Below are 59,667 nucleotides of genomic sequence, written 5' to 3'. Positions count from 1 at the left end.
GAAATGCTAATATCAAGAAATCTGGCAAACGTTTTCGTGGTTTTCCTTAGCTTAGAATATTATCGCAGAATTTAGCATAGTTAGCATCGCAGAATTTAGAACTTATCGCTGAATTTATTTACTACAATAGCTTTTATAAGTATGCTTTTATTCTGATACTTAACTTGCAAGTTACTTTGATTCCTGGATTGCGTAAAAAAATATTAATACACTGGTTATCATAAATTAAGGAAAAATCACAAAAATAGCGATAACTCTTTCAAAAGTAAGCCAAACCGTGCAAAATTTGCATATGTTGTCCACTAAGAGTAGCTGAGTAAAATTGCAATATGCAAATTAGTGGCGCTGCACTCGGCTTACGTCATCTGCCTGGAGCATAAAAGTCCAAGTTTGAGAGAAAGCACACAAATTTTACTGTGATTGCGACATTGAAAATCTGAGATAGCCAATTCGTAATAATGACCTCTAGGCATCATTTGCCTGAAGAACTACGATGGAGAGCCATCGGGAGACTAGAGGCAGGGCAGAGTCAATCAGAAGTGGCCAGATGGCTAAATGTGAGTCCATCTGTGGTTCATAGACTTTGGAGGCAATTTCAAACCACAGATTCGGCATCTAGGAGGTTCAGTCAAGGACGGCCAACTGTTACGACCAGTGCCGATGACCGATATTTGACATTAAGTGCACGCAGGAATAGAACCGCTACTCCGACACATCTTAGATCCTCTCTTGCTGCAGCCACCGGAAGGTTGGTGTCAACGTCAACTGTGCGCAGAAGGCTCCACGAAGGTGGTCTGTATGCGAGACGACCAGCCATTTGCGTGCCGCTCACATCACGCCATAGGAGAGACCGTTTGCAGTGGGCCCGACAACATGTCCACTGGACGTCAGATCAATGGAGGCCTGTTCTCTTTACGGATGAGTCCAGGTTTAGTCTAGAAAGTGACAGTAGACGTTATTTGATATGGAGAGAACCTGGGACCCGTTATCATCCATCAAACATCCGTGAAAGAGATGCATACGGAAGAGGCAGTGTCTGTGTTTGGGGAGGCATATCCTTAGGAGGGCGCACATACCTCCATGTCTTTCCAAGGGGAACCGTGAATGCTCAGGTTTATCGAGACAACATCCTTGATGCTTATGTGCGCCCATATGCCGGGGCAATTGGTGATTGCTTCCTGTTACAGGACGATAATGCAAGACCACACAGAGCTCGCATTGTTGATGATTATCTTCAACAGGAAACAATTACTCGCATGGAGTGGCCAGCTCGATCCCCGGACTTGAATCCTATCGAGCACGTTTGGGATGCTCTAGGGAGGCGTGTATCTGCCATCAATCCGCCCCCTCAGACCCTTGCCACGCTTGCAACTGCTTTACAAGAGCAATGGCTCTCACTTCCTATTGAACTGATAGACCGCATAATTGAAAGCATCACACATCGCTGTTTGTGCTGTATTGCTTCTAGAGGCAATCATATTCCATATTAAAGGTACTTTTTCTATTGCAAACCGATACTTCCAATTTGTTTATTTTATACATGTGCTAATTTCTATACTACTATTAATGTCTGATAATTTCTTTTTATGTTGTTTAATACCTTACTATGTGTTGTATATTGTGGGTAAGTTTCATAAAATTCCATGTGTAATTTCTTGAGTTATCGCGATTTTTGTGAATTTTCCTTAATTTATGATAACCAGTGTATAAGAAGAGTGTTTCAGAATATTCACTAAGATGACAGATTGTTTTTCGAAGATGATAAAAAATTATTGATTATAAAATAAAATTTCACTGCGATAATCAACATTTAAGTTGGAAACCTACTACCATTCAGCAATTCAAAAAAAAATTTCGTGGTTTTCCTTCAAATGTAACGCAAATTTGATTATTTTAATTTAAATCTTCATTAAAATTAACTATTCTTATAACTTTCTTGAATATGATTGTATTCGGATACTTAAATTGTTAATTACTTTGATTTCTGAATTGAATTAAAAATAATAAGGATGTTCGTTACATTCACAAAGATGATAAGCTTTACAAGGATGAAAAAAAATTATTGGTTATTAAAAAATAATTTCTTTAAGATAATCAACATCTTGCTAGAATCTTATTACCAATAAAACCGATTTTTAAAAAAAGCTTTTTCGTGGTTTTCCTAAGCATTTAACGCAAAATTTGATAGTTTTAATTAAAATAAGTTATTTTTATAGCAATTGTACCTCGATACTTAAAATCCAACTTACTTTTATTTATAGGTTGAGTAAATAAAAAGAGATTTATGTTTTGTTCAGAAAGATGGTACCCTACGTATTAAGGATAATAATAATAAAAAAATGGCTGTTTATAAAAAATATTTTCATCGAGGGGATGATGAACCACCACTTATCACCAAGCTACTAAAAAAAAAAAAANGACAAAGCAAGACTCCATCTCAAAAAAAAAAAAAAAAAAGTTTTGTGGTTTTTTCTTTGCGTGTAACGCAAACTGTGATTATTTTGATATAATATTAATTAAAATAAACTAATCTTTTAACTTTTATTCCGATATAATTTTATTCCGATGCTTAAATTGCAAGTTATTTTATTTTTTTTGCCAATAAAGGCAATCTGAAAAACATTTTCGTTTGTTTTTCTTAGCGTGCAGCGTGAAATTTGATCATTTCAATCTTGATTACAATTAGTTATTTTTATAACTTCCTTAAATATGGTTTAATTCCGATACTTAAATAGCGAGTTACTTTGATTTTCGGGTTGAGTTAAAAAGTACAAAAATATGAAGAACATCTCCTTATATTCACAAAGAAGTCTCTCAAAGATGCTAAAAAAATGATTCATTATAAAAAAAATTCATTGCGATTACTGAGCTTTTACATGGAATGAAGCAATCTTAAAGATATTTTTGTGGTTCCCCCTTATGTGTAATGCGAAATATGATTGTTTTCTCAAACTTTTATTCAAGCAAGAAAAGAAAAAAAATAATAATTTATACCACTACTAACCACTTCAAAAACCAGAGTAAATACTTTATTATAGAACTGATACGCCAAGAATTTGGAATTATGAAAAACTTGCCGATATATTTTGATTCAATAAGATGGTTTATTTTCTGCTTCCCTTTTTAAAATTTTTTTTAAGGTGAAAAATGAGAACTTATTACACCTTCTGACTCTTATAAAATATATATGAAATAAACATGAACTTTTTATACAGTGATAAAATTCAAAAACTTAAGTACTCGGATTCCTGTGATTTTATTATTTTACTAACAACTTATTCTAGTATATTATACTGAAATAGTATCTGATATATTGAAATGTCTGATATCTGATATATCTGGAGGAAAAAAAAATTCTAACCAAATATTCTTTAAGTTAGAAAAAGACAAAAAAAGAAAAAAAAAACTCTGTTGATATTTTTGAAATATACTTGGCTTTCAAAACAACGCCTTAAAAATTTTGTTCTCGATAAAATTAATTTCAGATGATTTTAATCCTTCATCTCTAATTAACCTTTTAAAATGTCAAATATCAACAGACCCCTACCTATTCATAAATTGTCTCAAACAGACAATTATCTAGAATTTCCAGGGGAATTTCTTTTAGGTAGGGGGAGATTCTTGTAGACATTTTCTATTTATTTTTTTTTCGGTGGTTTTGTCAAGAAAATTTCTCTGACATACAATTATTCTAAATCTTCTCTTACGTATAAGCTCTCACAGTGTTATTCCATCATTATTTAAACTAGATATTTCCAGTTCAAAATTTTGTTAAATATAAATAATTCTGTTTACTTTTATATTTTGTTTCATTAATTGTTTTAACTTAAATTATTAGTCGTTATTTTTTTTAAATAAAGCTTTTATAAAGTTTTTGTAATAAAGTTTATCGTTGGATAACAAGAAGACTGAGATCAGGGTTGTTCAATAATTACCAGGGTAAGTGCGAAAAGAAAAGACAATTGGTTTTTTTTTCATTGCTTTTTATAACAAATCAACTCTAGTTATTAAGTTTATAATAGAATAATATTTATATTTCCATCATTTCTATATTCTGCACTTTACATTTTTTAAAAACATTATTAGAAGAGAGAGATAATGTACTAAGGTGTTGAGTTACTCAACCACAATATAAAAAAATACTACTATATACTTTATTAACTCTAATTTACTCAAGTACTATTAACTATATCATTAAAAAATTAAAATGTTCAAATCATTATTTTAATCAACATTACTTTCATGTAGTTAAAATGTATACTAATCCAATCAGCTTTCTTCATAACACTCATTTGGGTCACCTAGAAATATCTATTTCTGTACTGAGGGACCAAAACTGAATTTTCAACAAGACTGACCTGGCAGTCGTAACAATACTCAGGTCAGAACTGTTAAAAATTCAGTCAATGCAGGAGCATTATTTCCACATGTAACTGATAACAACCTAGAACAAAACTAAACGCATTACAACTGAATATACAAAACACGACGCACAATTTGTGTTACAATACAACTTGTGCTTTTCAATATTATTCTAAATTTTAAAAATATCATTTATAGTAGAAATGTTATCATAGCAGCACCAAACAAATAATAAAATATGTAAACAGAGAACTTTAACACATGTAAGCTAATTTGTAAAACCAATCATATAATAAAATGTAAATCAATATTTTTATTTTAATACCATTTAAGCATATTCATACAAGGAAAGTTGATAATTTAAATGGTTACTTTAAAATAACGGTGCAAAATGTTATTAATTTAACCTTTTACTCATAAGAAATAAAAAAGTGTCCTTTCAAATAATATTAATGAAAATTCAATGCACATAAGTAATTAAACAAATTACACATAACTCCCACTTCATACATACGGGCACACTGAGGTTATTGAAGGAGCTTTAAAATAATGTATTTTATGAGTTGATGACAAGAAAGTCAACCTATAACAAAACAACACATCATTACATTACAATTGTTACATATTTATGCTTTCTATCAACTATTCAAATTTTATTCTAGTCCTTTCATATTATTCCAAACTATAATATAAATTTTCAAAATGTCACTTATAGTAATGTTCAATAAACAGAACCTCACAATAAAGAAATGTGAACTATACAATATATTAACTCTAATTTACCCTAGTACTATTAACTACATCATGAAAACAAATTAAAATGCTTAAAACATTACTTTTAAGTAGTTAATATGTATACTAATCTAATCCGCTTTCTTCATAACATTAATATTTTTATTTTAATACCATTTAAGCATATTCATACAAAGAAAGTTGATAATTTTAATGGTTACTTTGAAGTCACGGTGCAAAATGCTATTAATTTAACCTTTTACTCATAAGAAACAAAAAAGTGGTTTCCATTCAACCTTGTTTTATTAAAGTTATGTAAAGTATTTGTCATTCATATTTTCTTTCAAATAATATTCAGTACACAGACACAAATAACAATCTTTATAAGTAACAAAAAATTTTTTTGCTGTAAATAAAAACACAGATCCGACAATAATGCTATGAAAAGTGATTAAAATGATACCTGCAATATTACTGATTTCAGTAGTGAGGTAGCTGCAATGTATGGCTAGCAAGTAAAAATGTTGACACCAAGAGCTAGTTTATATTAATTCAGCAAGCGGTGCAATACTAAAATCTCTTTGCATGGAAAAAAATATTATTCCGGCTGGCATTCAAGACAGTGCGTTAGTGGCTGCCTCTGGGAAATTGTATCATTCTTAGCTATCGTATGTGAGCTGTATGCACAAGGCAACGGATATGCAATCCAATTCAAAGCCAATCATCATCATGAAATTTCAATCAAGATGGCGAGCTAGTTAAGACTAGATATATCGATAAGACTAGATAATCTAAGAGATCATTGAATTCATTATATTCATTTATCACAATGGATAAAGGAAATACAAATTTTCCTTCGGAATACAAAAATAAATCTAGTGGAACTGAATTTCGATCATCCAATCCTTCGTGTTCCAATAATCACTGGCAAGGAAGGCCAGGAGATATGAAGAGGACGCAAGGTAAGAAAAGGGAACGGAGCCCTGAGAAAGAATGTAAGAAAGATAATCCTCACTCTAGAAATCTGACAAATATTAAAAAAGAAGAAAACTCCAATGAAGAAGAGCAGGTAAATTCAAATTCTAGTATTCAGCAGCAGTTTCAGCCATCTCATCTTACGATCTCCTCTCAACCATCGCTTCAATCTAACACGCAGCAACCAACAATTCCTACTATGGCTCAATCTTTTTCTGCTTACAGTTATGGTGTTCCAGAACAATATAACGTTGACCCGAATCAACGATCTTATTCTATGATGACTCCTTTTAACATGTATGCTGCAATGAATCCTCAGTGGCCTGGTAACCAAATGGATGGCATGGGAATGCCTCCGAATACAATGCAAGCTTCTACTACACTTCCTGTTAGCTCAGGCATGGATATGATGCCTAGTACAAGTGCTGGTATTAATCCTTATGCAGCCTATATGCCCATGACAGGTGATATGTATGGTATGATGGGAAACTATTTACCATATCCTATGTATCCCCCAGACAACTCTATGATGATTCCTCCAGTAAAGGAAACTATCACTTTATCCTCTTGTGTTCTTTATCCTCCTCATCCAGGGCAACATATTAAGACAAGAGAAAGACACCCAGGTTGTAAAACTGTGTTTGTTGGAGGCTTACCGGAAAAAATTTCCGAAGAAATAGTCCGTGAGATCTTTAGTAGATGTGGTGAAATAAGTACTGTTCGAATGAGTAAAAAGAATTTTTGCCATGTGCGGTTTATTGCAGAAGCTTATGTAGATGAGGCAATGATGTTATCTGGCTATAGATTAAAAATTGAAAATAAAGACGAAAGCGCTTATTCTGGAAGGCTTCATGTTGATTTTGCTAAAGCAAGAGATGATGAGTATGAATGGGAATGTTTGCAACGAGCATTACAAAGAGAAGCTCGTCATAGAGAAAGAATGGAGCAAGAAGCTTCGAGACCTCCAACGCCACCACCGGTTGTTCATTATTCTGAGCATGAAGCAAATCTGTTAACTGATAAACTTAAGAGCAAAGAACATTTCAAATCTGCTACTCATGTTTTGATTACTTGGTTAGAAAGAGGAGAATGTAACAGGAAAACTTGTGGAAGTTTTTATTCCATGATTCAGTGTACAAATAGTCATGTGAAGACATTGTTAAATGAGAAAGTTAAGTTAGAAGAAAAAATGTCCGATGCCAAGGGGCAGATGCAGCAGAAAATGACATCTATTTCTTTATGTTTCAATGAGATATACAAGGTTTTTGAGACAATTCAAAGCTTACCATCTTTAATGGATAGTTTCACAAAAGCGCAAAGAAAAGAAATTGAGATTATGAGGGAAAAAACATTGGATATCATCAAAACCCATTCCAGAGAATTAGTTGAAGAACGTGTTGAAGATGAAATGGAACTAAGTGAAGGAGAGGAAGAAGAGCAAAAATCAGCAGATATCTCTGAAAATACCAAAGGCGTATCGAAAGATGAAGTTCGGAAACTTCGTGAAGAAGTAGAGGAGTTAAGGAATCGCTATCAAAATGCTGTTGAAAAAAATGCTACATTGAAAATAAAGATGGAATCAACTTGTAATACATATGCTCAAATTCTGCAAGAAAAGAAAGAAGAAGCTATAGCAAAACAAGCAGAGTTATCTGAATTAGAAAAATTTAAAGAAGAATTTGTAGCTACTCAAGGTCTTAACACCGCTTCTAGCCAATCACATGATGTTAGATCCAGTTCTGTAGATGAAAGCGGTAATAATATGAGCACTATTACTCAACATGAGATGTGTTTAATTGCTTTGATTGCGACGTTCTTGAATGTCCATCCCTTTGGAGCTAGTATTGATTACATATGCTCATATTTAATCAAGATTGATTCAAATGTAAATGCAGGAGATATAGAAAGCTTATTGGAAAGGTTTCCAAATTTATTCAAAAAACACACTTCTGGAATTGGAGCTACTTTGGTGAAAAATTGGAAATTTTTAGGCTTCTCTTCAATGTCTAATTAAGTTTTTTTTTTTTCATTTAATGTTCATCTTTTTTTTCACCTACCTTTTATTTCCTTTAGTTTTCATTTCTTACCCTATCATTTAGCTATTACACTTGTGTAATATATCACTTATAACTTAATATATTTATATATAATAAGCATCTTCAGAGCCCGATAATTATATTCCCTATTATCCAAACTAACTTCTAAATGATTCTGCTGAATTCTACTTTTTTTTTTACATCCAAACAAAGAGCCATATATTAAATATATTTCAGGATTAAAATCTGACAATAATTTAACTTTGATGAAATCTTAATATTTCTAATAAAAATTTATTGTATATTATGATCTTAATAGCTACTTTTTTTTATTTATTTATCTTTGCATTTAGTTCTTAAAATTCTTATTTCTTGATAATTTGTTAATGTATCCTTGACATTATTACTTATGGATAATTCATAATGTTTGCTTAAAATCATATTTCACTTTCCTTTAATGGCAGATATTTAGAAATTTTTTTTCTACTATAATAGTAAATAGAATAGTTAAGGTTTTAATTTCAGTGATCGTACTTTGTAAATCATATGTAATAATCGTGTGATATTAACTTATCAATTATTATGCGTTTATTTGATAAAATTGTTAACATATAAAGACTTCATGTAAGTTGGCTATAAAATCTAAAGACGAAAAAATTAGCAAATTTTTTTTGCATGTTTTTTCATTTTGTAATGTCTTCTAAAATAAAGCTACTTTTACTTACAATCATTTATCGATATTAGCCTATGACAGTTATGCATAATAGGGAGTAATATTTAATTTAATCAAATTTTCTATATCGTGTAATGTAGGGGTGCACAACCTGCGGCCCGCGGGCCAAATGCGGCCCGCCAACCCTCAATGTGCGGCCCGCTACCGCAATCTAAACAAAATGAAGAAAAAAAATTAAATTTTTTTTTAAATAAAAAAAAAATTCGGAAATTTGAAATTTACGCATTTAAGTTTTTGACGCACCCAATTTCACTGAATGTACTTTTCGATCGCTTTTTTTCGATGGTTACCTCTACAGATTTAGGCATAGTTTTGAAAATACCATTATTTTGAACACATCATTATTACGATATACGAGTTTCTAATTTTAGTTATTACTTTTGACTCTCTTTGAGTGCTCCGATTTTATCGTAAATTCAATGACTTTCCGGTAGTTATTGCTGCCCATTTTCACGTATTTTCTGAAATCGCGATTTTTAAAGAGTTATGAAACGCTTTATTTGTGCAAACTTCATGAAAAATCTAATCTTTTTCGGCAGTTGTTGCTACGCATTTCCGCATGGTTTTTAAAATTTTGATATTTTGGCACGATATTATTACGAATCGCGATTAAATAATCGCTCATTTAGATAACCATTTTTTGACGTGGTTTATTTGTGCCAATTTTATTGCAAATCAAATTATTTTTCAATCGTTATTTTGGCAATTATTGTTACACATCTCTACAAGGTTTTGAAAGTCCGATATTTTTTATATGCTATTTTGATACTTTAATTTCGCATTTAAATACATAAAATTTTGACGCGTTTTATTGACACCAATTTCACCGCAAATATAAAGGTATTTTGATAATTTCCTTTGTAGTTATTACTACGCTTTTTACCCGTGATTTAAAAAAAATTTATATTTTTCATATAATTTGACAGCACGCGAGTTTTGAATCGCGCATTAAAATAATTACTTTTTATGTGCTGTATTTGTGTCGATTTTTACATAAATATAAAAGGTTTTTCGAACGTCTTTTTACTTGTAATTTAGAATATCCTGATATTTTAGCACAATATTACAACTCTTAAAATTCGATACTGTTTTAATTTTTTTTTGGAACTTAAAAAGTAATTACGTATTTTAGCAAAATCGATACCTTCCTAAAAAGAATAAAAATGAAAAATAAAAACAAGTTGTGTACATTTATATTAAACGCGTTCCCCTTTGCTAAAAAATAATTCAAAACACGTGTATATTTCTTTAGTCCCATGAACAAGTGCAAGTTAACATCACACACTCAACCTATTCTTTTTGTTGTTACATGATTTAAAAATCACATGTCGAGATTCGTATTTATACGTTTTAAAAATCATACGTTTTAATTCTTCGCGTAATTTAAAATTCACACATCGTAATTCGTATTTACGCGATCTTAAAATTGCGCAGCGCATTTCGTATTAAAAATAACGAGATTTAAAAATCATCCATCGCGATTCATATTCACGCGATTTAAAAACCATATATCGCGATTCATATTCACACATTTTAAAAATCATGCGCTGTGAGTAGTCTTTTCGCAATTTAAAATTGTACATCTCAATTCGTATTCACGCAATTTGAAAATCACACATTGCGTTTTATATTTGCGCAATTTAAAAAGCACACATAACAATTAGTATTTGGGCAATTATAAAATAACACATCACTATTTGTATTCACGTGATTTAAAAATATGGAAATGAAGAACACCATCTAGGAAGAATTCCAAAAGTGATTAAGTTTTTTGCCCTAATTTAATACTACCCACAACAACAGCTTCTGTCATAAGACTGTTTTCCAGAATAAATTTGGCCTATTCAAAATTACAGAGCAGTCTTTTAACAAATTCATTTAATGGCTCGAAAAAGCATGATCAAGTGAATCACATGATCAAGTGAATAAAATTATCCCAATATTTAAAATTTTTTCAAATTACACGATAACCATTAAGAAAATTTTTTAACCATTTTCTTATGCTATACTTCCACCATTTCATATCATTCATGATTGTACGTTGGGAAATGATTTGTATGTCATTAAATTTTAACAGTAAAAAATATAATCAAAATAAGTTTCGTTAAGTAATGTAAATGTTACTAATTGTTTATGCATATGTGTATTAATTGTAAATAGAAAGTGTCATGTTAAAAAAATACTCGCCATAAAAATTTTAAACAAGTATCTTAATAGTTTTTTATTATTAAGGAAAATAGTTTATTCAAGATTAATGCTTTCTTTCTGTCTTCCCTCTCTCTGCCCCTGCTTCCTATCATTAATTTAAAATAAATGTTTTAAAGTTTAAGTATATTCCCCTTCTAAATGCTAAATCTTATTTTCCGCAGATGGGGTTTTGTTTCAATTTTTATCATTTTTAACCCTATAAACTTTCTTTAAATCAAAGTATTTAACTTGTATTTATTTTAATAACTAGAAAATTTTTTTAAAATTTATTTCTATGAACAAATTTTTTTAAGTTAAAATTTATGTTAAAATGGACTTATGTATTATGTAATATGACTTTTAAAAAACATGTATTTTCCCATAGTTTTTTAATTATTTCAATTTATCTAAATTTTCTTCTGATTAACTGATTCTGTTTTTTCTTAGAAGGCTCAGTTTTTTCTTAGTTTAGAAGTTTTTAACGTTAAACATTTAAAAGTATTTAATTTTATGCTAAGATATTACAAGGTTAACTTAGAAAAGGAATTTAGTGGTTAGAACAATGTTTTTATAACAATTACTACCTAATATTGCTATGAATATGTTTGTCTAAATACTTTGGGTGTTCCCTTTGGCATGCGGCCCTTCGTTAGTCAATCTGCTGCGCATGTGGCCCTTCACTCAAAAAGGTTGTGCACCCCTAGTGTAATGGCAAAAATAGAGAATCGGGAGTATCATTTTCTGTCGTTATTTATCTTTAGTTTTTTAATCGTTTCTTGGAGAAAAAATTTATACTTTCATTTTTGAGTCGTTATGCCCCAATTTTTTTAAATCTCAATGTACTGTTTTGTCATTATTATTTTATCAATTTATTTTTATTTATGTTTATTTTGTGATTTCATCCTTTTTTAGAAAAAAGGTATATTAGTTCATAGAATATTTAGTTTCACAACTTTAATTTTTTATATATTCATGGAGTTCATGAAAATTTAAAGTAAGAATTTGATGAAATCTTAGGAGCTCTCAATTTTCAAACTCAGGAACAAGTAAATATTTTATAAAATCATTTTTTGAATTAATGCATAAATTTTGAATTAAGTTTTAATATGGTTGAAAAAGTAAATATATATTTTCTTTTCTAAAAGAAAAGAATAAATACATTTACAGAATACAGTTAAAATTTCTGAATCTTATTTATTCTTTCTTTTTTTTTCATTATCTGGATCTCTGACCTTTGGACTTTGTTAGGTAATTTTTCTCTTTTTTTTTTATTACCTAACAAATATCTCTAAAAAAAAGTGCACATTCTGATTTGAACATACTACGAATCTAAATAGTGACTCCTGAACAGAATCTATCACAGAGTGAGTGACTTCAGATTCGTGAAAAATGAAAACAATTTCAGCATTTACTGTTATTAGGTAAAATACACACCGGAATTTCAGCATTTACTGTTTCTAGAAAACTCTTACCAAAATTTTAGCATCCACTAGGTAATTCAATTTCTTTTTAAATCTGAATCTTCTTAGTATGATATGAAGAGTACTGGTAACTTTTTGTCCTTCGACAGCTAACATTCCGTAAGTTATTTTTTAAGTTTAAAGCTTTTTTTGATAACAAGGACAGAAAATAGTGAGCATTTTGATTTACTACTGTGCTATTAAGTATGAAGCGAAAAAAGACTTACCTGTCTTAAAAGTAATGTAAGTTACCTGTCTGTAAAGTAATGTAACTTACGTCTCTGTAAGTTATTTTTTAAATTTAAAGCTTTTCTTCACAACAAGGACAGAAAACAGTGAGCATTTTGATTTACTAAGGTGCTTTTAAATGTAAAAGGACAAGACTTACCTGTCATGTAAAGTAATCATTAAGCCTTAGTTAAATTGTTTCTTCTTGTGCCAAACTGAGTCTACATTGATGTCAGTAAACTTCTACATGTTTCCTCCTGTTTGAACTGTTTCCTGCTTGTTATAGGTAAGGATGTTTCTTATACCTCTAATTTGTGTTTTATATATAAAGTACTGTTTTCATGACTTTTTCAGTTTTTAATATAAGGACTGGTAAGTATTAAAGCTATTTAGATTACTTTATACCATTGATCACAAGTGCCAATTCATGGTGTTTAAAATTTATATTGAATAGGCAACATACATTTTTGATATTTATTTCAAATCAGGGTTGGGTTTTTGACATGACAGTGGTAAAAAACGTGTTTTTACCGGTAAAAACCGTCAAAAACCTACTGTTTTCTTTAATTTATGGCATATAGCGGACAATATATTATTTTCACCTAATTGCCTTTATAAATGAATGTTTTAAATGATTGCTATTGATTTTGCAACTATATACAAGTATTCTTATAGAAGGATATACATTCATACAGAAATATTGTGACATACTTATTGAAAATAGTGATACTTAACTTTTATCATTATAACTTGATTTGCAACGGATTCTAAATTTTGCACTTCTTAATTGTTAGAAATAAACAAACAAAAAAACTTGGAACTATTAATAAATTCAAAAATTAAAAAGAATTTAAGATTTGGCATTTCTTAAATATTCTAATAATTCTTAAATATTCTAAGCTAAACAAAACTTTAAAAACTTGTAACTACTAACAAACTCTAAGTCAGGAATGACTTGACATTCTTTAGTAATGTAATATTCCAAACAAAATGATGCTTGGAAATGTTGAAAATTTTGTTTAGTATCCTAATATTTTACTTCAAATTGTATGATTTGATATAATCATGTTGGAAAAATGCAAAAATCTGTTCTTAAATATCTTGTAACAATTTTTTTTCTAATTTTATTGCCCAAAAATGAATTAATTTTAAATCATAAGCAGTTAAACTCAAATTAAAATACAGTTTTATCAAAACTATGGGTTTTTGACAGTTTCTGACGTTTTTGACATTACGGTAAAAACCATGGTAAAAACCGGTAAAGACCATCATGTGTCAAAAACTTGCCAACCCTGTTTCAAATCAAAGTTAACTGTCGGAAAAATTAGCTTTTAATATTAGACTTTGTGACTATGGCTAAATATTTTTAATTGAATATATGATTTGAATTGAAATAAATGAATTAATAGTTTTATTATCATTTTCTCTTGCATTTCCTTTCAATTTTTTCCATAATTTGGTCAAAAATTAGATAATCTACACTGTTAGTGAGCCAATCTTTGTAATGAACTTTTTTTTCAACAGCTGCTACATCTGTTTTTATCAGAACCGAGAAAAAATAGTAAAAACCTAGCAAATACTATTAACTCATGATTATTTATTGGAAGATGGTGATTTATTATTTATGACTGATTCAAATATATTTCTATATCACTAAATATGAGGCATTATGAGATAATTAGTCACTTCACTAGTGCCTTGATAAAATTTTCTTTTTACTTTTACATAATTCAACAAAAGAATAATTTGAAAAATGTTTATATTATTTGGAATAACTTAATTAGCATTTATATTGAAAAGACGTTTATATATTGCCAAACAACTAAACGGGTCTGAATTTCTGAAAGGTAAAACAGAATTTTATTTTAGATTTAATTTTATAATCATTATACAAAAATAAATGTCAAACTGAATTTGTTTTATTAGTTATTTTTTTCTTTTAAAATTATACTTTAGTTTTCTATATTTAAGAGAAAATTATCTTAAATAACTATTTTCATAAAATTGTGTATTCTATACAGAATTAGGACCTAAAAATAATTGAAGTTTTTTTTTTTTTTTTTTTCAAAATTCTTTTTTGTCTTTTACAACATTCCAAATTTTTTTTCTTAAAATTCCAAAGACAAGATTGTGACAAGAATCTCTCGATAGACTCCTGATATGGTAAAAACATTTAATGAAAATAATGTCTTTTTTTTTATATATTTCAATAATTAAGATACAATAATTACTTATATGATCTATTCAGTCAAAACGAGATGGGGGTACGCAAAAGTCTTTCATTATGGCAACAGCCTTGACTGGTTCTACATTAGGGTGTTGTTAGTCATAGAATTAGGAGGTATGTTCAATTTTGTTTTAATTTTAAAACCAATTAAAAAGTTTTTAAGAGCTATATGGAACACAAAATTGCATTCAATATACTTTATAAAGTAAGCATTGTAGATATTGTAAAATGTATTTTGTAAAAATCAAAAGAGAGGAGTTTTGTGGAAGGCCAAAATATTGTCATAAAAACTGAGGTTGGGTATTCATATTCAAGTAATGCTATCACGAATATTATATGAAAATTAAATTTTTTTTTGAGAAATTTTTTTCCAAAGTTTTCAAGTTCTATAAAAAGAAGTTCATAATTTTTATGAACATTATTGACGATCTTTTTACCGAAGGTTTCTGTATTTAAGTTTTTCACGTCCGCTTCAAGATTATGATTTTGTTAAAATAATTTTGATTTTCAAAATTTTAAGTTTTTGTTACAAATTAACTATAAGAAGCCAGCTATTGAGCTTTTTGCGAATTAAGTCAGGAAGGTGCGTCTTTCGTTTTACAAAAGAGCACCACAGGGTTGAAAGTATATCTTAGCTCTGAATCTGTTAGATAGATGGCGTGAGGGGACTTCAATTTAGAAACTAAATTGTTTCATTGACAGCAACTGACCTTAGGACTTTTGATTCCACAGATTTTACTAGCATGTATATTGCATGGACTCTTAACGGAGTCAACGATTAAATCTCAGCCTCTCTGCGATGGAGTTTGGTTCTCTGACCACTGGGCTACTATGCTTGAATTATTTGGACTAAAGATTAAAAAAATTGGTAAATCTGAATGTCTATTAATGATATATTATACTACCTCAAAAAAATCCTCCCAATTTTTTAAAGTTAAAAGTACTTAATATTTATCAAATAGAAATTACGACAATATCGAAAACCAAACTTTAAGTGCCGAAAAACTCTGACTTATTTCTGTTGTAGCTGCAATATGTAGCTGTAAAATAAAAAACAAATAAATAATGAAAAGCATTACTAATGATAAAATGCTCTGTGATAGGGAGTAAAATGGATAATAAATAGGAGCTATCTATGCTTGTTTACAATTCAGAGTAAACTTAACAAAGTATATTCTGATGAAATATGCTAAAAAATAAAAATCTAGTTTCTATGGCTTACAATTTTAAATAGTATCAGATTTAAAATTGAAATTTGATGATTTGATTGTTAAAAATAAGTTATGTTCTAAAAAAATATAAGAAAATTTTTTATGTTTGTTAAAAATGGACGTAATGAGAATCTCTGTTTATAAATGTATTAGTACTTATATTTATATATCAGGGCTCCCACGGGTCAGGGGGAACAAGGAGGACCTAGAAATGTGAGGGAATTTTATTTTGCCTTTGAAAACAAGTCAAGAAAAATTGCATTTAAAAAAAAACACAAAAACTGGAAAACTCCTACATCATGCCGGAAAAATATCCAGTCTCAGAATCGTCAGTAACAGTAATCAGTTATTGAAAAAATAAATCTAACATCTATTACAATTATTTGTTATAAGAATTTCACATTTTAGTGAAACTTCCTTTCTTCTATCCTCATTAAAAGATATTTTTATGCTCGCAAAATCTAATATTTGACATTGCAAATCAAAAATGTCTGACCGAAAATTGGATGGTATTGATAAAATATGGTTTAGATTTTCATTGTGATTTTGCTGATTAGAAAAGTTGAGGAATGTTTTCCTAAAATTGAGTGGAAACCTTATATATATATATATATTGTTAATATTATTAGTTAAAAAATTACTTATTCTGATAATTTGATTAAAATTTTGAGACTAATTTTGAATTTTAAAGAGTATTGAACAATATAAATTATCTACTTTGTTGTAACTAATATTAATTCATACGAATTATTTTAATACATTTCTTTAAAATTTAATGTATTGTTGTTAAAGCATTTTTTTTGTATGTTTCAATTAGTGCTATTGCTTTATTTTATTTTAATTTTAAAAATTTGTCCAAATCTATTAATGTATCTATTTTTCTTTTTTTTTTCTATTTTAATGTATGAATTGTCAATTTGAAATATTAATGACTTGTTTGACCACAGACTTGTGTATCATCTGTTTCAACATTCCAGTGAATTCCAGTTGAAATTAGGCTTTTCAAGAACAGAAGTATGTGATTTTTGTTTATGTTTTAATTTCAAATTGCCGATTTTTTTTCTTCCTATTACTTTTTTATAATTTTTCTTTATATTATCTGAATTTTAGTATGATTAGATTACTCTTTCATAATGAGGCATCAGTCATTATGCACCAATATAGTAGACCTTACCCTAACTACCTTAAATAATTTTCTGTCTAATGATCCTTTAAATAATTTAATGATCCTTTGCTTAGATAAAAATTATAAAAACCAATGAATTAATTTTATATTATGCAAATTTTTATGAGCCCTAATAGGGCAATATTGGAGCAACTTACTAATGATAAATGATATAAAAAATTATATAATGAGCCCTTTATAATTTTCTAAAAACTGTGGGGTGAAGGCAAAACAAAAAGTGGAAATGCAAGTTTGCTACTATTAAGACCATATTTCCCAGATAGCAGGTGCCCCTCTTTTTTTTTTAAATCAAAAACCTAACCTTTTTTTTTTCTTTTTTTAAAAAAATATTTTTATGAACTTTTTTTCTTTTTCTGATTGCATAATGTAAATTATCTTAAATTAATTAGTTTCTGAAACTCAAGATTTGGCCTTCATGTGCGAAATTCTGATCATTAGATCAAAAAAAATTTAAAGTATTTGTTTATTCAGCAAGAAAAAACAAAAACATTTGATGTAATCAAGTTAATACGCTGTCTTTCTTTTTTTTAAATCAATATTTTGAAATCAAAATCAATAATTAAACAAATTTTTGAACGAAATTTAGTTTTAAGTATAAGGCTGTGCATATTCTGCTGGCTTTTTATTAAAAAAATACCTTGAAGCTATTTAGTTTTGGTAAAATATACTAATTATCCTTCTAAAAATTTGCTTTATTTAAAAACATTAAATATTTTCATCTTTTTTAATCTACTTAATGAGAAAATATCAGTAATTTCTATAGGTTGTTAAATTAACTAAACTTATAAATTAAATTATGTATTTTTCTCTGTTATTATATTACCCTCAGATTGCAGATAAACTTCATTTTTCTCATAATGAGAAAAAAAGATTTTTTTATTTTTTTTTATTGTTATATAATCTAAAAAATTTATTGACTTATGCATATGTTTAATTACAATTTATCCTTCAATTTTATAGACTCAGTTTTCTATGTTATTTGTGCATTTTAGGTACATTTTTAAATCAATATTTCTAAATTTAATTTTGTTTTATGATACAAAATTAATGGTGTTAAGATTGATATCACTTTTTCCATTTCTCATAAGAACGCTGACAAATAATTAAATTAATTTAATTTTGTCTGTTTTACAATTTTTCATTTAACAATTGTTTTAATCATGCTACACACCAAAAGAAGGCAGAAAGCAAAAGAGATCTGAAAAGCCAATTGCTACATATTTGTAGTAATGTGTGTGTGCTAATGCAAAAATATGAGAAACATAAGCATAGATGCCAACTCTACTGGATTTACCAGTAAACTACTGGATTTTGCCAGTCTCTTCTGGTTAAATAATTCTCCTAGATTTTGTACATTTTAGGAAACTTCCTAAAATTGAGCAAGTTTTCTTGGAAAAAAAATCTAACTATTTTGACACTTATCGTTTGCTCGAAGATTTAAATAAGTATTACTGTACAAAATGAAGCAAGTGTCATTTTTAGTAATTAGTTTAAGGCTTTTTTTTTTGTTCTAAAATTTTCATTTTATTTTAATTCAGAGCTCCTTTTTTGAATTAATTAGAAATTCTTTTAGCTATCAATAATGAATTACTTGTCTGTTAAAATTTAAAATTATGAGTTAACATAATAAAAAATATTTCAAAATCAGGTTAATTAATGTTGATTATAAATGGAAAGTTATGCAGACCATTCATAGCTATTAGTGTAATAAAGTTTTTGTAATTTGTTGGCAATAATAATCCCTCAAATTCCTCATGTGTAAAATATTTAGTATATTGTGCAACAGGTATGAAATTAATATTATATTGTAAAATCTACTGGACTTTTTTCTATTCAAGATGGTAGCCATGCATATAGCTATAATGCTTCCATATGTTTCTTACTTTTTTAATTGTGGTTTTTATTGTTTTAATCAGGCTGCTACACATTACCAGTGGAAGTGTAAGACAAAAGACAATTTTCTGAATCATTGCATTAACGTATAATGAGAAACATATGGCTATAATGCTTATACGTGTATCTCGCTTTTTTAATCAGGTTTTCAACAATTGTTTTAATTAGGCTGCACACTGTGAGAGAAAGCGGAAAGCAAAAGGCGTGCGAAAGGCAAATTTCTACACATGTGTACTAATGTGAAAATATGAAAAATATTCAGCTATAATGCTTATATATGTCTCTCGCTTCCCAGTTGCTCTTACAATGCTAGGCTCATTTTAGGGTGTATTTCTTTTATGTAAACATTTAATTACATTTTTGAAAAAGTCTTATAGTCTCCAGAAGTGTCTGTATAAGGCTTTAGACAGGATACTATTTGCTGCCGTATTTGGAAGCAAACATTTTTACTGTAATTGTATTTCAGATGAGTTTTTCCTTCTGTATTGTAGCTTTGGTATTGTATTTGTTTTAATGTGGAAAATATGCTAAATAGCTATTATTTTAAATAGTAGCTCTAAAACCGTTTAAGAGAATATGGTAAGTGTTCAAAGAGCATTTTGTCAAAGAACAGTAAGTGTAAAGTTTCAAAGAACATTTCAACAAAATATATGTAAGTTATTTTAAGAGTTTCTTATAAAGTATGTAATAGTATAGGGTTTAAAAAAGGAATTTTAGAATCATTCCATAGTATTCATGTATCTAGTTAAGAAATAAAAATCTTTATGCTCAGCTGAAATAAATCTTAAACTAATTATTTTAAAGTAATGAAGTTAAAAATTTTCAAAAATAGAATCTAAAGTCAGTTAGACGTTAATAAATTAGATTTATGAATACACGTGCATGCTAATTAATTCTGAAGTTATTAATTCCATTGAAGGTAAGCTTTTGATTTTGAAAGAGATTTTGATGATAATTTTTAACATCTGCACATAGCAACTTTGACATTAAAAATTTAATTGCAGCTATAATTGTTTTGACTATTATAGCCTAAGTTTAATTACTAATTAAGTTCATATAATTGTCTTTGGTGATTCTGCTGGACTTTCAAAGGTACTGGTCTTTAGGATCTAGGACTTATATATTTCTGGGCCCCTTTTTACTAAAAACTGGTTTAAAAAACAGATTTAAAATATCATTTCTTGACCTTTTTATCTATCTATTAATATTTACATAAATTTTTCTATCTATTGATAAACAAAATAAAGTATTTCTAAGGAAAAATAGTTGTACTTGAACAATCTAAGGATTTTAATTAGGGTAGATCAAATACTTGCATCAAAGAAAAACAATGATGTAATTAGATAGTACTCAAAATTATTCTAATTGTTTTTCAGCTATTAATTAAGAGGAATTTCTATTTAAAATTTGGCTTCGAGGAAAGTATTTTTTCATGCTGAATAATTGCGCCTCTGTTTGAGTTTTGTCCTATTTGACGCATCATGGTGTAAAAGCAGAATCACTGAGTAAAAAAAATAAGATTTACATTAGGGGTGCACAACCTTTTTGAGTGAAGGGCCACTTGCACAGCAGGTTGGCTGACGAAGGGCCGCACATGTATTTAGACATGTTAATGACAAATGTAATAATGTTTATTTAAACATTATCGTTCCATTTTTTTTATTAATAAACTTAGTAATATCAATAACTTAGTAGTGTTCCATTATTAGAATTCATTCAAAAATAAAAGAACTTATACTTTTTTTTCTTTTTTTTTTACAAAAAAAAATTGCTATTTCTATCATATGAACAATAGATTTATCAAAATAAATAAACATTGAAGAAAAGAAATATTTGTTTTTTATCATATCATGCAATATGAAAACTCATTTTAGAATTAAATTCTAATAAATTAAAAAAAAAACTGCAATGCCCACAGAATGAAAGTAGGAAAAAGTTTAGTCGTAATTAAGTAATATAAATTCAAATGAAATATTTTAATTGAAGAAAATTTATACGTTTTAAACAAAAGCCTAAAATAAAAACAAAACTGTGATAGTTCAAAATAAAATCCAATGCTTATTTTGTAATGTACTTAATAATTTTATTTTATTAATTATTAGATTTTTTATATCGTAAACATTTTCCTTTTTTTTATCGAAAAACATCACTTAAGCAACAAAAAATTGAGATCTAAACTACTAACAGTGAGCAGTTTAAAAATTCACGTTTTCCGCCATTTTATGAATTTCTCAAGTTGCAATAACATTGCATTTAAATTAGGGAGGGATGTAACGAGTATTTGGCCCTTCTGTGAAAAATTCAGTTGGTTGAATGATCAGTCAAATATTTGGCAAAATATTTTTTAGAAATGCATTTTTCTAAGTTTTTTTTATTTTTGAATTTTTATAGATATTACTTTTTTTTTTTAAATTATAATCAGACAAGTCAATTTTGTCATTTTTTCGATACTTTGAGAATTGAGAAGGATCCATTTTTTGCAGTTTTTATTATAACCCAGCATTTTAACAGAACGTCTCATACTATTAATTTATTATCACTCTTTCCCTGTACTGTAATATAAATAACCAGTAACATAGAAAAGTGTGATTTTCAGCATTAAAGTTTTGTTTCAGGAACTAAGAAAAATTTGTTTTTTCTGTTTTTCTTTTTTTAGGCATTTTTATTATGACTCAGCATTTTTTTAAAAATAAAGTTACAAATAAAAAAAAATTTTATAGCAATTTTTTTTCTTCTAAAATTATGGCAATGAGAAAAATTTAAATTGAGATTTTCGGCATAAGATTTTCACTTAAAAAATTAAGAACATTTTTTCTATCTTTTTATTTTCTTTAAAAAAAAAAAAAACTTTTTTTAGACGTTTTCATTATAACGCAGTAATTTTTAATAGCATTTCTGTTGACTTAATTCTTTTTTCTTGGCTTTTTCTGGTAATTGAAAAATTGAGATGTTCAGCTTTAAAAAAAATTTTCAAAAATTAAGATTGATTTTTATGTTCTCTGTTTTGCTTTTCGAAATTTTCAAAAACGTTCTTGATTGGCCTTATTTTTTAGAGTTAATTAGCGTTTTTCCAGGAAATATTATTCTGACCATTGAAATTTTAGTTTCAGTGTTGCTATACTGCTAAAAGATTTTGCTATTTGGCCCCAAGTGAACGGCGTTCAATAGATTTCTCTTCTTCTTTTTGTCGAATATTTGGTTTTTGATCAAATCACAATTCATTACGACATTCGATCAAATCATATTCGTTGCGGAAATAAAAAAGAAGGAAAAATAACTAGGATAAAACTGTACGGTAATACCGTATCAAAAAGTGATTATTTAATTGCGTGATTAACAATCACGTGTCGTAATAACATCATAGTTAAATAACGGGATCGTCAAAATCACGAGGAAAAGTATAGAAATAATTAAGAAAAAATATATTTATGCTGAACTCAGCACAAATAAAGCGCGTCAAATGCATGATTTAAAATTTGCATGTCGTAACAGAATAATTGGAATTTTTTATAATACGTAGGAACGCATAGCAATAACTGCCGAGAAAATTTTTTGAAGAAAAAGAAAGAATTGCAAAAAAAAGATAGAAAATCACTTAGATTTAAGATGAAATCGTCACAAATAAAGTGCCGAAAAAGTGATTATTTATATTTGCGATCTGAAACTCGCGTCGTTATGAAAATTCGGAATTTTCAAAATCACGTAGAAAAGCGGAAATAACTGTTTAAAAAAAAATCATTTATATTTACGATAAATTCGGCTTCAAGAAAGCGCGTTAAACGTACATTTACTAAAGAATCTGTTAAAATTGATTGTGTCAAAACGTGATGACTTTAAAGTGCGATTAAAAATTGCCATTTTTTAAAATTTTTTTTATTGTGTTTAGAAACTCTCGCGGGCCGCACTTCAGTAGTCGAAGGGCCGCATTTGGGCCGCAGGTTGTGCACCCCTAATTTACATGGTATGATTGTATTGATAGCAGTTTTATTTACTACATTATATTACAATAAATTTAGCATTTCCTATTTAAAATATCTCTGCATTCGATAATAGTTTTGGAGACTTGAATATTTAATTTGAAGTGATTAAGTTAATTTTCGAAAAGTTTTTTATGGCTTAGTTATTTAGCCGTTCATACTTCTGTGATGTACATATTCTGTGTACAAAATTGCTGTAGGTTAAATTTTCGAATACCCTTCTTTAGCTCAAGGTTCTCTAGTTAGAGATTTTCATAAGTTTACTTTGTCTTATCGTATCCATGGTAGTTTTCTTGAATGACTTTAGAAGTTGAACTTGTGCTATTTTGTTGGAACATGTTCTAGTTAATCAGAAAGGTAATAAGACATATTCACAAACTCACCTAATCAAGGTAAAATATGTTAAATACTTTTATTCCTCACAAAGGAATAAAGTTATTATTAGTGTTGTACCCATAGTAACTAAATATAACTACCCATAGAATACCCTTGGAGATTTTTAATACTTTGCATAACCAACATACTTGTGCTACCTATCTTGAAAGACTTTAAAACTTTTGCTATCTTGATTGAATATGTTCTAGCTGAACACAAAGGTAATACAGAATGTAGAAAGCTCAAAAGTAATAATACAGTGCAGAATCTCTTATCCGGAAAGCCAGGTAACCGGAATGAAATTCGGAACTGGAAATTAATTTTCTTCCATTAAAAATTTTTTTTCCCCCTGCAAGATTTTGAGCCCATTTTGTTATTTAGAGCATACGGCGTATCATATATATGTTAGTAACATATATATGTTATTAATGTTAATAATAACATTAATAACATATATAAGCCTGTATATAATTTTTATTTCATAATTTCTTTCCTTATTTAAACTTTACTGTATTATTATATATCATTTTTTATTATTTCTAAAACTATTTGAAAAAAAATTTTTAGTTTCGTTTTATAAACATTAAAAAAATGGCATTTTGTAGCGATTCAGAAAACCGGAAAAATCAGTTATCCGGAATCGCGATGGTCCCGATCGTTCCGGATGATCGGTTCTCTACTGTAAATACAGAAACTTGTCTTATTGTGGTGAAATATGTGTTCAGTTTAAGTATGAATGTTGTAAATTGCTGATAAATTTCTATTTAGTAAGTAGAGTTTCTTGTGAGCTCTGTTAAGTCAAGTCCGCATTGATGTTTCAGTATGGTCTGAATATACACAACTAATATAACATTATTTTGTTAATAATCTAGGTCTTTGTGTCAGTGGTGATTAACAAAAAAATGCACAGTTAGTTTAATTTTCTTTCATACAATCAATAACTATTTGATGCTGGAAGTAAATAAATAATGTATGTGATAATTTTTTTTCCTCCAGTTTGTTGCAACTAAAATTTTGTTTATTATTATTATTAAAGCAAAAATGGTTTGCTTTAATGTTTCTGAGTCATTGCTTTGATGCTCTTTATCTCTGTGTCAGTATCAATCATGAATTCTTAAAAAAGGTAGCTATTTGACATTGAAGGAAAAATAATAATGTATGTAATGATTTTAATTATTCTTTTTCCAGTTTGTAGTAACTTAAGCTTTATTTATTATTTATCATTGAAAAAATGGTCTGCTTTAATGTCTCTTTGTTGGTGATGTTTAGAAATAATTAGGTAAAAATTATGCAGTTTAATTTTCTTTCATAAAATCAGCAATCTTTTATAGCCGGCCATCAAATAATAATGTATGTGATAAATTTTTTTAAAAATTCTTTCTCCAAGTTTCTTGATCAATAATGGTATGCTTTGATGCCTTTGCTTTATTTTGGTGATGTTTTGAACAATATGCCGAAAAATTCCGCAGATTTATCTGTTCACTTAAAATTAGTAACTCTTAGGTACTGGAGGTAAAATAAAGTATGTGATGACATTTTTTAAAAAATTTCTTTCTCCAGATTGTAGCACCCTGAGCATTGCTAATTATTTTTTAGACAATAATAGTATTATTAAGTGTATAGTTAGAAATATTTTTCAAATGCCTTATGATTTATTAGCTCATGAGAAAAAAGGTAAATATTTTAGTTTTGTGTTCCAATCTGAAATCAGATTTTTTTTTTTTTTGTGCTGTAAGTTTGGATGTTTTCATTTTAAACTATCAGAATGTCAGTGCTACTGAATCAGACCGCAGATGACTAAATGTGCTTCTTCCAGAGTAAATCGAACAATTCTGAATAGGAAATTTTTTAATTTCCTGATTAATAATAGACTTTCCTCATATAAGTGAGTGATTTTATATTGTATACGCAAATGAAGTTTTCTATGGTTTTGCAACAGTTTCGTTAACAAGTAATGAAATAACCAGGGACTTCGGGACGGGAGGTCACAGAAAATCGGTGTGACCACCCAAAGATTTTTACTATTTTACCAAATTATGATTGGCCATTCGGCATATTTACAAAATTTCATCTCTCTCTTTCTCCTTTTTTTTTTTTTTTTTTTTTTTTTTTTTTTTTCGGAAAACAAATAAAATTGTTAAATATTACACCTTCTTTAAAAAATCTTAAATGAAGATTAAAACAATCTACAAGTATCTCATATCAGGCATCCATTTTAAAATTCTTATATTTTCCTCTGAAAATCACAAGGAGCTCTTATTTTTGAATATAAACGAGTCAGTTTCATTAGCAAGAGAGCTATGACACCAAGTAGTTCATCTTCATAAGTTCCCTTGTCTTTTTTTTATGAATAAGAGAAATTCAAAAAGTGTAACAAAAAAAAAAAAATTCAAAATATGAAAATATAGTTTGGTTATAGTAATACAGACGAATTATGAAAGAAAAACATGTAAATTTTATTACATACTGAGGAAGCTTATTTTAATTCTTAAATACATAAAAATTTCTATGATTCAAAGACTGCAACACAAAGTTTAATGTTTAGCTAGTGGAAGTATTTTTTTATTATCTCTCATATTAAAAGAAAGCTACTGCCGCCATCACTACTACTTCAGAAAATATTTGCTGAATATGCTTTTCAATGTCATAACTTAATAGCTATTACATGACAATATATTTTGCAAGTTTTTTCGAAAAATAAATCTAACACCAAAATTTTGTTGATGGGAATATTTTACATCACAGTTAGGAATTTTTTTTTTTTAGAAACTTACTTTGATGTTTCTAAGTGGTCTCATAAATTTTAAAATATAATTTTTTTTGGATTTTAGAAGAATTAATAGTAGTAAAATTAAAACTTTTATCTTTGTACTCTTATGATATTGAAGATTTAAAAAAAAAAATTAGACCTCTTTTTAAATTTCAAATTAGTTTAATTTAATTAGAGCAATTAATTTTAACTAGAGCAATTAAAATTTTTATTTTTTATTATAGTAATCTGAAAGGTTGACAAGAAATCTGTGCAATTTTTCTTTCTTTTTTTACATCATTTGGATTCATCGGATGTCAAATTTTCTCCTTTCATTATATAGATTCTCAGCAGATTCTAAATTTACATTCTAATATCTGACAGGATTTGCCGATTACCAAATTATTTGTTTGTAGGATTGTGAAAAATTATGTCTTCATCTTGCAAATAGAAAATTTTTTTTTGTTCATTGATTATTTTATTCATTGACTAAAGTAATTCAGTATATAATCATTAAATGAGCAATATGTTGGTGGAAAAAATTACTGTGTTTTGAAAATATAAGCAACAAAGTAATATAATTTTATTATAGAAACAAATTTATTTCCATTGCTGTTAGTAAACTGGATTTTATTATAAATCAGCTTTTTGAAAATATGATTGCTTATTGAAATTATATTTGACAAATCCTACTTATTTCTTAGCTGTCAACACTTGCACTTATTTAAAAGTTTTTTCTAGTGGCAGTGCAATAAAAGTTTTGCTCACTTTTGGGGGCTGGAGCCCAAAGAATTTTAATCTGTGCACACTCGAGCGTGAGAAGCATGAAATTACTTAACCTGAGTCTGAGATATATGTTTTATAAAGGGCCAATTTTGTGTACTCTGAGCCAATAAAAATTCCAAGTAGACTGAAACAAAAATTATAAAAGAAAGTAAAACTATTAAGTTAAAAGTCATTTTACTGTTAGCGCTAGCCTTAGAAAGCAAAAGGACCAATCAAAAGAAGCAGGTAGCTGAAATTTTTATGCGTTATAAAGTTTAAATTTTTTTATATTCAATATGCTTGTTTAAAAATCGCAAAAATTTTATAAAAATTTTGCCAAGGATCCTAGCTTAAAATCTTCTTTCAGTAAACAATCCTGGCTCAGGCTGAGTCTGTCTCATCTCTAGTCTTTAGAAGGACTTCTCCATTATAAATTACTTGCACATTCCTACCTGCCTTCTCAAGTTAGATACCAAATATTAGAAAACATAAAATTAACTAAAAATCTGAGCTTAAAGGCACTTTATTTATTAGTTATAAATTTCTAACTTCAAACTTAGATTTTTGTCATTATGGTGTAAAATATAAAGATTTAACGGACATTGTTAAGAAAAAATGAAATTTTGAATATTTTGTTTTATAAATACTATTTATTCTACAAGTACACAAATTATAATTATTGGTTCCAACTATGGCATTGACAGGTGAGTTTCCCGTAATGCACTCTTCACGTAATTTTAGGGATTTAAATTCTTAATCCCTAGTCTTGTATTTGTTTTTAATGTAATGACACACTTTTTTTTTTATCTAATAAATGTAATAAATAAATATTACTTGATTTTAAAATTTCTCTATGGTTACTACTCTTTCTTTGAAATAAGATAGAATATTTATCTCAAAGTAATATCAAAACAAAAGCTTTTTTTTTTAATTAATTTTTATTTTATTTTTTATCTTCCTTGCCACACTTGATTTCAATTGAATGAAACTAACGAAAATGCGGTTTCAGCTTCTAAAAATTAAAGTTAATGTGTTTTACTGATGATGAGTGTTAAACAATTTTTTCATAAATAATTTGTATGATTGCAATTTAATTTTATAAGGGAAGTTATGTTATTTTTTTTCTTTCTTTCTCTTTTTTTTTNTTTTTTTTTTTTTTTTTTTTTTTTTTTTTTTTTTTTTTTTTTTTTTTTTTTTTTTTTTTGGCTCAATAATCCTTTTGGCTGCACGTAGACCATTCAAGAGTTGCATCTTGTTGGCATCAGGTAATTCATGAGTATTATGCTGCACTTAGTTTTAACGAAATTATGTTCACTTTTTTAGATCCATGAAACGTAGAAAGAAAGAGGTGATCATTTTCAATGACTACTTTGAGACAAGGTAACTGTTGAGTACTTTATTACACATATTCTCATAGTAGGTCATAATTTAAAATAAGTTTTTGTTTTACCTTTTTCTTTTATGCTACTCTTCCTATTTTTGTAATTTTTTCTAATATATATATATATATATATACATANATATAATTAATAAAATTATTATTACTGTTCAAATCCATAAAAATAGGCTCTTAGAACAACGCCCCAAACACATGAAATTACAAAATGAATTATAACCGGAATGAAATAAAAACAGAAGTAAGTTAAAAGTAGATAATTTAAAGTGCCAAGCTGCATTATCACTATAACATTACAATAAAGACAAAAAGAAAAAGTGAAAAACGAAGAAAATTAATAAATTTTATTACATACATATATATTATAGTTTAAGGCATCTTTATAGTTTGTACCTTTATTTTAGTCTATTGTAAAAAAGTAAATTTGCATAGCAATTTTGCATAACACTTCATTTTGTTTTATGCAAAACTAAGTTTCAGCAATGTTGATTGATAGTATGTTGAGAATTTTACTAGATATATTTTTAAATCTTTTAATTAAGAATTAAAATATATTTATGTTTTTAAATTTTTAACTGTTGATTCCTTAATTTCCACTCATTAAAGAAAAATGTTGATGTGTTTTCTGAAGTTTTTTTTTATTCTTCGATGTATTATAAAACTTAATAAAACATGCAATTCCTTTGCACATTTTGCTTATATATTGAAAAGAAATCAGGTAGAAGTATACAATAAAAACTCTAGACTCTTATCTTTCTATGTCATGGGTGCCACACAGATCCATTTTTTGAGGGGATGAAATTAAGTTGCACAGTCACAATAATTTAATAAATTTCACAAATAGGAAGAAAAAGAACTCCTAATTGTATACCTGCAAAAAATTAATTATTTTTATCTCTGTCTAGTTATTAGTTTTAAGAAATTTAAATCGATGATAATCTGTAAAATTTGACTTCTAATTATTGAGAGGGGTGTAAACCCACTGTCCCCCAGCTTAGAACGTCCATGCCCTAATTTATGAGTATTTCATTAGTATACCGCACAAAATAGATTAAGCTTGCCACTGTTAAAACACGGGAAGGAAACAGGTTTCTGAAAGCAGGTTTGGAATTCTCGAAAATCTAAACATACTACTGGAAAACAGGAATATTCACAATCAACTCTGAAAATTCATAGACTATTAGCATTACTCGCAACTTTATTGCAAGTGAATTTCAATCTCTTATTAGGCATTTAAAATGTTTTATTCAGTTATATCTTTCAAGAACTTAGCTAATTAGGCTAACATTAACTAACTATTATTTATCAATTTATAAGTTATTTCTACACTCCATTTAACAAGTTATTGTTTTGTTTAGTTTAAATTTCATAAAAATCATTAGGATAATAAACAGTTTGGTTCAGTAATTTATTTTTGGAGCATTTTATAAAACTAGTTATAAATTTATTAAATCCAAAATTTTGGTTTCCTATGAAATTTTTTTAGGTTCGAAAAGCTATTTTCTATAGAAAATAAATATAGAATTTAAGAGAAAATCTTTACATTTGTAAATTCCTAACTTATTTAATTATTTAAAAAAAACAGCACTATTTTGAATGGTAACTTTCTGTAAAGATTTTTAGTTTTTTTAAAATGTCGGGGAATTATAGTTTATCTGAGGACTGGCCACCGTGAACACTCAAACTTGCTCATGCAAACACATATTCACTATTTAACCATTATGATGAGTATTGTTGGTGAATCTAGCATGATGCTAAATGACCATTAAATTATTACCCTATTCAATTTTGCAGTTGATTATTATAGCTGTATTAGAAAAAATATGTACCATAAATGTGTAGTTGAATTCTGATCAAATTTTAAATATTTAGTTGAGTTCTAAAAACTTTTTATGTCATGATGTTGTAATTAATATATATATTTATACATATATACAGTAAAACCTCCATTCTCGGGACCGAAAAAATTGTCTGTTTATGAGAGTTGTCCACTTACAGGAAGGGTACCCTAATAACGAAGTTTAACACTGTTAATTGTTTTTAGAATATTTTCAAAGATTAAGATATACTTAAATAATTTGCAATAACTATCTACAAGGATATTTATTTAAACTTTAAGAAATATAAAAAAGAATATATAAAGAAGTTTAAAATAAATACATAATTCTGAATTTAGCATAAATGAATATAATTTTCCTATTAGCATAGATACTAAATCAAACATATGATACCGAATAGGAGCTTTCAGTCCTCAGTTGGTTTCAATTATTAGGTTTACATCCCCTTACACCTACCTATCATTTGATATGGAACATGGTTAATACCTTCTCGAAAGTAAACCTCCCACAATTCACAGTTAAGTCATGAGATGAGGACCTATAAAGCTGATTATTCACAATCAACAGCTATCAGGTGTCTAAATAAGTGTTTCATTTATATGAACACATCAGAGATTATATTTCTGTTCTCTTTTTTACCCCAACTGTGTTAAATACAGTCGTCAATTTCATAAGAAAATTAAAGAAATTTTCAATGGGTAAGAAGCATTGAGAGCATTTAAGATATCATTTTAACTTGAGGGGACTCATTACCTGTGTGGTCCAGATGAAAAGATCAAAACATGCCGCTCTCCGAATTATTTCAGGACAGAAGTATCATTTTCTCTCCTTTCTTTGCAACGATAATGCAAGGTGACAGGAGAAAGATTGATTCTTCAGTAGTTAAATAGCTTAACAATACTTTTAGTTATGGATAAGGCAAAAAATTTTACGTGTTTTAAAAATAGCGAAAAGTTGCAATTTTTTCCCTTGCAATTTAAAGCGGAAATAGTTTTTTTTTTTTTTTTTTTCAAATTTAGAAAAGGTAGTGTCTGATTTGAAGAGATAGTAAATAATGCTTCAGGACCAAAATGACTGTCCGCGTCCGGTTATGGGAGTGTCCGCTTTGCGGAGAATGCACGCAATGGTTTATTCATAGAAGATTCCTGGGGAATTAAAAATATGTCCATATTGAGAGGCGTCCATTTTGCAGGAGTGTTCACAAAAGGAGGTTTCACTGTATATATATATATATCCTTTCTGCAGTAAAAGAATTAGTCATACCTGTATTTACAAATTTTCACTAAAAATGTATAAATTTCCTATAATATCTGTGTATAAAAATTCAAGGAAAAAATTTACTTTTTACGCTTGAATAATAGAAGGCACATCTTACTGTGTAACCCATATTTTTCTTGCTATGTATAATCTAAATGCTAAAATATTTCATGCAAGCTTTTCTAGATTTTTAAATTGCTAGCTCTTAGATGGTTTAAATATTTGTTTGTTTTTAAAGAATTTAATTTAAAGTTAAAATTTAATTTTCAGGTATATTGAAATTGCTCTAGACAGGAAGATTGGATATCATATGCTGCTACTTAATATTGCTTATCTTTATGGGCTAATGTTACTAATCCAACTCAGGAATCGATAGGAGTTATCATCAACAATGTTTGATCTGTAAGTGATATAAAATGTTTGTTAGTATTTTCCTTCTATATAATTTATTGTTTATAGTATTAACATCTGATGAAAAAGAAACAAAATTAGTGTGCAGTTGTTAACAATTATGCAACTATTAGTTCTATGATTAGTTTTATCTTTTCTTAATAAAGATAATCTCCAGTTGTATGAAAAATATATCTCTGTAATAGAAGGCTTGAAATAATCTTTTTCCCCCCTTAATAATATCAATTGATTTTTACGTGGTTTTTAATTATCCCGGTATATTTCAGACAATATAGGAAATTTGAGACGTTTATTCAAGTATTTACTTTTTAAGACAACAATTCAATTATTTTTTTTTGTTTTTTTTTTTTTACAATTGTTGCTTTTTATTTCCATATAGTTTTTAAAATTCAATTTTATTACAACAATCAAATCTTGAAACTAAGCACACATTTGAGTAACCCCTTTTGAAGAGTCTGGTATTTATAGGTATTTACTGCTATAGATTTCATGATTTTTAATTATTTTTTTAACGTGATATTGATTTACAAAATGCAATAAAAAAAAAATAATTAGTGCGTTTTTCTCCCCAACAAAATGTGAGAATATCTCTCATAATATTAGAATAAAAATTTTTTTTTTTGTAAACACAGTGTTTTTATTACTTTAACTTTGTAAGATATATCTTTGTTATTATTGAAAGTTTCTTGCAGAAAGATATTGATGCTTCAGAGTTTTGTTGCAGAAAGCCGAAAAAATTCGGGGTGGTCTCCTTCATTTTAGCGTGTTGTACATTTTTATTTCCAAATGTAGAATGACTTATTTTATGTTGGCTTACGTATAAGTTTTTAATTTTCTATAAATTTCCAAATAAAAGGTGTATTCTTGATTTTATTTACACATAGGCTTATATATAGATCTATACAATATATTTTTAAATATGCAAGCATTAGAATTTGGGAGTATGAAAATTGTCCTAAGGGGTCTGTCTAGTGTATTCTGAGAGGTACCTGTTTTGTGAAAATTTAGATATAATCTGTGAAAAATTAAATATCATATTAACCCCTTCCTTCTCGCTCCTGTGAGATTTCGCCCACTATTTTATGCTCCCATGATATTGACGGGCTGGAGTGTTCAGTAGTAACGCGCCGATAAGAATAAAACTAATTCTTTTTTCTTTTTTTTGCCCGGAAAACATTTTATTTCTCAATTTACGCACCTGATGGCAGTACCAGGATATTTTTAAGGTAATTGTAGATAGTTAGTTTATTTTAAACTATTTGCAACACTAATCAAATACGTAATACAAATACAAAAGCTAAAAAAATAGGCACTTTTATGACCGTTGTCTTGAAAATTAACCGATTGTTAAGGGGTTAAAAAATCAACACAAAAATATGAATTTAGTATTTCTTACGGGATTCAAAAATAAAATGTTAAGAAATAGTATTTTGTGAAACTACCATTTTTATAAAGTTGAATTTGTGAAGGTATAGGCGCTAAAGGGTAGTAAATTTGGCCTGGATAGAACCCTGGTCCTGCTATACCTCGATATTGACAGGGTATCTGTGCACCTTGAAAGTCATGAATTTCGGTATTTAACAAAATTTGGCATGAAGTGTCATGATTTTAACTATTTTTTAAAAAGAATCATCGAAATTCATGGGTTTAGGTCGCCGAAAAATCTAATTTTTCAAATGAAATTTACCCTCCCTCCCAATTTCACATGAAAACAAGTGTGTAAGAATTGAAATTTAAATTGTAAATGTGTAATATTTCCTTATTAAAATCAATTTCGTTTTATGCTCTTTTGATTTTATTAAGCGGTTGATTTTATTAAGAGGCGATTCAACATTTGAAAAAAAAATCAAATTTTTATGATATATTCTAAATGCACACTCTTTAAAAGCTGAAATAATGACAACATTAATGCTTTATTTTAACTAATTTAATTATTTGTTGTTGTGTTTGCATGTTGATAAAATTTAACACCAAACGAACTTAAAAATGATATGTGCTCTAACTATAATTTACTCAAACGGCTTAAATAATATGGAACATGCGCACAGACAGTTTTTGGAAATCTATTCATGTTCTCTGTTAAGGTAGATAACAAAAGAAACTTCTCTCCCTTCTATGGTTTATTCAATAAAAAGTAAGATAAGAATTCGATCCCCTGTTGAGTGTGATAGGTTTCTCCAAGTCAAGGAATTAACATTGATAAATTGATTTCTATGAACTCAAAACTTCATGAACTTTAAACTTCGAAAAAATAAAATTTTAAAAATAAGAACAAAAAAACCTGAAATATTGCATTTTTGATTTATTATGTAGTCAAAATTTTGATTTTAAAAAGCGGCGGCATTGATTTTTTTAAAGGATGTTTTTAACTTTTATTACTATTGTAACGATTCGGTTCTTGCCGATTTGATTTTATAAAGTGGCTGATTTTATTATCCGGTGATTTTATAAGCAACGGGCACTGTACTGTTTAATTCTGTTGTTATAAAGAGTAAAAGGAGATTCTTTGTTTATTTCCATATACTGTTGTTTTACTCTTAGTTTTTTTTAATTTCAGTTTGATTTTACAGATTGCTTTACCACCATTTAAAAATCTTATATTTACAAATTTGAAAAAAAAAAAAATTTCAGAAATGTTTTTATAATTTTAATAAAAATAATTTTAGCTCTCATTTAATCCAATTTTTATTAATTTCTCTAGGTTTAAAAAAACGTAAAAATAGGGTGTTACAGACCCAATATGTTATAGACATAACACAAGCCAGTTTTTTTATTTAAAAAAAATTTAAAGTATAAATGACACTAACAGTAGTTTTAACGAAAATTGCTGGAACCGCTTGATTTTTTTAAAATTAAAATTTATTCATTTTAAAGTCAGTCAGTTCATATGGTCGATCAGTTAAATGGTGGAAAATCTCTATAATTACAATCAGGGATTGAGTTGACTATTGTACCTGATATTTCTTATTTAATAGTACAAGCATTTCAAATAGAAGCAAATAGTGAAAAAATTGAATTGCGTAATAAAATAATTAAAAATTAATTATTAATTAAAAATATGCTATCAGTCCTATGGTGGAGTGGGGCAGAGACCCACATAGCACTGTTAATTGTTTCCTAAAAATGTGTTAATTGTTAGTTATTAAATTGTGTTATTTTTTTTCCTATTTAATTATTGGTAGTGTAAAAAGTTAATTATAATGTTTTATAATATTGGATTCATTAAAAAGTGCCGGGTGCTTCCTTACAAAAAAAAGCATTCAATGCTGTAAAAATTTATGAAAATATGTATTTTTTAATAACTGAATTTTTTCCTCAACAACTTTAAACTACTTTTTTATAATATTTTATTTGTATTTCAAAAAGTAGTTGCCACTCATTATCAAAATAAGAGGAATAGTTGTAGTTTATAAAAGTAATTAAAGGCATGCTAAACACAATTTCTGTGCGTAATTTTTTTTTTTTTTTTAAAGTAAACTAAAAAAATGGTATTTGATAAACAACTTGAAAATTTTTTAAATTTTGAAAAATTAAACATATAAAGGTACCTCCCCCTTTTTTTAAATTTATTTTTTAATAAAGAGAAATTTATTTAAAAATAATTTTAAATCATTAAAAAAAATCATTTATATATGTTCTCCCCCAAAAAAGAGAAACTTATAAAAAATTGAATCAGTTGAGAATAATCCTAACAAAGTAAATATTTGTAATAAATCAAAATTAAACCTATGAACAAAAATAATTTTACCAGTGTGTAATTATTATTATAACAATGAATAAATTTTTTTGAAATGAAATATGAATATAATGATACTCAAAGAAACTGGATCACACCATTAGAGTTATCTATTTAATAAGAGGACATGGATTATGTATATATTATATAAAACTAAATTCATTAATTTGATTTTACATTGAATATGATTTTACAACTTTAAATTAAGGTAGAACAGTTACTAAAGTATGTAGCGTCTATTATACTTCGTTATTAATTGTTTTTTATTGAAAGATAAGTGTTTATTGTTTCTCCAATTTGCAAGAAATTGTTTAGAAAATTTGTTTTGATAATTGTTTTTGCTAGGTTTTAATGTACTAAATATTTGATATAAAAATCTTATAATTATAAACTTATGTTTTATGAGAGAGTTTTACTGAGAAATTTATATTCAGTTTTTACGTCTGAGACCAAGGAATTGCCCAGTTATAGAAACTAAACAATAAACTGATCTAAACTTAAACAACAAGTGGTTCAATTCGAATTCTTTAAATATTTTACTTTCAAATAAGAAAATATGAAAAAGAATTTTATCTATTTTTTTTTTCCTGTTGAATATGCAGCCAGAAAGTTTGCAATTTTGCATTTGTGACATTCATTTTTGAATACTGAATATCTCTTAAAATAATATTGCTAATTCAAAACAAATAACATTATTTAAGCATTTGACTTAAGATATTGGTGTTACAAAAATATGATCAATATATTTTACAGACAACTTTTTGGATAAAGTACAATATAAAATGGCTCAATATTGAGTAAATTTTTAAAAATAAACTTTGTATTGCTGGTATGAAAAAAAGATTTCTTTTCTTTATGTTTATTTATTTATTTTGTTTTATTTTGACAAATCTATTTCGATGTAAAAATATTTCTTTTAAAAAAGAAGTATTAGTTTTTTCCTTTTTGAATAAATTCTAATAATTAAACGTCTTTAATTTTCTTCAAAAATATTACAAAGATTATTGATAAAAAAAATTAGAATACTAATGTTTAAATAAATATAATTAAATTGGCTGTCAACATGTCTAAAAATATGAACAGCCCTTCATTAGACAACCTGCAGTACACCCCTAGGATAAACATTGAAAATGTAAATAGTATGTATTTCTTGTATGTTGTTTTTCTGGTATGTACATCTGATGTTTAAAATTTATACCATTTAAAAAAAATCATGGCCCTGAAAAGTCCTTGAATTTGCAGGATAAGGTCCTTGAAAAGTTTTTTATTTTCTTAGATTAATTTTCAAAATAGTAATAATTTTTCCTTCAAAAAAAGCATGAGAGAAGGAAACTTCAAGCAAAGCGATTGAAATTTTAATCACACCCTCTCCTTTTCTGTACTGTAAAAAATAGTTCAAGGTCATTTAAATGGAAGTCTTGGAGACAGGTCTAAATTTAGAAGGAAAAAAAAACCCTTATCCTTTTTTACCCCTTTCCTGTGATTGGATTACAAATTACAAGCAGAGTGTGGGGAAACCATGTCTAGTATTAGCCTTGTCATAACCATATCTAGCATGCACTGATTTGGAAACATACAGTTTTTGAAATTTAATTTTACTTGCTAACCCGTGAAAATTAAAGTTTTATTCCAAATTGTAGAGAATGGCGAGCCGAAATTCAATATATTTTCCTTTTCCAATACTGAAAATTTAGTAATTTTTGATGTATGTTATTTACACAATTGCCGCTATTCAGTCCTGAAGACTGAAATTAGTCTTGAACAAAAATCAGTGAACTGATTTTCCAAACTCTAATAAATATTTATTTTCGATTTGTTTTCCACATTAAATTATTATTAACATCTTAACTTTTTCTTTAAAAAATATAAAAATTTAGTTTTTAAAAAATTTTTTTTTTATGTTGTTGTTGTTCATTTACGTCGCACTAGAGCTGCACAATGGGCTATTGGCGACGGTCTGGGAAACATCCCTGAGGATGATCCAAGACATGCCATCACAATTTTGATACTCTGCGGAGTGGATGGTATCCCCGCTTCGGTAGCCTGACGGCCTGCACGCGAAGTCGAGCACTTTACGATAGAACAGTTTAACGAGGACCAATCCCGCACACCCTCGGTCCCTATGCAGGCTGAACCAAGTGGTCGCCCACCTGCACACTGACCGCAGCCAGTGATGCTTGACTTGGGTGATCTGCTGGAAAACGTGTCTTAGCGATCAATCCACTGCATGATTTTTATTTTTGTGAAAACATTATTGTTTTTCATAATTATCGCAAAATGATTATGTAATTGTGTCACATTACAATCAAAGAATATGATTGACTGAATTTCAACATCTGCTTGAGTTTGTGATATTCTCTAGAAATTTTGTTTGATCTATTTTAAAGAAAAGAAAGTTTGGTAAATCTTAATTTGTTATCTGTCAAAATATTCTACAAAAGATTTTATTATGTTCAAAATGCATTACTGATATTCTAAGTTGATGAAAAGATATCGTATTTTGAAATTGAAACAGATAAGCTAAATATTATTTTTCGAATCATTCTGATACACTTTATTAAATTTCCCATGAAAAGTTTTACTGGTGCCAGTCATTAAAAGCTGGCAAGTATGCTAATGTCAATCTTCATACTGATTTAAATCACAATATAACTAATCAAACTGATTGCGTTCTTAGCTGTGGATCATACATATTAAAATATTGCCACAACCATTAAACAATGTAAAATTGATGCTTAATATATGCTTCAATGTAATAAAATCTGTTTGATACTAACTGTTTGATCTGTTTAATCTGTTTGATTATAGATTACTAACAATAACTAAGTAGGTCCTTGAAAATTTTGATTTTGGTCCTTGAAGATCATCAAAAATACTTTTTTTTTTTTGTGGAAAATGAAGTGAAAAACCTATTACAAAAACAGAGATCTGTTTAGAAGAAATTTGGGTCCTTTAACGGACCCTTCACAAAATGCCTTTTCATAAAAACGGACCCTTCACAAAATATTTTAACTTAGAAACGGACCCTTCACAAAATAATTTATCTTTTAATCGGACGCTTCACAAATTTGTTTATCTTTATTATTATTTTGTTAATCGAATAAATCCTTCCCAGGAAGGGAGGGGGGAGAAAGACAAATGCAAACGAACTAAGTTTTGTCTTCGGCAGAAGCTCCTTCCCTTATTCGCCCGAAATGAATATTCTGCGTTCAGCTGTATAGGCTAAATACAAAATATTCGTACGTTGCATCTCTAAAATAGTACTAGCAATAGCTATTTATTATTTAAAATTTAATTTTTTTTATTATAATTTTACAGTGTTGAGCATAATCTTGTATGTCTGTACAATTTAAAAACTCCTTGAGAAATTTTTTTTTTGCAATAACGGACCCTATTTGCACAAATTCACAAAAGCGGACTCTGGTTGAAAGAATGTGACTTAAGGTTTATTTTATATTCACAAATGGCAAGTAATTTTTTCACAATTTTACAAAAACGGACCTTTCGCTAAATTTCTGGACAGACCCCTGAAAAATAAACATTACTTTCTAGTCCCTTTAAATTTGTGATAATTGCAATCTTCTTAACACAGTTGATTGATCCTATCAATTTCATTATTTTCTTTGGTAGTGTAAAATTTGTCTATATGAGCAACATGTTATTAATTAACTTGCTGTTTCCCCCTTAGAAGCTGTAGAATTATTTCTTTTTGATGCATTGCATTATTTATTAATACTTACTATGTTTCTAATTTATGTTTATTATCTTAGTTAGGAAAAGATTACTCTTACCAGCTGTTGGTATGCCAAGATGCTAGTTCGCAGCCTCTGCCTTCTAAAAATGTGTTTCAAATTTTCATTTTTCTCTCAACCTATTGTTTATTTTATGTTGTCTCTGAAATAACTTCATCCTGTATGTTGAATCAAGTATCTTTTCCATAAAATGTTATCAACAAACTAAATTGCCTAAAGTCAATGTTATTTTAGAGATTATTGCTACATTCTCTATATTGAAACCCATAATTAATCCATTATGCCAAATCTGCCAGGATTAAAATTTAATAATTTGTATTTGATTATAAATCTACAATTTGTTAAATTGTAATTTAAAGATGATTTTTTTATGTTGAAACTAATTCTGTAATACTGGACAAAATTTCTATCATAAAATTTTATTAGTATAAAATGTAGTTTCTCACCACTTTTGTCAGAAGGTAACTCAATATTTAAATTTAACCCATTATTTAAATTTCATCAATTTTATTTATTTAAGTTAAGAATAAAACATCTTATAATTCATATTATATTTGACTTCATTTTAAAAATATGGTGGAAATTTTTTTTTTTCATTCCAATGCATTGTATAGTTAGCTTTTTGGATAAATTCTTTGTTTTGTATCTGTACTGTACTGTATATTCAATATTTATCATTACTTTTACCTAATTTGTTTAAAGTGTTATCATTTCCAATGAAATAATGGAATTAATATAATTTTTAAAAAAAACTGGAATCAAATATGCATATGGAAAAATAAATACTATTTGTTTATGTTCACATTTTCTCATTGTTTTACTCATGAATTAGTTTTTCTAATTTTAGCTTCGCTGTGACTTATACTAAAGATGATAAAATTGTTTATCTCAATCTGGGAAAACAATTGCTGTGATAATTCAGTATAGAGGCATCTTCAGAATGAAATTATATTTGAAATTCTTTACATATGAGTCTGCTGAAATTTCAATGTTAGGATCTTTAAAGCTATCATAATAGTTCAATAAGTTTTTGTGCCACGTACTACATTTTGAGACAAAGGGAGTAAATGTGTATATCATTTATTTTATAAAGCATCAATTTTATGAAAAGGCTGTGTCATGAAAAGCAGGTAAGTGGATATACTAAATTTTAATTTTAAGATTGAATATAATTAAATCTTTTGTAACTAATTAGAAATATTGAGTTCTGTTATAAAGCCCAATAAGTTTTATTTCTTGTACAGCCAACGATTTTTGTTGAGACAGTGATATTTCTGTATTTTGAATAATATAGCGGTGATTTACTAGAGATATATTTACTTTGTATAATGAGTAAGACGAGAAGTAAAATTCAATAAGTGCTTTAGGCTAAAAATTTTAAACTGTTTATGTGTTTCGTAACTATTTTCATTTCCTTATTAAAGCGCAAATTTTTTAAATGGTTATGAACCAACATATTTTATCCAGAACTGAAATTTTTTTTTTTGTATATATATGTTAAAAACTCTCTCTCTCAGTGGCGCGACAGCCCATAAAGGGCCAAGGCCTACTGTGCCCATCTCAGTTTTCTTGACCTTGGGCTCTGGTGTGCAGGAGCAGATGTTCCGGTCAGGTGGTCAGCCGAATGCGGAACCCCCAGTGTTTAGTTCCCAAGCATGCTTGGTACTCATTTATCGACCCACTGAAGGGATGAAAGGCTGAATATATATATTAGGCCCTGTAAATTGTGCATAGATGCAAAAAACTGTAGCCTGCTTAGTTGTTGAATGTTTACTTAATTCTTTTAGTCTAGAAATTTTTTTTCATATTCCAGATAAATTTATTGCTTTTATATTTTCTGTGCACCTTTAAATCATCCTTTTCAATTATACTCAGCTCAGCATGGGTCTACGTTTTATTAATCAGTATTGTACTTCAGAAAGACTGCTTAAGTTTATAGTCCAGAACAAATGGCCTTTTATTACTGATGATGAGCGGGTATTCAAAAATATTCCAGGAATGTGTAGCCTATTTATGAAACTCAAATATACTGCATACAAAAAATGACTATGTTACAGAAAGTTTTACTTTGGACTTAATATTCTGTAATTCAGAAATAGTCTCAGGAAGTTTCCAAAACTGACAAGAAAAACAAGACAAGGGCTCTGAATGCTGCCTACTTCAATTGGGCACTTGTTAAAGTTATGGTCTGTTACAGCCAAATATTTATGAAACAAAAATAAAGTTTGAACTAATGTTCAACTTTTCAACTGACTTTGCTTCAATCTTCATATGGAAAAAGTAATCTAGTTAAATTCTTTATTGTACTAATTGAAAAATAGTAATTGTTTTTCAAATTAAGTTTTTTTGGAAAGGATCATCCGTAACTTGATCAAATAGTTTTAAAAATTTGCCACACTCTTGTCACATTATTTTAAAAATATTTCCAGATAATTTATAAAGCTCTAGTTAATAAGCCAATTCTAATCAATTGTTCAATTTTGTTACCTACCAACCTAAATTTTGAATTTTGTTCTTTTCATTTAACTATTATTAATTAATTTATTTAAAGGGATTGACGTAACCTTTTATGCTACTAAGCGTTGCATTGCACTACGCACGGTTCTGCAATTTTTTTATTGCTATTTTAAGTGCATCGCACACTGGAATAGGCAGCAGGGAAACAATATTAAGGTAAGTAATTTAGCTATTTCTAAGTGCTATGTTAAACATTCCGTAATCTGAAAATTAAAGAGAAATACAGTAAAGTCCTGATTATCTGCAGAATGGAATGGCCCCCTTAGCACAGATAAGCAGATTTGCTGATAATCCCAAAACACACATATATCATAAATTTTTTTTTAATATAAATGATAAATTTTAATTATCATCAGCAGTTTTCTTCACATTTTCTTCTTTTACATTTTTTAATTATTACTGTATGAAAAAAAGCCTATAAATTTTTTGTTGTTGAGTGTCTTGGAAAGGCAGGAGGCTAAAATAATGCAAGCGCAAGCAGACTATTGAATTCATAGACTATTGAAGAAAAAAACACACAAAACAATATTATCTAATTCAGGTTACTAAATAAATAAAGTTTAAAGTATTTTTCCCAATAAAAGAACTCAAAATTTTTCATATTTATATTAATCATTTTTTATCTTGTTTAAGCTTAAATCAAACATAATTGACTTTCCTATGTCTGAGCTTCAATTTCATCAATAACGGTGTCATAATGTTTATTGTTTAAATTTTCCTGAGTGAGATCGATCAGTTTAAGCGAAGCTGGTTTCGCGAGTGAATAACTTCATTTCACCCGGTTTATCTCGCTCAGGAAAATGTAAACAAAAAATATTAAGACACTGTTGTCGAAGAAGTTGAAGCTCATATATAAGAAAGTTACTTATGTTAGATTTTAGTTTTAAAAAGATTAGAAATTATTAATATTAAATATGAAAAACTTAATGAGTTCTTTTAAGGAAAAAACACATGAGATGCTATTTATTTAGTAGCCTTAATTAGAAAAACATCGTTAAAGTAAGTTTTTATACTTTCTATATAGGTTAAGGTAAAACTTAATAAATATTGTACTTAGATTTATCTAATTAAATATTGTAACAAATTTAAATAAATATTATATTGAATTAAATTCATTTAATTTGTTAAACATTGTGAAGTAAATCTGAATCCCTTATAATTTTGGTAAATGTTCTAAACATTGATTATTACATATTCTAATAAAATGAACAAGCTTTTTTAAATATCATTCTTGTAAATAAAGTTGATAAATTTTAAGGAGAGATGTTTAAATTTTTTGCTACACATACGCTTTTTCATGAAGTGCTGATTGAAAAACTCTTTAGCAGTGCATAAAAAAATTTTCTTATACAATGAAATTTTCTATTAAACAAACTTAAAAATAAATTGGTTGGATTATATATAAAATTAGATAGATGTGGTTCTACTGTGTCTAAATTTGTTAAATAGATATGTTATAAAAAACTTGTTTTCCAGTTGCAGACGTGCCTTGCACACACAGCACGTCTTTAAGACTCAGTTCCATATAGAATGCACTGCTGATATAAGTAAGTGTTTATGATTTCAAATTTTCTCTTTTTATCCATTTGTAATTGTAAAATTATTTCATATAAAATAATTTAAGTATAAAATTTTTCTAGTTTCCTTATTGAACAAAAAGCGTGTTTATTTTTTATTTTTATCTTATCTGTTAGCATGTTTATTTATTTTTTTTATCTTATAAATATTTTAAAATTTGCTAATTTTTATTGTATATTTTTATTACCATTTTTTTTAAGTGCATTTAGTGTGAAATCAGTCTCACTCAATCTTAGCTTGGTAGAAAATAACTTACAATGAAAGTAATTAAGAAACCTTAACAACATTTTACACATTTTCTTTTTTACACTACACATACTTGAAAATCTTATAACTATTGTGCTGTATAACAGTGTTTCACTACATGGTTGTTATTGCTGACTAGCCTTAAAATTCTTTTTCTTGCAACCCTCAATAATTGCTAACAATTCATACTTTATAAAAAAAGAAAACATTTTTTGATAAAAATATATTGCTATTAGTAAGGAATAATTATTTGTTATGAGGTAAATCTGAATCCCTTATAACTTTTGTAAATATTTTCAACACCAGTTATTAAATATTCTAATTGCCATTGTGGGAAATTAAGGAGATTTTTTTAAAATAATAATTTTTTTAAATAAAGTTGATAAATTTCAAGAAGATATGTTTAAATTTTTTGCTTCACATAAGCTTATCATGAAGTACTGGTTGAATAAACACTGCGGCAGTTCATAGAATTAATATGTACAATGAGATTCTCAATCTAACTAACTCAAAAATAAATTGGTTGGATTATATATATAATTAGATCGATGTAGTTCTATTGTGTTTAAACTTTTTAAATAGATATGTCATAAAAAAAAATTGTTTTCTAGTTGCAGACGTGCCTTGCACACACAGCACGTCTATATTTAAGACTTAGCTCCATATACGTAGAATGCACTGCTGATATAAGTAAGTGTTCATGATTGTAAGTTTTGTCTTTTTATCCAATTGTAATCATTAATTTTTTTCATATAAAATTATTTCATAAGTATATAATTCTTCTAGTTGTTTCCATATTAAACAAAAAGCATATTTATTTTTTTAATTTTCTTATTAATATTTTAGAATTGACTAATTTTTATTATATATTCTTATAACCATTTTTATTTTAAATAGATATGTCATAAAAAAATTGTTTTCTAGTTGCAGACGTGCCTTGCACACACAGCACGTCTTTATTTAAGACTTAGCTCCATATAGAATGCACTGCTGATATAAGTAAGTGTTCATGATTGTAAGTTTTGTCTTTTTATCCATTTGTAATCGTTAACTTTTTTCATATAAAGTAATTTCATAAGTACAATTTTTCTAGTTGTTTCCATATGAAACAAAAAGCATATTTATTTCCTTTTTAATATCTTATTATTGGTTAATTTTTATTATATATTCTTGTAACCATTTTCATTTTAAATGCATTTAATGTGAAATCAGTCTTCCACACAATCTCAACTTGGTGGAAAAGGTCTGTTTATGCTGGTATTTGAATAATTCTATTTTAAAGTCCTTCATCCGTTGAATCTTTAGCAGCAGCAGATAACTGAATTTACTTTAAAGAAATGTGTGTTCAGTGAAAACACAATCATTAGTCGTGATTTTTATACTATTGGTAAACAAAATAGTATGGTAAAAAATGTGTACAAATCATAATCATTTTTCTTTTCTTTTTCCCACTATGTTTATTGTGGGTCAGTGTCAACATTTTACATATTTTACAAATTTATATCATCTTGTGTCAGCACAAAGTGTTTGTGTACCCACAAAGTTTTGATGTGATGGCAGATTCCTTGCTACATCAAGTCAATGTGTTTTTATAAAAGGACTGTAAAATGGATAGGGGGGGAGGGGATAAATCAGCAAAATAGTTTTTAACACAAAGAGATATGTTTGTTAATACGTTATATTTAGTATTTTTTCATACCTTCATTATTATTAAAGTTAATGATTTTGACTTATAAAATTTGACCAACTACGTTTTTGATGCTATTAAGTTTTTGTGCATTCAATTGCAAGTTGTCAAATGCTTTTATTTGTGCTATAGCTTGTTAGTAAGAACTGTTTTCAATATTTAAGTTGCATGATTAAACTAGCCTTTTTTTTTTCAAATATGCAGGATTTTTAAAAAATTCCTAAAAGTGCCCTTAACATGGAAAAAAAATCTTTGTAATTAAGCAAGGATTGTAATCTCAATCACCATTTATTACCTGAAATTTCATGCAATTATATTGTACTTGCAATTGCATTGAAATATAAGTAAAGATGTAATTTTTATAAAATTTTGAAAATGATGTTAAAATCCAAAATACTTAAGAAAAAAACTGTTTTGATGTACATTGTCAAATCAAGTTTAGAAATTTTTTTTTGCAAATGGCGAAATTTAGGTGGCATTGGATTTGCTATTTTTAAACACACCTATAGGAGGTGAGACTAATAAATAGGAGGTAACATATAGGAGAACTGCCTTTATGAGGTAAAATTTTTAAATGAATTAGTACTCAAATGGCCTAAAATGAGAAGAATAAAATTTGTATAAATGGCCTAAAATGAGAAGTAGAAAAAATTCCTATAACTAAAGAATGTCCTAAACTAGCAAAACTGTCAACTTTTGCAAAAAATGCAAATGTCATAATAATCCAGGTCTTCTTAATCAAAAGTTGAAAAGAGCTTCTTCTTTTAATTATTTAATACCAGCTACCTATTTTACGCAACTATGTTTGGGTGGTAATTGAAGTATGATATTTCTTCTCAAATTGATCAAGTTAATTTTTTCCTCAAAAAATTTCCTTTCTTTGTCTGTAACCAAATATTTGCAAAATTTGAACAGCCTACCATTCAATTGATATTTGAAAACTGAAACATTTAGAACAAGATGTACCAGTTGTAACTTTTGGTACAACCTCTCCAAAATATATTTCTTGTGGTTGCGGTAATAGAAAAAGTGAAGTAATTTATAAAGCTTTATCTACTCCAAATTTGATTATATTTATTTAATCTATCTTGGTTGATTTTTTACTTAAAAACTTATTGACTTAATTTAGGATTGGCAGTTTTAAAATTACTAATTTGAGGAACATCAGACTATCGTATGTTGACAGAAAGGGTAGACTGAAAGTAAATAAATAGGTTCCAAGTATCAAGACCAGTCTTTCCATTTTTGGGTCTTTTCACTGTGTTCTTTATTTTTCCAGTATTGTGCTAAAAATGAATAGCAAAGGAGTTATTCTGTTTATTATAAATGCATGATTGATTCCAAATACAAGGAAACTACATTTTTCAAAATACTATATACAATTAAACATTGAATTTCATTTTAAAGTATTCAGTCAGTTGTGATTTTTATTTATATATTTGCAAACAGATTAACTTTATATTATTGTGCTTGCTAATTGTTTTTGTTTGATTTATCAACCCTTAAAATATTAGAAAAAAATAAATAAAATGATGGGGTAAAATTTAATCATAAATTTTAACGCTATTGATTAACTGATATAGTAACATAAAGGTGTAATAAAAATATTAGTAAATTTTAATAGCCTTTTTTTTATAAATATACATAATTAATTTGTAATAATTGTAATAAATACATATTGAAACACAAAAATTCAAGATAAAGTACTGATTGAACTCGACGAAAATCGCTATTAAAAGCCACATAATTAACTATCAGATCTATTGTATTTTCTACCTCATCGTCTAATTCTCGCACACGATTTTCTATTTGTTTAACATGTTCTTTAAAATTATATCACTCTGTTGGTACAACATCATTCAATATTTTTCTTACACAGTTCTTTTACATAACAAAACTTGAAAGCTTTATTCTCTTTAGCTTTTAAATTTTTCACTTATACCTAAATTAACATGATAGTATTAATTTTGCAGTGGGCGGTAATCTTAAAATTGTTTTATGACTTTCGACAATTTCATTCAGAGCAAATTTATCGTATCTATGTTTTTTTCACTAATTCACTCTTTAACATCCCTTTACCAAAACTAATATTTTTATCTTAAAGCCAATCTATAATTTGTTCTTGTCTCCAAATGCATTTGGAAATTTTTCTTGAATGGTATGGTGCATTATCCATAACTAAAACAGTGTGTTGTTCGAGTTCAGGACGAGTGTCAGTGCACCATTTCTCAAAACATGTTGAATCCATGTCGTTATGACAAATTTTGTTTTTATTTGATTTAAAAATTAGAAAGCATTTTAAAATCAGAAATTGCTTCCAATTTGTGTTGTCATCAGTCTTTTCCCTTTGCAGCATGGAGCTTTCAAGCCTGTAGAATGACCAGATAACAATGCTTTTTTAGATGTTGTTACAGTTGTATTTGTCCGTATTTTATCAGTCATGTGACCCACATTCAACCAAGTTTTATCCATACAGTATATCCCTCGTCCTTGCTTTCTCTTTATTTTTATAGATTGCAAGTACATTCTCCATGAAATTATTTCTTCACTTTCAATTAGCACACTGCTTCTACCTCTGTTACAATGTTTGAAACTCAATCCTTTTAAAAGAAAGTAAAAAAGTTTCCGTTTAAAATCAAGGAAATCAAGATCGTCATTCACAAAACTAAGAACTTTATTAACTGTCGGTATTTTGTTTTGGGCAAAAAAATCACACACTTTCTTAGGACATTTCAGTAAAAATCTTCCATCTTTTTCAGGTCACATTGTCTTGTGTTTTTCTTCTTTTGAAATGCAGTGCTTCTTTTATTCTGTATTTTATTCTTCTGTTTTTAATGTCATCTGCGATGACATTAAAAACAGAAACTCTACATACTCCATTTGCGAAAGCTTTACCTTCAGCTACATATAATTTTGAAAGGTTAGGATTGGATTCCAATTCAACATTATAACTATCTAAAATCTTCGCTGCTTTCTTAAAATGTGATTTTTTTTTCTGATGCCTTTTTACTAGACTAAACCTTGAACTGTTTTCATCCTCTATCATTGTATGTGTCAGAACGAACGAATCACAATGAAAAAGGTAACAAATATCTGCTTAGTGCCACGCCAAGCGGTTAATTTTTTTTATTGACATCTAGTCTACCTTTCTGCTTAATGGGCTAAATTTTTTTAAAAACTCAAAGCAGGTTTGCTGCAGACGCGTATGGTTTTCACCCTTCTATATTTTACTTCTAGTTGTGTAATAGAATTGTTTTATAATAACATAATACTACATACAAATGTGATATTCAGAATTAATAAAAATAGAATTCTATTAGCTAGTGATAAGATAAACAAATCACAAAATTAATAATTATGAATTAAAAAAAGGCAAAGTTAATTTGTTACCTTATACCTTAATTGCAGGTTTATAAATATTTCAATATAGAATGACCTTACTAAAGCATATATTAAAAAAATCTTACTATTGAAAAAGGCTATCTGAATTTGTCTCTAAATAGCTCCTTTTTATTATATGTTACAGCTCCGGCTCTTTTTTTAATTATTGTACATGCTTGCTTTGAGAAATGCATTTGCAGTATTAAAATGTGGTTTTAAAGCTATGAATAGACAAGAGTTTCATCACTAACAGGTTTATCGCAATAATAATAATATAATGATTGTTTGCAATAACTATATTTTATTGATGTATTAAACTGCATCACAGCAAAATATTTACCATTAAACTCAAAACTACGAAAACTGATAAAAATGATTTTTAAATTGATGATTTCTCATAAAAAAAAGACTGGATATAAAGTAGTATAAGGTTGAATATTAAATAAGACATTATAAAATGACTACCTGGAATATTGCTTCACATTTATTAATAAACTTTCGTGATTTGGTTATTACAATTTCCCTTTCTTTTGCGTTGGACCGTTTACAACAGAAATAAGGGTGGCACTTATTATTCATTAACTGAAATAAAATGCAACGAGAATTGATTTCAAATAAAAAAAAATACTATGTTATAATTATTTTAAGTTTTATAAAAACAATCAAAAATAAATAATTTTGATTTTTCTTAATAAATTTAGAAACAGAGTATTAGTCATGCTACCGACAAATATAGATTCTACGTGAAAATAATCAAATTTAAAATTAATTGCTAAGATTTCTTAATCCTACAATCTAAATAATTCATTTATAACATATCCCTATTATAATCGCATTTTTAACGTAGAATAAATTCAAGATTTATTTACCCTATTATTCAATTACATCTGGTTCAATTTTACAAGGAATCTTGCTAAGCTCCGGAGTTTTATTTAATATTACGATCATTAAAGTAAATTAAATAATTTCTGAGCTCAAATCTGCTTTATTTCATAAGATATTAAGTAATTCTGGTGCGTTTGAAATGAAAATTTGTTTTAGTTATTTTAAGATATATTGTTAAAAAAGATGACATGGTTGCTAGATTTTGAATAACTCGTTTTTTTGGCAGTACTGATTTGGCCTTTTTCCATTTGTTTATTACAGTTTGTTCTTGCTGCAAACTGTACGCCATTTTACGTTAGTGTTAGTACCTTTAGCATGGTGCACTCAAGTATTGTTAGCATTGTAAACACGAGTAGTAAATAATCAAATACCACGTTTGCAAGATCTCAAAACACTCAATGTGAGCCAAATAGCTTTAAAATACACCGGAAACAATAACCCGGAAGTATAGGTGGTATGGAGCTTGCAGTGTTCCTTAGTGTAGAAAACACCATCCATTCTGAGCAGAAGAATCCTTAACGCAGTTTATATGTTATGGATACACAAGTCAGAATATACAGGGACGCTACGCTGACCGCGTGCGTAGGCAGGCCGAAACTTATTTTAAAGAAAATTATTATGAGCTATTAGTCTGATGTTCTTAAAATATAACAGGGTTTGCGTTTTTTAAAAGCCCCTTAAAGGTGCTTTTTTTTTTACTTGGGGTTTGTAAAAAGTGCTTAATTTTTCATCTTTTTAAATTAGATTTTTTCTTTGCCTTGTTGGTCTAAATTACAAAAAGTGCCGTGAATTTTCACTATTTCCACTGTAATATTTATCAGAGACAAGTTATTTTATCATGATTAAGTAAAATTTTTGAATTTTATGAATTAAGAACTTTAAATAGTAAAAAAGTGAACAATTTTTATTACATGACATATCTTAATTATATGTATTTTTGCAAAGTGATTAAAAATGTTTATTGAGTGCTCATATTTTGTTGAAGAATCTGGCTACGCACCATGGATAAGAATAATTTTTCAAATTGAAAATGAAGAGGATAATGTCACCAATACCCCATCATCGCTCAACTTTCGATTTGAAAGAAAAATAGAGTAAATTTATAATTCGTTAAAATAATAACATTTGAGAATTTAAAGTGGACCAACAAAAAGAACTTTTCTTAAAATAAAAGTGGAAGGGAAGAGGAAAAAATTATTTATTCTGTATCATAGTTTGTTTTAAGTAGAAAAAAAACCCAAACCAACCTTTGAAGATTAACGCAGGCTAAGGAGATTATAACAGGGTTAATTTTTATCTTCGTTTTAAGAATCATGCCCGGGCATTAGTGTTGCTGGTTTCAACGCAATTTTTCCTATCTTCTTACTAACGCCATTCTAATGTTTGGCTTTATAAGGAAGACGCTAGAATGATATATAATGTGAAAACTACCAATCGGTAATCAATAACGCAGTTATCGACTGCGATGTTGATTATTAAATGGAAAAGGGATGTGTCCCGCAATGGACTGATCGTTAAGACAGGGTTCCCACCAGATCGCCGAAGTCAAGCATAACTGGCTGCAGTCAGTGTGCGGGTGGGTGACCACTTGGTTCAGTCTGCGTAGGGACCGAGGGTATGCGGTATTGGTCCTCGTTCTACCGTAAAGTGCCCAGGTCGTCAAGCTGTCGAAGCGGGTGTGCCATTCGCTCTGCAGAGGATCAAAATTGTGATGGCATATCTATCGGATCATCCTGACCGTAAATGAACAACAACAACAAACGGGATGTTTCCTGAAAAGTTATTTTATTTAATATTGTAAATAAGTATTTTAATATTATTCTTAAAATTTAAAACGAAAAATTGATAGCGTATTTATTAAGTCATGCCCGCTTGTTGTTGAAAAACTGATAGCGTATTTATAAACTTGTTTCATGACGCCATGATTTTGATAACAGGAATCGATCGATAACAATAAACGAATCCTGAAATTATACACAGTCTACGTACTTTAGTGCAAACCCCCCCCCCCCCNCCCCCCCCCATTAATTCGCTTCTTCCTATATAACGACAGCTACATTGTGTGCTGTTTCATAGACGTAATGTTATTTTAACGCCCAGTAAAACGTCCGAACTGAACCGTTCATTCCAAATTGACCCAAATATCTGCTTAACGCAAGCTATGGATGGTTGGCTAAATGTTAACAATAACAAGCTTCCTAAAGCTGGAAGAAATTAAGAAAATTTCCGGTGTATTCCTCCTCTTATGTTATGCCTACGAGGTGATGAGTGAACAGGCTTAATATTCTAGGAAGTTTTATTTATTGGATTTGTGTTAAATTTTACGCGTAATTTTACCATTCATAAGAGATTTCTTTATTTTGTAGATTCTAACAGTTCGTGATCCAAAAACAAAAATTAATATCACTACATTAAAAAAAGTGTAAGGTTAGTCATTTCTGAGTATTATCCCTGAGTTGGATGGTGCTTTCAATATAAATGTAAACAATAATCTCGAGCTCAAGACCAGCTCTAGTTTCGGTTAAAAAGTTTGCAACTGCTTATTTTGCGAAGCGATATTTTCAAACGGATAATTTTGTTTTCAATAAAATAAAAAGTAAATTAGATAATTTCTGAGCTTAAATCTGCCGTATTTCATAAGAAATTAATGCTATTAAATAATTCTGGTGAGTTTTAAGTGAAAATTTGTTTTAGTTATTTATGGATATATTGTTAAAAAAAGGTGACATGGTTGCTAGATTTGTAATAACTCGCTTTTTTGGCAGTCCTGATGTGGCCTCTTTCCATTTGTTTATTACTGTTTGTTCTTGCTGCAAACTGTGCACCATGTTACGTTAGTGTTAGCACTTTTAGCATTGTAAACACAGCTAATAAGTAATCAAATACCACGTTTGCAAGAATCTCCGAGTCCCGCAGTGGACTGATAGTTAAGACACGGTTCCCAGCAGATCACCGAAGTTAAGCATCACTGGCTACGGTCAGTGTGCGGGTGTGTGACCACTTGGATCAGTCTGCGTAGGGACCGAGGAATTGCGGTATTGGTCCTCGTTAAACTGTGCTACCGTAAAGTGCTCGACTTCGCGCGCAGGTCGGACTACCGAAACGGGGGTGCCATCCCCTCCGCAGAGGATCAAAATTGTGATGGCATGTCTTCGGATCATCCTCCGTGATGTTTCCCAGACCGTCGCCAATAGCCCATTGTGCAGCTCTAGTGCGACGTAAAATTAACAACAACAGCAAGAATCTCGAAACACAGTGATCACATTGTGAGCCAAATGGCTTTAAATTACTCTGGAAACATAGTAACCTGGAAGTATAGGCGGTATGGAGCTTTCAGCGTTCCTTAGTGTAGAAAACACCATCCGTAGAATTTTTTTTTTTGTAGCATCATAGCAAACTTGCGGAGTTTTCCGAATTCATTTGTTTGTGTCGTTGAAAAAACGCGTTATACTGAAAACACAACAAGTATAATAATATTAGATGGTGAGTTTTTTTAAGTTAGGCGTAAAAATCAGTCGAAAGTAGTGACCTAGTAGGACAAATTTTAAACTCCAGCGAGATTTGCGCTTAGCTGCTCACGGTCAATCATCCATGAACTAGTAGAAGTTTAAGTAGAGAAATATGCAATCGTAGATCATGTGTTTTTTAGATTTACTGACTTCAATCAGGTATACTGGTTTACTGACTTCAATCAATAATGTAATATACTTTCGCTCCTCTCTGAAGGATATCTCTTGAAAGTTTAATAATTTTTATAGTTCAGCACTCTTAGGACACTTTAAACTCAATATATTAGGAAAGTTAATTTTATTTTTTGATCAAAACTACTTTATTTGGAAAAAAAATAGTTAAAAATATTTTATAAAGTTCAAATTTAACGAAAAACTAACTATTAAAATTGGGAAACTGCAATAAATGTGTAATGTTCGAATATACCGTCATCTAGTTGCATTTCTTTCATTTCAAATATTTATCTAAAATTGTAATTTTTCGTGTCTTGAAGTCCGTATCCATTTAAACTTGAGTAAATTTAAATTGTAGCAGAAAGTTTTACTTTAATAGGCGATTAACAGTTATTTTATACTTCTATCTCTGATCGATTATTCCTTTGCAGACATACATAAGCTTATTAGATTTATAAACCATTATTTGAAGACAAGTTTTAAGCAGTGCCAATGTTAACAATTTTTTGAGGGTACCATATATTTAAGAAAAATTTTAACTCGTATGTTCGTATGATTTTTTTTAAAAATTAATATCGGATGAAGAATGATCTTCATCAAACTAGATTTTATTTCTGTGTAGTTTTGAAATATTATAGTATTCTGGTAAATTAAAATTTGTTTATTTTTTGCTTATTTTATGATGAGTATTGCGTTTTCAATTGTTAGTTTTTGTTTTTCGTTGCTATTCGCTGTGAGAAAAAACTATCTTGTTAAAAAAAAAGTGCAACGCATTTCTGATTTTTATTCGATATTTTAATGTATTTGAAAAGAATATGTTTTCAAGAACATTTGAGGACAAATGGTGAAATTCGGTGTACTTTTTTCTGTGCTCGAAGAATCTGAAGTTTTTGAGGACAATTAATGAAATTCGCGAACTGTCCTCAAGATTTGAGGACGGGTCACCTTACACACACTGATTCGTGTAGAGATAGCACTGCTGAAATTTCTGGAAATAGTCTACTTTCAGATACGATCTGCCGACTTATGTGAAGACCGCACTCGTAAGACAATCTGATTTTTAAAAAAATATCTGTTTATGCTCTAGTAAGAGTTGTTTTACTGACATCATCAATTCCTCTTACATTTTGAAGAAAATGTGTGTTAAGAAAATACGTCTATTAGGCTTTTTCGTACACATAAAATAAGTTACAGGTGTCGGGAATTCTTTTTTTGTACCGCAAAAAGACCTATTGTATATTTTCTGATAAGCACTTTGTTTTATAGAGAATTCGCAATAATTTTTATTTCGTCTTTCCTATTAATCCCTACCTTTTTTTGGATTGATTCGAATTCGTAGTACCGCTCCTATTGACTCTGCGTCAATTCGATGAGAAATTAAAAGCAATGAATGCCTTTGAATCATGAAAATCTATTTTATTAAAGACAATAAAAAATATTGAGGGACCGTAAAATTTTCTCAAGCTTGGGCTCGGTGGGATTTGCTGGTAATCACTAGTGAAATAATATTCGTTTTTAGAATGTAACTTCAAGCTTAAAATATTTAAAAATTGAGATGCTAATGTTTTCTGTTGCATTTTATATTTTTGTATCGTATATATATATATATAGCTTACTGTGAAAGCGGCCAATAATTTGGAGTATAATATTGGAAATATTTACATTTCATCGCTTTGAAACTGAACCCTAGTAACTCGAAAAACGAGATATTTAGGTCATTTTGTAAAAAAAATCACCCTTTTAGAGAAACAATGTGTTATCTTCATAGTTCCATCAAATTAATTTAGAGAGTAGTTAAATCGTTATCGCATTGCCGCGATTAGCACTAGCACGGAAAGTTTGAAATCGCTCTCCTAAAAAACTTGCTTTTTTTGAGTTACCACGGTTTAGTTTCAAAGCGACGGTTTGTTAATTGTTTATAGTGGGTTTCAATGAACAAAATTTTTTTGCTGAGACAATTGTTTCGTTTTTTCCGTAAATATATGCCTCAACTTTTGTCGTATTTCTAAGCCAAGAAAGAGATTTAACTTGTTCAGTTACGTAATAGGCTTTGCTTGGAGAGCACCACTTTAAATCCGTTACTAGTTTACATTTCAAACAAAGTTGAAGCAAATTATTTGTATTTCGGCCGTTGGCTCGGTGAACTTCACAAAATGAAAAGGTGACATGGTCTCGTATAGTTAAAGATAGATAAATTTTGGTCTAATAGTATAATTTTTACTCTAAATGTAAACCTTAATTCGATGGGTAGACTTCAACTATGTAAATTTTTCAGTTTAAGCTATATTTGAAGTTACTAAATCAGACATAGGACCGAGTTGTGAATGGATAAACACCATTTTGACCATCGAAATATACTTCGACGAATTTTTCAATTATAATTTATTTCATAAATAACTAAGAAAAAAATCTTATATCTGCTTTAATTTCAGAGATCCCGCATACTACGCAAAGAAATAATTAAGGGACGCAAATTTTGAAAAAAAAAAATAACTGACTAAACTATTGGTTCTATATTTTGAGAGTAAAAAATCCGAATTCGACAATAAAGATCTATATACCGATAAATTTACGGTTTTGTGTCTGATTTCGTAACAGCAAGTATAGTCTTCTGTAAAATTTATGATCACACCATTTGTCACATCTTAAATTGGGTCTATTTATGTAGCTTTATTTCACAGCACAGAAATGAGCATATATAGACTAAGATGGTGTAAAGAAAATTTTTAAGATTCCAGAGCGTTCAAATTTAAATAACGTTCTCTTTAGACCTCTTATATTACGCTGTGAATAAATTTGCATATTCCTCGATTTTTTTATGTTTAGTTGTAGTGAGTTTTTTCTTCGGGAATGTGTCATCAATATAGTTGCCTTTTACATTACGTTCTAGTTCATTAACCATTACTGTTTTTATATTATTTCATTTTCCTAGAAACATTTTTCATTTTGAAATAATAAAAAAAAAAAATATTTTTCGAATGTTTCCTTGCTAGCTAGAGGTTGAACCACGTGTGAAATGATTTATTCCTATAATTAAAAGAATGTTTATTTTATTTTAAACTCAATTAATCATCGAAATGCATTATATAATATTGAATATACATAATATCGCTTAAGTTCTCATATAAACAACACCGGTTATACGATTAATAGAATAACGATGGGTATTGATATGTGGTATAGTAATTGTCCTGGAAAGTAACACCATTAGAACAGTATAGCCCATTTTTTACAAAGTTTTATTATAATCATTGCAGTAATCAAAGGATATTCTATTTAGGAGACACCTTTCTTTGAGGAAGATCCCATTTGTGAGAGGGGTTAAGGGTTTAACTTTTTGAATTAAATTAATGATTGATATTCATTCGATTTGGCAGTATTTTTCGAATCGTTTAAAATAAAAGATCGTTGCCTAATCATATTCGAAAAATAAAGCGGACGGTATTTTAAAATTTCAACAGACTTTGCTTCTCTGTCAAAATTATACAAATAAATTTTGCAATCGGTGTTTACGAAAAGCAAAGTACTATAAGTTTACCTGCATTCAGTTTTTTGAAAAAATATCTGTTTTTAAGCAATTAACGTTAAAAGAGTTTATCAGCTTCGTCCAAATCAGTTTAAATAAGCATGAAAGTTTCATTATTTACCTTTTCTTAAAATGGTGTGGTAAGACTGCTCTTAAGCGTGATGCGCCATTTTCTCTGTAATTTTTTACATCATAGTGGTCAGAGAAAGTAGAATATACTTCTTAAGAAAATATATATATAGTTTTGATAAGGGGAAAAAAATAAGGGCGTGTTAAAGCAGAGAGGCGAGATTGTCAGAAACTTCGTAGCAAGAGTTGACGAGTCACTTTTTGTAAGCAATAATCACTTTTTGTTAGCATTGTACTTTATATTATGAGTGACTTAGCTCTTCGGAAGAGACACAGAAAGTTGTACGTTCATATGCCCTATTACCCAATCGTTTACGACAAACCCTTTACTCTTTCATTATATTGCAGCTCTTTGAAAAAACAACTAAAATGTTATCGAAATCTCTCGCGAGAATGATTAAACAAGCGTACTTATATCACTTACGTTGATTTTTTATATTATAGAGCAGTACACTTCTCTACGTCTCTCATAATAATGCGTGGGTACAGACCCTTAGAATGAAAAAGGGAGTAGCGTTCAATCCCTTTTTCAATATTTGTGAGTTTGAGCACCAAAACCAACAAAGAGACTGTGCTTATACAGGATAAATTATGCATATATAATTTTTTTACGAAATGAATACGACAAAGCTTATTTAACGCGTTCACGCCGGGGTGACCCACCGGTGGGTCACGCTAGATTGTCTCATCTTGGCAGCTCACCGGAGTAAGAACTGGTAACAATAAATTTCATTTGTTAGTTTTTTCCCGGGAATAATAAAAATCCATAACAACCAATTGTTTTTAACGGATGCAATTTTTCATATTGAATTGCTTCTTCGCCTTGATAAATTTCCTTACAGTGAATTGTTATTGTTGAAAAGAGATTAACTCCTCCCGAATATTTTCTAATATTGAAATAGTTCTTCGACCAGTATTTTCACCTTTCCCGGCATGAACGTGTTAAATGCGATTACTTTATCTAAAAACAAACATGATATTTAGAGTGAAATTAATTTAAAGAATTTCGGGCATAATTCATTTTCCTCATTTGAAAAAGTGCGTAATCTTTTCTATTTGAAAAGTGGGTACAAAGCGTGCTGAAAACTAGAATAAACTAAAGTACGATTACCCTTTTTTTCCCCCTTAGAGAAGAAATATTTATAAGCCTCTCGAAGACGTTTATCTTCGCTTTGCTCTGTGGCGAGATTGATTTATGATGAGAAAGATATTCTTTCTTTTCTGCAGCAAAATCCAAAGCAGCCACATTGCATCAATCAAATTCTTAATTGCTGCAATGTGATTGTACTAGAATTTGGATCCGCAATAAATATCATTCCTCAAAATATATCCCCTCCCCTTAAATTATTTTTCCACAAGCGTTTTAAGATTCTCTCACCTCGAGTTACTTTATTTGTCGGGTTTTCAAGCGCTGGGGCATAAAAAGAGGAACTTAAGCGTCGTTAATTTAATAAATTTACCTGTCATTTACTTTTGCACCGTTGTGTTACTGTTCGTTGCTGTGTACTGCGCAACACTTGTAAATTTGCGTTTTGCGGATGGGTACCAAAGATGCGACACATAATGTCTCACGTTCACCCCAATCACGAAGTCTCTAAAAAAATCTTAAATCTTTGCGATTGAATATCATGTATGCCCTAAATTATAGCAATATTATTTAAGTTACTTTAAGCGCCTGTCGAATTGACAGGCTAGGAGGTAATTAAAGAGATGCAAAGTAACGAGAGAATCAAACTATGTTAGGGGCAGACCATGCAATTCGGCTTCGACCGCTCTAATTATGTCGTGTTTCCCTAACTTATGACTTTTGTGTACCCTTTCTAAATGTTTCGTAACGCTGTGTACCACTAATAAAAAAATTAATGTATTTTTTGTTATACAGAAATTGCACAAAAGTTAAAAATCGCAACTGGCTGTTGACACCACTAATTATTAACTGTTAACTCTGCAAAAAATAGCCAATAGAAATATACATAATCGTAAATTTTAATGACTAGCTTTGTTTTTAAATAAAATTTTGTTAATTTTCGTTCGTTGCAAGATATTTCGCATTAGAACGAGTACCCCCGCTCAGTGGCGTATCTAGGGTATGGCAAGTATGGCGAATGCCATGGGCGCATTATTTCAAAAAGGCGCAAAATCAATCAACATCAACGATTATTTTTTTAATTAAAAATTTTACTAATTTTTTTTTCAAGTTATGGCAGAATTAAAAAAAGCATCCAACATTTAACCTTTCCTCGAGGGCTCGAAAAGAAGACATCGAGGTCTTTCGAGGAACTCTTTTTATAACTGGGGGAGTGAAATATGAAAGGGAACCGCTAATAATAAAAACAAAGTAGGTGACGAGCGTTAAACAATTTTAACCTCCCACTGTTTTTCATTTTTTTAATAACTTCGTTTGAAAACTCATAGACCACCTTAGTTAGGGATAATAGGAGGGCCAAGGTTTCCAGCTCTTTTGCATAACTCGAAAAGCGCGAGAAATCTCCTTCGGTTGTTATATTATATTCAACATTAAAAAAAATGGGGGAAATAAGAAAAAAAAA

General features: G+C 28.6%; 1 pseudogene; it reads left to right on the top strand.

The window, feature by feature from the left end:
- The first annotated feature begins 5,802 nt into the window (after positions 1-5,802).
- On the top strand, positions 5,803-40,288 carry LOC107452937 (ecto-NOX disulfide-thiol exchanger 2 pseudogene; annotated as a pseudogene).
- Positions 40,289-59,667: the final 19,379 nt, after the last annotated feature.

The sequence above is a fragment of the Parasteatoda tepidariorum genome, chromosome 6 (assembly GCF_043381705.1).
Source record: "Parasteatoda tepidariorum isolate YZ-2023 chromosome 6, CAS_Ptep_4.0, whole genome shotgun sequence".
Classification (NCBI taxonomy): Eukaryota; Metazoa; Arthropoda; class Arachnida; order Araneae; family Theridiidae; genus Parasteatoda; species Parasteatoda tepidariorum.
This window is presented reverse-complemented; position numbering and strand designations above follow the sequence as displayed.